General features: G+C 39.1%; 3 protein-coding genes and 1 pseudogene across 3 annotated transcripts; 3 read left to right on the top strand and 1 right to left on the bottom strand.

The window, feature by feature from the left end:
- Positions 1-208: 208 nt before the first annotated feature.
- On the bottom strand, positions 209-1,159 carry Or4f47 (olfactory receptor family 4 subfamily F member 47). The gene has a single exon (NM_001000378.1). It carries the CDS (start codon positions 1,157-1,159, stop codon positions 209-211), a length of 951 nt encoding a protein of 316 aa, NP_001000378.1.
- A 28,487-nt stretch (positions 1,160-29,646) lies between these two features.
- Positions 29,647-30,585, top strand: Or4f14d (olfactory receptor family 4 subfamily F member 14D). The gene has a single exon (NM_001000580.1). It carries the CDS (start codon positions 29,647-29,649, stop codon positions 30,583-30,585), a length of 939 nt encoding a protein of 312 aa, NP_001000580.1.
- A 319-nt stretch (positions 30,586-30,904) lies between these two features.
- Positions 30,905-49,433, top strand: Brcc3-ps3 (BRCA1/BRCA2-containing complex, subunit 3, pseudogene 3; annotated as a pseudogene).
- Positions 49,434-64,808: 15,375 nt separating this feature from the next.
- Positions 64,809-65,747, top strand: Or4f61d (olfactory receptor family 4 subfamily F member 61D). The gene has a single exon (NM_001000915.1). The coding sequence runs from the start codon at positions 64,809-64,811 to the stop codon at positions 65,745-65,747; it is 939 nt and encodes a 312-aa protein (NP_001000915.1).
- The last annotated feature ends 6,342 nt before the right edge of the window (positions 65,748-72,089 follow it).

Below are 72,089 nucleotides of genomic sequence, written 5' to 3'. Positions count from 1 at the left end.
CCTCATCTTCTTTTACTAATTTCACATAAACATATAGATTGTACATACATACACACACACACACACACACACACACACATACGTATACATACCATAAGTGTGTGAATACAACCTGCTGAGTTTCTTCAATATTGCTTGCATGTATATGTTTCTAAAGAAGTCTACTGACTACAGAATAAAAATGTTTTATCCTCAAGAATGTTCTATTTCAATCTGAAGCTCTTAAACTGCCAATGATACTTAAAGCTCTAACAAAGAGTTTCCTTATTGCAACCTTCATCTCATTATTTCTCAGCGTGTAGATGACAGGATTCATAGAAGGAGTGATAATGGCATCAAAAATCGCCAAAAATTTATCTATGGGTAAAGTAGGGAAAGGCCACACATAGACAATAATGCAAGGACCAAAGAACAAAATCACCACAGTGATGTGAGCCGAGAGAGTGGAGAGGGCCTTGGAGGAAGCACCTGAGGAGTGTTTATGAACCGTGACCAGGATGAAGAGGTAAGACACAATCAGGATGAAGAAAGTGGCCATGGAGATGAAACCACTGTTGGCAGTGACCAGGAACTCCAGTCTGTATGTATCTGTACATGCAAGCTTGATGAACCGAGGAAAATCACAATAAAAGCTGTCCATTTTATTAGCTCCACAGAAGGGTAAACTTACAACAAAAGCCAGCTGGGCCACAGAATGGATCAGGCCAATGGTCCAAGCAAGAGCCACAAGAACAATGCACATTCTGAGACTCATGATGGTGAGGTAGTGGAGGGGCTTACAGATAGCAGTGTACCTGTCATAGGCCATGACTATGAGCAACACCATCTCTGTTCCCCCAACAGTGTGAATGAAGAACATCTGAGTGATGCACCCGTTCAAGGAGATGGCTTTGTGCTTTCTGAAGAGGTCAGAAATCATCTTTGGAGTAGCAATGCTGGACACACCTGTATCAATGAAGGAGAGGTTTGCCAGCAGGAAGTACATGGGGGAGTGCAGGTGATGGTCTGAGATGATTGTGAGCACAATGAGCAGATTTCCCAGCATGCTTGCTACATAAAATACTGTGAAGAACAGAAAAAGGAGAATCTGAATTCTCCATGAATTGGTGAGGCCTAGCAACAAAAATTCTGATACCACTGAGTGATTTCCTCCATCCATCAACTTGTGCAAGCCTGACAACGAGCTGACTATTACCTGAAGGGCACAAGAGAGGAAAATTAATTTTTATGCAAAAGGGTTTTTTCTTGGTTGTAAAACAATGACCCAAATACAGAAAAACTAAAACAACCTGTTGTTTTACAAAGAGACTATATAGAATCATAGAGAGATGAGGTACAGAACTTTTCTATGCTTACATATTTAGGGCACCTGATCATTTAAACCTACATTTAGTTTGATAGTGTATAATCAAGAGAGGAAAAAGAAGCAAAGCACTTGAGCATCTAAGGTGAGTCAAACAAGCCGTACAGGCCCTTGTCTTCACCAACATCTCCATGAGAAGTTAATGTCTTATGTGCATGCATGTGCATGCATGCTAAAAGAATTTGTGCTTTCAGTCCTTGTGCCTTGTTTCCATATTTTGTTCTGTAATTTATTTATTTATTTATTCATTTATTTATTTATAATTACCGATACATCTTGTTTTCCTAGTTTTGCAATATTCTCTTCAATGAAGAAGATAATTTTAAAAATATTAAATCTTTGCTCAGTTAACCTAGTGCTTTTTCATTAATTAAATCTGTTCTTAGATAATTTTATGCATGTATACAATGCATACTGACCAATTTTATCCCCATCGCTCACCATATTCCATCCATTCCATTCCCATCCCCAACTAATACTTTCAGTGCTTGTGTGTGTGTGTCTGTGTGTGTGTGTGTGTGTGTGTGTGTGTGTGTGTGTGTGTGTGTACACACAGTTTTGTGACCCCCTTATTTTAATTAGGTTCACATGTATCTACGTGTCTGCAGCTCTCTTTTGGGGGCTGGTATGCTCAGTTGTGGGTACACAACTGGAGGTACTTCTCTTTCTACACTTCCTTTCCTAGGATCTATCAATAGCCAAAAAATAGTACCCAAAGAGCCTCTTACCCTTCCATGAAAATTATATTTAGGGTTAGGTGGGCCCACCAAACTTATTGATTAATGCCCCCCAATACAAATAGAAAAGAAGATAACTATGTAACTCTACCACAAGCCCCAGAAACAACTCATATTGAACAGTTAACATGTCAGTTTTGTTTGCCAAAAATATACTGAATCTCTTCCCTGAGTTAGTCAACTAAATCAGTCCACAGATGGCAATCACTCACTTAAAGAACTAAGAGAAAATGAGAAACTTCAATCTTGTGAGAGCTGTAATTCCCAAAGGGAAAATCTGGGAATTCTTTTGACTGCTGCTTAGAAGTAAAGTCACAGAAATGAAGACTCTATAAAGCCCAGAAGCTGATAGTATAAGTTGGAGAATATTGCTACGAAAACTAAAAGAGTAAGAAAAAGAAGAAAGGGATACGGAAAATAAAATAAGAAAACACTTTGCACCTTTCTGATGTAATGCTTTTTTTTGCGATAAGCATTCTACCTTTCTTTTATAGCCAGTTTGGAGCCTCCTGAACATCTTCCCCAAAAGCATGAGCAAAAGTCACACATGTTCAGTTGATCCTCTTCTCTCTGCTTCTACAGCACACAAAGGAAACATGTCAATAAGAGATCGTAGCATCAAATGAGGTCAAATAATTTATGACCAATAGTTGTAGTCAGATCATCCATCCGTAGGTAGTTTGGACTGATGTCTGCTTGGCTGTGAACTATGTGTTCACACATGTGTTTTGGTTACATGGCAATGCTTTTAGTGGGAGAATTTCTCCAGGTTTTGAGAAGGATAATTTCACATTCAGAAAGAGAGCAACACCTTTTCAGAACAAAGAGCTTTATGATGTTTTTCCCAAGTAAAAAGTGTTCTAATTAGTAGGGTCCACTGAGTCTACACTGCTACCCAGGGAATAAAAGGACAAAAGACATGAAGAACAAAAGTAGCTCACACATAGATGTTCAGAATTACTTTTTCTTCAGAATGAGTAAACAAAGTAACTGATGAGAAAGTCAACACCTCAGAAATCTGAGAGGCAGAGATGCTAGAAAAAAGCGACAATACTTATTCTAGTATTAGCAATGATGACTCATTAAATGAGAAATTAGGGTCTGCCAAACTGTCATTCACTCTGGTAATGACCACACTATGTCTTCCAGTTTTTTTTTTTTTTTTGGTTCTTTTTTTCGGAGCTGGGGACCGAACCCAGGGCCTTGCACTTCCTAGGTAAGCGCTCTACCACTGAGCTAAATCCCCAGCCCCTGTCTTCCAGTTTTATATAGTTTCCAAGCCCAGACTTTAGGCTGTAGATATTTCTTATCTGAAATATGGTCAGACAATTGAGGGTAATACTAAGTAGAAGAGGTATTGTTATGTCACAAAGTTTTCAACCAACTCTCTGTGTCCACATTTAACACCAATTATGCACATTTTATAATTTTCCTAAAATAGATGTTTTCTGTATTTCTATAATTTCCATCATTCTTCAGATACTAATGTTCCAAGATAATTCCTATGAAAATGTACAATTGACAAACTTCAAGACCATTGCCACATTCTCCTACAACCTAATGTCTGAAGGAAAACAAGAAGTGGCATCTTGTGGGATGATGCCGCAGGAGAGGCAGGAACAAGACAGAATGAGGCCTGTCATTGGATGAGAAGGAAGCATGGGTGGGAGAAAAGTTTGAAGGAAGAGGAAAAGATGGGAATGGAAGAGACAGGAGGGATGGAGAGTAGCCGGGGCAAAGAGGGAGCCTTGGAGAGAGAACATGGAGGATGTTAAGATCCCACATTTACAGGTTGTTATGAATGTTCTTAAGGGATGGATGTGTACAGGGCTTTGTATGTTTAGGTGGGTAATTATATCTTATAAATTGGATCAAAGGTTATTGTGTGGTATTTTCTTTCATGTAGCGATTAAGTGAAAGAAAGTGTGCGGCTGCTAGAGACACTGGGCTGCCGCAGAATTGGGAGGTGTGTTTCTGGCATGGAAGCCTGCCTTGGGAACTAGCTAGGTAGAGAGATTGCTGCCAGGCTCAGAGAGAAGCCTTCGGCAGTGTGATATAGGATGTAGCAAAGCAGGTGAGAGGCTTTGCTGACTGAGACTTAAGATATATAGCAGATAACGTGGGACACTGCGGTGACAAACCAAGTGGGGGTAAAAGAACACTATTATATGTTTTATAGTTTTATAACAACAGCATCTTATGTAGAACATATAGCCAATACTTATTAAGTCTTCTTTTCTACCAGTGTATTTGGAAAAATTACAGTAGCTATCAGTACAAGACAAATGTTGACCAATTTTTTATGAGAGGCAGAATAATGGAAACACATACAGGGTTTGTGGGAATAAATGCTAGTTTAGATGCTCAGTGAAAATGTGGAAATTCCTCATATAATAATGGTATGCCAATAATATGGTGGCATGATCACATTGATTACTGCATTATTGAAATTACAGTCCGATCTACTGGAAAACAGAAACTGTAGGGAAAATTCTGAAAATATATATCCTATAAACTATAAATATACACTAGAAAATAGAAGAATGAAAAAGTATTTAGAGATACCAGATTTACTGACATTGAAACAGAAGGGTGGCTACAACCAACCTAAATAAATATCTGAGTAATGAGATTGAAGCAATAAGGAATTTCTCATCTATGAAATATACAATGCCAGGGGAATTCACTGATGTATTCTATAATTCAATTAATGAAGGTCTAATACCAATATGTTTCAGACTATTTTATAAAACACAAAGGGTAGGAACATTTTTAGATCCTTTATTCAAAGTCAGTATTACCTTGATAGTAGACCTAGAGAAGGACATGATCAATGAAAATTTTAACCAATTGTTCTTTTTGTTCAAGAATAAAAAGTATAAAAAATGGCATTAAAAAGAAATCCAAAAGAAAATACAATATGTACTTCTTATAATTTGTAAACATGAAATATATCTTTGACAAATTATGAAACTAGGAATGATCATTATCTATGAAAGAGATAACATTATATTAATGTGGAAGAAGTAAAAATAATTCTTTTATTTTCAGGTAGTCCATCTATCTATCTATCTATCTATCTATCTATCTATCTATCTATCTATCATCTATCATCCATCCATCCATCTATCATCACCTAGCTATCATCTATCTATTTGTCTATTTATAGAACAGCAAATATTCTCAGTAGTAGTGATGAAAACATGCCGAAAATGAGCCTCTTTAATGAGTGGTGGGGTGGGGTAGAGTAAAAAAGGGGGGATCATGTGTGAGAAGAGACAGGAGAGAAGTCCAGAGGATCAGGAGTAAGAACAGAAACATGTAGCAGTGTGTTCGGGCATGGCGAACCTCTAGAAAATCCCAGGCGCCAGGGAAGTGAGAGGTTCCCAGGACCCAAACAGGATGACATTAGCTGAAATACCCAACAAAAGGGAGATAGAACCTGTAGAGACCACTTCCAGATGATAGGCATGGCCCTACCTACTCATATCAAACCTTTTAACCCAGAATTGTCCCTGTCTAAAGGAAACACAGGGACAAAAATTGGAGGAGAGCCTGAAGGAAAGGCTATCCAGAGACTGCCTCACCTTGGGATTCATCTAGTCTGAAGACACCAAACCTAGACACTATTGCTGATATTAAGAAGTGCTTGCTAACAAGAGCCTAGTATAACTATAACTGTTCTCTCAGAGGCTCTGCCAGTACCTGACTAAGACTGGTGCAAATACAGTCAACCATTGGACTGAGCTGGGGAACCCCAATGGAAGAGTTAGGAAGACTGAAAGAGCTGAAGGGGATTGTAACCCATAGGAAGAACAATATCAACAAACCCAGACCTCCCAGGGACTAAAACAACAACCAAAGAATATAGATTGATGGATTCATGACTCCAGCTACATACATATGTAGCAGAGGATGGTATTGTCTAGCATCAATGGGAGGGAGGGTCTTGGTTCTGTGGAGGCTTGATGCCTAAGTATAGGGTGTGCTAGAGTGGTGAGGCAGAAGTTAGGTGGGGAGCACAGTTTTACAGGCAAAGGGGATGCGGGCTGAGTTTGGGGATTTCCAGTGGGGAGACAGTGAAAATGAACAACATTTGAAATATAAATAAATAAAATGACCGAAAAGGAAAAGAAAAGAAATATTACTCCTTATTTATTTTATTTTACTTTTTTATTTTTTTGATGGATCATCAAATGTTCTCTGAAAGAAAAGTATTTTATTTTATTTTTTTTTAAATTTTTTTAAAGTTATAGTCTTTTTTTTCTTTTCTTTTCTTTTTTTCGGAGCTGGGGACCGAACCCAGGGCCTTGCGCTTCCTAGACAAGTGCTCTACTCTGAGCTAAATCCCCAACCCAAGAAAAGCATTTTATATCTATAATCTTACATTGGTAGAAATCTTCATATTTTGATATAGAATTGAAGTTATGTTTTCTTACATTCATACAGAGATTTGTATATTGATACAAGTTTAATAATTTCATTGGCATAAATCTTTGTATAAGAATACAAAATTTAATATAAATTATGTTACATGATGTACATTTCAATTCTTTTATTTTTTCTTCTTTATTAACTTGAGTATTTCTTATTTACATTTCCTAAGCCATCCCCCTCCCCTTCTATACACTTAACCATTGGACTCCCCATTACACAACATTCCCCTCCCCATTCTCCCCCCATTACCACCCTCCCCACAACAATCATGTTCACTTGGGGTTCAGTCTTGGCAGGACCAAGGGCTTCCCCTTCCACTGGTGCTCTTAATAGGCTATTAATTGCTACCTATGAGGTTGGAGCCCAGGGTCAGTCTGAATGGTGTTCCTTCTGTGTCTGTTTTAATCTTTGCCTCTCTATTCCCTACCAAGGGTATTCTTGTTCCCCTTTTAAAGAAGGAGTGAAGCATTCGCATTTTGGTCATCCTTATTGAGTTTCATGTGTTCTGTGAATCTAGGGCAATTCAAGCATTGGGGCTAATAGCCACTTATCAATGAGTGCATACCATGTGTGTTTGTCTGTGATTGGGTTAACTCACTCAGGATGATATTTTCCAATTCCATCCATTTACCTATGAATTTCATAAAGTCATTGTTTTTGATAGCTGAGTAATATTCCATTGTGTAGATGTACCACATTTTTGTATCCATTCCTCTGTTGAAGGGCATCTGGGATCTTTCCAGCTTCTGGCTATTATAAATAAGGCTGTTATGAACATAGTGGAGCACGTGTCTTTTTTATATGTTGGGGCATCTTTTGGGTATATGCCCAAGAGAGGTATAGCTGGATCCTCAGGCAGTTCAATATCCAGTTTTCTGAGGAACCTCCAGACTGATATCCAGAATGGTTGTACCAGTCTGTAATCCCACCAAAAAATGGAGGAGTGTTCCTATTTCTCCACATCCTTGCCAGTATTTGCTGTCACCTGAGTTTTTGATCTTAGCCATTCTCATTGGTGTGAGGTAAAATCTCAGGGTTGTTTTGATTTGCATTTCCCTTATGACTAAAGATGTTGAACATTTCTTTAGGTGTTTCTCAGTCATAGGGCATTCCTCAGCTCTGAATTCTTTGTTTAGCTCTGAACCACATTTTTAATAGGGTTATTTGTCTCCCTGCGGTCTAACTTCTTGAGTTCTTTGTATATTTTGGATATAAGGCCTCTATCTGTTGTAGGATTGGTAAAGATCTTTTCCCAATCTGTTGGTTGCCAATTTGTCCTAACCACAGTGTCCTTTGCCTTACAGAAGCTTTGCAGTTTTATGAGATCCCACTTGTCCATTCTTGATCTTAGAGCATAAGTCATTGGTGTTATGTTCAGGAAATTTTTTCCAGTGCCCATGTGTTCGAGATGCTGCCCTAGTTTTTCTTCTATTAGTTTGAGTGTATCTGGTTTGATGTGGATGTGCCGACCTCCAGTTGAACCAGCACCAGTTGCTGAAAATGCTATCTTTTTTCCATTGGATGGTTTTGGCTCCTTTGTCAAAAATAAAGTGACCATAGATGTGTGGGTTCATTTCTGGGTCTTCAATTCTATTCCACTGGTCTATCTGTCTCTGTACCAATACCATGCAGTTTTTTATCACTATTGCTCTGTAATACTGCATGAGTTCAGGGATAGTGATTTCCCCCAGAAGTCCTTTTATTGTTGAGGATAGTTTTAGCTATTCTGGGTTTTTTGTTATTCCAGATGAATTTGGAAATTTTTCTGTCTAACTCTCTGAAGAATTGGATTGGTATTTTGATGGGGATTGCAATGAATCTGTAGATTGCTTTTGGTAAAATGGCCATTTTTATTATGTTATTCCTGCCAATCCATGAGCATGGGAGATCTTTCCATCTTCTGAGGTCTACTTAAATTTCTTTCTTCAAAGGCTTGAAATTCTTATCATACAGATCTTTACTTGTTTGGTTAAAGTCACACCGATGTATTTTATATTATTTGGGACTATTATGAAAGGTGTCCTTTCCTTAATTTCTTTCTTGGCTTGTTTCTCTTTTGTGTAGAGGAAGGCTACTGATTTATTTGAGTTATTCTTTTACCCAGCCACTTTGCTGGAAGTGTTTATCAGGTTTAGTACTTCTCTGGTGGAACGGTTGGGATCGGTTAAATAAACTATCATATCATCTGCAAATAGTAATATTTTGATTTCTTCTTTTCCAATCTGTATCCCCTGGATCTCCTTTTGTTGTCTGATTGCTCTGACTAGGACCTCAAGAACTATATTGAATAAGTAGGGAGAGAGTGGGCAGCCTTGTCTAGTCCCTGATTTTAGTGGGATTTCTTCAAGTTTCTCTCCATTTAGTTTAGTGTTAGCTACTGGTTTGCTGTATATGGTTTTTACTATGTTTAGGTATGGGCATTGAATTCCTATTCTTTCCAGGACTTTTATCATGAAGGGGTGTTGAATTTTGTCAAATGCTTTCTCAGCATCTAATGAAATGATCATGTGGTTTTGTTCTTTCAGTTTGTTTATATAATGGATCACGTTGATGGTTTTCCGTATATTAAACCATCCCTGCATGCCTGGGATGAAGCCTACTTGATCATGGTAGATGATTGTTTTGATGTGCTCTTGGATTGGTTTGCCAGAATTTTATTGAGTGATATGTGTCGATATTCATAAGGGAAATTGGTCTGAAGTTCTCTTTCTTTGTTGGGTCTTTGTGCGGTTTAGGTATTAGAGTAATTGTGGCTTCATAGAAGGAATTCGTTAGTGCGCCTTCTGTTTCAATTTTGTGGAATAGTTTGAATAGTATTGGTATAAGGTCTTCTATGAAGGTCTGATAGAATTCTGCACTGAACCCATCTGGACCTGGGCTCTTTTTGGTTGGGAGACTTTTAATGACTACTTCTATTTCTTCAGGAGTTATGGGATTGTTTAAATGGTTTATCTGTTCTTGATTTAACTTCGGTACCTGGTATCTGTCTAGGAAATTGACCATTTCCTCCAGATTTTCAAGTTTTGTTGAATATAGGCTTTTGTAGTAGGATCTGATGATTTTTTGAATTTTCTCTAATTCTGTAGTTATGTCTCCCTTTTCATTTCTGATTTTGTTAATTTGGACAGACTCTCTGTCCTCTCGTTAGTCTGGCTAAGGGTTTATCTATCTTGTTGACTTTCTCAAAGAACCAACCCTTGGTTCTCTTGATTCTTTCTATGGTCCTTTTTGTTTCTACTTCGTTGATTTCAGCTCTGTGTTTTATTATTTTCTGTCTTCTATTCCTCTTGGGTGTATTTGCTTCTTTTTGTTCTAGACCTTTTGGGTGTGCTGTCAAGCTCCTGATATATGCTCTCTCCTGTTTCTTTGTTCAGGTACTCAGAGGTATGAGTTTTCCTCTTAGCACAGCTTTCATTGTGTCCCAGAAGTTGTGTATGTTGTACCTTCATTTTCATTAAATTCTAAGAAGTCTTTAATTTTTTTCTTTATTTATTCCTTGACCAGGTTATCATTGAGTAGAGCATTGTTCAACTTCCATATATATGTGTGCGTTCTTCCCTTATTGTTATTGAAGACCAGCTTTAGCCCGTGGTGGTCTGATAGGACGCATGGGATTATTTCTATCCTCCTGTACCTTTGAGGCCTGTTTTATGACTGATTATATGGTCAATTTTGGAGAAAGTACCATTAGGTGGTGAGAAGAAGGTATATATTTTTGTTTTAGGATAGGATGTTCTGTAAATATCTGTTAAGTCCATTTGGTTCATGATTTCTCTTAGTTTGTCTATGTCTCTGTTTAATTTCTGTTTCTGTGATGTGTCCATCGATGAGAGTGGGGTGTTGAGATCTCCTACTGCTATTGTGTGGTGCAATGTGTTCTTTGAGTTTTAGTATGGTTTCTTTTATGTATGTAGGTGCCCTTGTATTTGGAGCATAGATATTTAGGATTGAGAGTTCATCTTGGTGGATTTTTCCTTTGATGAATATGAAGTGTCCTTCCTTATCTTTTTTGATGACTTTTAGTTGAAAATTGATTTTATTCGACATTAGAATGGCTAATCCAGCATGCTTCTTCCAATCATTTGCTTGGAAAGTTGTTTTCCAGACTTTCACTCTGAGTTAGTGTCTGTCTTTGTCTCTGAGGTGTGTTTCCTGTAGGCAGCAGAATGCAGGGTCCTCATTGCTTATCCCGTTTGTTAATCTATGTCTTTTTATTGGGGAATTGAGGCCATTGATGTTGAGAGATATTAAGGAATAGTGATTGTTGCTTCCTGTATTATTTGTTTTTCGATGTGAGATTATGTCTGTGATTGTCTTCTCTTTGTTTTATTGCAAAACGACTAGTTTCTTGCTTTTTCTAGGGTGTAGTTTGCCTCCTTATGGTGGGATTTACCGTTTATTATCCCTTGTTAGCGCTGGATTTATAGAAAGATATTGCCGAAATTTGGTTTTGTCATGGAATATCTTGGTTTCTCCATCTATGTTATTTGAGAGTTTTGCAGGATGCAGTAACCTGGGCTGGCATTTGTGTTCTCTTAGGGACTGTATGACATCTGTCCAGGATCTCCTGGCTTTCAAAATCTCTGGTGAGAAGTCTTGTGTGATTCTGATGGGTCTGCCTTTATATGTTACTTGACCTTTTTCCCTTTCTGCTTTTTTTTTTTTTTTTTTTGAGCCTGGGACCGAACCCAGGGCCTTGCGCTTGCTAGGCAAGCACTCTACCACTGAGCCAAATCCACAACCCTCTTTCTGCTCTTAATATTCTTTATTTTGTGCATCTGGTGTTTTGACTATTATGTGATGGGAAGGTTTTCTTTTCTGGTCCAATCTATTGGGAGTTCTGTAAGCTTCTTCTGTGCTTATGGGCATCTCTGTCTTCAGGTCAGGGACGTTTTCTTCTATGATTCTGTTGAAGATATTTACTGGTCCTTTGAGCTGGGAGTCTTCACTCTCTTCTATACCTATTATCCTTAGGTTTGATATTCTCATTGACTCCTGGATTTCCTGAATGTTTTGGACCAGTAGCTTTTTTCTGTTTTACATTTTCTTTGACAGTTGTGTCGATGATTTCTGTGGAATCTTCTGCTCCTGAGATTCTCTCTTCTATCTCTTGTATTCTGTTGGTGATGCTTGTATCTAAGGCTCTTGTCTCTTTCTTTGGTTTTCTATATCCAGTGTTCTTTCCCTTTGTGATTTCTTTATTGCTTCTATTCCCATTTTTAATTCCTTCACCTGTTTGTGTTTTCCTGGAATTCTTTCAGGGATTTGTGTCATTCCTCTCTACAGGCTTCTACTTGTTTGTTTATGTTTTCTTGCGTTTCTCTAAGGGAGTTCTTTATGTCTTTCTTGAAGTCCTACAGCATCATTATCAAATGTGATTTTAAATCTAGACCTTGCTTTTCTTGTGTGTTTAGATATTCAGTGTTTGCTTTGGTGGGAGAATGGTGCTCCGATGATGCCATGTAGTCTTGGTTTCTGCTCTTTGGGTTCCTGGGCTTGCCTCTTGCCATCATGTTGTCTCTGGTGTTACCCTGTTCTTCTGTTTCTGACAGTGGTTAGACTGTCCTATCGGCCTGTGTGTCAGGAGTGCTGTATACCTATTTTCCTTTTTTTCTTTCAGCCAGTTATGGGAACGGAGTATTCTGCTTTCAGGTGTTTAGTCTTTCCTTTCTACTTGTCTTCAGCTGTTCCTGTGGGCCTGTGTCCTGAGTCCACCAGGCAGGTCACTTGGAGCAGAAAAGTTGGTCTCACCTGTGGTCCTGTGGCTCAAGTTGTTGGTGAGCTCTTGGGCTGCTTTTGAGCTCTCTGTGAGGGCAGCAACCAGGAGGGCCTGCTCTGCCTTTTCCCAGGGCCCCCTGCACTGGGGTCCCAGATGGTGTTAGGTGTTTTCCTCTGGAGTCAGAAATGTGGGCAGAGTGTAGTCTCTTCTGGCTTCTCTGAAGGTTTAGCTCTCCCTTCCATGGGATTTGGGTGCAGAGAACTGTTGACTGGTTTGCTTCAGGTCTGGATGGTGTCTGGACTGCAGGTGATCTGCCCTTCGAGGGCCCCTATCTTCCAGTTCCCAGAGGCCATATACAGTTTCCTCTTGGGCCAGGCATGTGGGCAAGGGTGGGCAGTATTGGTGGTCTCTCCCGCTCTGCAGTCTCAGGAGTGCCCACCTGTGCTGGTGGTGAGCTGTCTCTCCCAAGTTGTTTGGGTGCAGTGATCTGTGGGCCGGGATCAGGGAGGTTGGGGCTCCAGCTAAAAACCAGAAGTGTCGCTCTGCTCCCAGACCCTGTGGGACCAGCCTCGGGACCACAGGTAAGACCAACTTGTCTGCGGCAAGAAAGATGCCTGGTGAAATCGGGACACAGAGGCAGAATTCCTCTAGGACCGGGCACGTCCTGTGTTTACCGGAAGTCCCACACCCGCGGATCCCGGCCCGCAGCAGCTCTCTGCTCCCAGACCCTGTGGGAAAGAGACCTCACTGCCTGGTCAGGTGGGCACTCCTAAGGCTGCAGAGTGGAAGAGACCACCAACACTGCCCACCCCTGCCCACATCCCTGGCCCAAGAGGAAACTGTATAAGGCCTCTGGGCTCCCGTGGGGGAGGGCCCAGGAGCGGCAGGACACCTGCCTGAGACACCGCCAGAACCTGAAGGAAACAGACCGGATAAACAGTTCTCTGCCCCCAAATCCCATGGGAGGGAGAGCTAAACCCTCAGAGAGGCAGACACGCCGGGGAAACTAGAAGAGACTGCACTCTGCATACACATCTCGGATGCCAGAGGAAAACACCAAAGGCCATCTGGAACCCTGGTGCACTGAAGCTCCCGGAAGGGGCGGCGCAGGTATTCCTGGTTGCTGCCTCTACAGAGAGCCGGTGGGCAGCACCCCGCAAGCGAACTTGAGCCTTGGGACCAAAGGTAAGACCAACCTTTCTGCTGCAAGAAAGCTGCCTGGTGAACTCAAGACACAGGCCCACAGGAACAGCTAAAGACCTGTAGAGAGGAAAACTACACGCCCGAAAGCAGAACACTCTGTCCCCATAACTGGCTGAAAGAAAACAGGAAAACAGGTCTACAGCACTCCTGACACACAGGCTTATAGGACAGTCTAGCCACTGTCAGAAATAGCAGAACAAAGTAACACTAGAGATAATCTGATGGCGAGAGGCAAGCGCAGGAACCCAAGCAACAGAAACCAAGACTACATGGCATCATCGGAGCCCAATACTCCCACCAAAACAAACATGGAATATCCAAACACACCAGAAAAGCAAGATCTAGTTTCAAAATCATATTTGATCATGATGCTGGAGGACATCAAGAAAGACATGAAGAACTCCCTTAGGGAAACACAGGAAAACATTAATAAACAAGTAGAAGCCTACAGAGAGGAATCGCAAAAATCCCTGAAAGAATCACAAAAATCCCAGAAAAAATTCCAGGAAAACACAATCAAACAGTTGAAGGAACTAAAAATGGAAATAGAAGCAATCAAGAAAGAACACATGGAAACAACCCTGGATATAGAAAACCAAAAGAAGAGACAAGGAGCTGTAGATACAAGCCTCACCAACAGAATACAAGAGATGGAAGAGAGAATATCAGGAGCAGAAGATTCCATAGAAATCATTGACACAACTGTCAAAGATAATGTAAAGCGGAAAAAGCTGCTGGTCCAAAACATACAGGAAATCCAGGACTCAATGAGAAGATCAAACCTAAGGACAATAGGTATAGAAGAGAGTGAAGACTCCCAGCTCAAAGGACCAGTAAATATCTTCCACAAAATCATAGAAGAAAACTTCCCTAATCTAAAAAAAGAGATACCCATAGGCATACAAGAAGCCTACAGAACTCCAAATAGATTGGACCAGAAAAGAAACACCTCCCGTCACATAATAGTCAAAACACCAAACGCACAAAATAAAGAAAGAATATTAAAAGCAGTAAGGGAAAAAGGTCAAGTAACATATAAAGGCAGACCTATCAGAATCACACCAGACTTCTCCCCAGAAACTATGAAGGCCAGAAGATCCTGGACTGATGTCATACAGACCCTAAGAGAACACAAATGCCAGCCCAGGTTACTGTATCCTGCAAAACTCTCAATTAACATAGAAGGAGAAACCAAGATATTCCATGACAAAACCAAATTTACACAATATCTTTCTACAAACCCAGCACTACAAAGGATAATAAATGGTAAAGCCCAACATAAGGAGGCAAGCTATACCCTAGAAGAAGCAAGAAACTAATCGTCTTGGCAACAAAACAAAGAGAATGAAAGCACACAAACATAACCTCACATCCAAATATGAATATAACGGGAAGCAATAATCACTATTCCTTAATATCTCTCAACATCAATGGCCTCAACTCCCCAATAAAAAGACATAGATTAACAAACTGGATACGCAACGAGGACCCTGCATTCTGCTGCCTACAGGAAACACACCTCAGAGACAAAGACAGACATTACCTCAGAGTGAAAGGCTGGAAAACAATTTTCCAAGCAAATGGTCAGAAGAAGCAAGCTGGAGTAGCCATTCTAATATCAAATAAAATCAATTTTCAACTAAAAGTCATCAAAAAAGATAAGGAAGGACACTTCATATTCATCAAAGGAAAAACCCACCAAGATGAACTCTCAATCCTAAATATCTATGCCCCAAATACAAGGGCACCTACATACGTAAAAAAAACCTTACTAAAGCTCAAAACACACATTGCACCTCACACAATAATAGTGGGAGATTTCAACACCCCACTCTCATCAATGGACAGATCATGGAAACAGAAATTAAACAGAGATGTAGACAGACTAAGAGAAGTCATGAGCCAAATGGACTTAATGGATATTTATAGAACATTCTATCCTAAAGCAAAAGGATATACCTTCTTCTCAGCTCCTCATGGTACTTTCTCCAAAATTGACCATATAATTGGTCAAAAAACGGGCCTCAACAGGTACAGAAAGATAGAAATAATCCCATGCGTGCTATCGGACCACCACGGCCTAAAACTGGTCTTCAATAACAATCAAGGAAGAATGCCCACATATACTTGGAAATTGAACAATGCTCTACTCAATGATAACCTGGTCAAGGAAGAAATAAAGAAAGAAATTAAAAACTTTTTAGAATTTAATGAAAATGAAGGTACAACATACCCAAACTTATGGGACACAATGAAAGCTGTGCTAAGAGGAAAACTCATAGCGCTGAGTGCCTGCAGAAAGAAACAGGAAAGAGCATATGTCAGCAGCTTGACAGCACACCTAAAAGCTCTAGAACAAAAAGAAGCAAATACACCCAGGAGGAGTAGAAGGCAGGAAATAATCAAACGCAGAGCTGAAATCAACCAAGTAGAAACAAAAAGGACCATAGAAAGAATCAACAGAACCGGCCCAGGAGCGGCAGGACCCCTGCCAGAGACACCGCCGGACCCTGAAGGAAACAGACCGGATAAACAGTTCTCTGCACCCAAATCCCGTGGGAGGGAGAGCTAAACCTTCAGAGAGGCAGACAAGCCTGGGAAACCAGAAGAGACTGCTCTCTGCACACACATCTCGGACGCCAGAGGAAAAAGCCAAAGACCATCTGGAACCCTGGTGCACTGAAGCTCCCGGAAGGGGCGGCACAGGTCTTCCTGGTTGCTGCTGCTGCAGAGAGCCCGTGGGCAGCACCCCACGAGCGAACTTGAGCCTCGGGACCACAGGTAAGACCAACTTTTCTGCTGCAAGAAAGCTGCCTGGTGAGCTTGGGACACACGGAAGCAGAATTCCCCTAGGACCGGGCACGTTCTGTGTTTACCGGAAGTCCCACACCCTCGGATCCCGGCCCGCAGCAGCTCTCTGCTCCCAGACCCTGTGAGAGAGAGACCCAACCGCCTGGTCAGGTGGGCACTCCTGAGGCTGCAGAGCGGAAGAGACCACCAACACTGCTCACCCCTGCCCACATCCCTGGCCCAAGAGGAAACTGTATAAGGCCTCTGGGCTCCCGTGGGGGAGGGCCCAGGAGCGGCAGGACCCCTGCCAGAGACACCGCCGGACCCTGAAGGAAACAGACCGGATAAACAGTTCTCTGCCTCCAAATCCCGTGGGAGGGAGAGCTAAACCTTCAGAGAGGCAGACAAGCCTGGGAAACCAGAAGAGACTGATCTCTGTACATACATCTCGGACGCCAGAGGAAAACACCAAAGGCCATCTGGAACCCTGGTGCACTGAAGCTCCCGGAAGAGGCGGCACAGGTATTCCTGGTTGCTGCCGCCGCAGAGAGCCCGTGGGCAGCACCCCACGAGCGAACTTGAGCCTCGGGACCACAGGTAAGACCAACTTTTCTGCTGCAAGAAAGCTGCCTGGTGAACTCAAGACACAGGCCCACAGGAACAGCTGAAGACCTGTAGAGAGGAAAAACTACACGCCCGAAAGCAGAACACTCTGTTCCCATAACTGGCTGAAAGAAAACAGGAAAACAGGTCTACAGCACTCCTGACACACAGGCTTATAGGACAGTCTAGCCACTGTCAGAAATAGCAGAACAAAGTAACACTAGAGATAATCTGATGGCGAGAGGCAAGCGCAGGAACCCAAGCAACAGAAACCAAGACTACTTGGCATCATCGGAGCCCAATTCTCCCACCAAAACAAACATGGAATATCCAAACGCACCAGAAAAGCAAGATCTAGTTTCAAAATCATATTTGATCATGATGCTGGAGGACTTCAAGAAAGATGTGAAGAACTCCCTTAGGGAAACACAGGAAAACATTAATAAACAAGTAGAAGCCTACAGAGAGGAATCGCAAAAATCCCTGAAAGAATTCCAGGAAAACACAATCAAACAGTTGAAGGAATTAAAAATGGAAATAGAAGCAATCAAGAAAGAACACATGGAAACAACCCTGGATATAGAAAACCAAAAGAAGAGACAAGGAGCTGTAGATACAAGCTTCACCAACAGAATACAAGAGATGGAAGAGAGAATATCAGGAGCAGAAGATTCCATAGAAATCATTGACTCAACTGTCAAAGATAATGTAAAGCGGAAAAAGCTGCTGGTCCAAAACATACAGGAAATCCAGGACTCAATGAGAAGGATAATAGGTATAGAAGAGAGTGAAGACTCCCAGCTCAAAGGACCAGTAAATATCTTCCACAAAATCATAGAAGAAAACTTCCCTAATCTAAAAAAAGAGATACCCATAGGCATACAAGAAGCCTACAGAACTCCAAATAGATTGGACCAGAAAAGAAACTCCTCCCGTCACATAATAGTCAAAACACCAAACGCACAGAATAAAGAAAGAATATTAAAAGCAGTAAGGGAAAAAGGTCAAGTAACATATAAAGGCAGACCTATCAGAATCACACCAGACTTCTCCCCAGAAACTATGAAGGCCAGAAGATCCTGGACTGATGTCATACAGACCCTAAGAGAACACAAATGCCAGCCCAGGTTACTGTATCCTGCAAAACTCTCAATTAACATAGAAGGAGAAACCAAGATATTCCATGACAAAACCAAATTTACACAATATCTTTCTACAAACCCAGCACTACAAAGGATAATAAATGGTAAAGCCCAACATAAGGAGGCAAGCTATACCCTAGAAGAAGCAAGAAACTAATCGTCTTGGCAACAAAACAAAGAGAATGAAAGCACACAAACATAACCTCACATCCAAATATGAATATAACGGGAAGCAATAATCACTATTCCTTAATATCTCTCAACATCAATGGCCTCAACTCCCCAATAAAAAGACATAGATTAACAAACTGGATACGCAACGAGGACCCTGCATTCTGCTGCCTACAGGAAACACACCTCAGAGACAAAGACAGACATTACCTCAGAGTGAAAGGCTGGAAAACAATTTTCCAAGCAAATGGTCAGAAGAAGCAAGCTGGAGTAGCCATTCTAATATCAAATAAAATCAATTTTCAACTAAAAGTCATCAAAAAAGATAAGGAAGGACACTTCATATTCATCAAAGGAAAAACCCACCAAGATGAACTCTCAATCCTAAATATCTATGCCCCAAATACAAGGGCACCTACATACGTAAAAAAAACCTTACTAAAGCTCAAAACACACATTGCACCTCACACAATAATAGTGGGAGATTTCAACACCCCACTCTCATCAATGGACAGATCATGGAAACAGAAATTAAACAGAGATGTAACAGACTAAGAGAAGTCATGAGCCAAATGGACTTAATGGATATTTATAGAACATTCTATCCTAAAGCAAAAGGATATACCTTCTTCTCAGCTCCTCATGGTACTTTCTCCAAAATTGACCATATAATTGGTCAAAAAACGGGCCTCAACAGGTACAGAAAGATAGAAATAATCCCATGCGTGCTATCGGACCACCACGGCCTAAAACTGGTCTTCAATAACAATCAAGGAAGAATGCCCACATATACTTGGAAATTGAACAATGCTCTACTCAATGATAACCTGGTCAAGGAAGAAATAAAGAAAGAAATTAAAAACTTTTTAGAATTTAATGAAAATGAAGGTACAACATACCCAAACTTATGGGACACAATGAAAGCTGTGCTAAGAGGAAAACTCATAGCGCTGAGTGCCTGCAGAAAGAAACAGGAAAGAGCATATGTCAGCAGCTTGACAGCACACCTAAAAGCTCTAGAACAAAAAGAAGCAAATACACCCAGGAGGAGTAGAAGGCAGGAAATAATCAAACGCAGAGCTGAAATCAACCAAGTAGAAACAAAAAGGACCATAGAAAGAATCAACAGAACCAAAAGTTGGTTCTTTGAGAAAATCAACAAGATAGATAAACCCTTAGCCAGACTAACGAGAGGACACAGAGAGTGCGTCCAAATTAACAAAATCAGAAATGAAAAGGGAGACATAACAACAGATTCAGAGGAAATTCAAAAAATCATCAGATCTTACTATAAAAACCTATATTCAACAAAACTTGAAAATCTTCAGGAAATGGACAATTTCCTAGACAGATACCAGGTACCGAAGTTAAATCAGGTACAGATAAACCAGTTAAACAACCCCATAACTCCTAAGGAAATAGAAGCAGTCATTAAAGGTCTCCCAACCAAAAAGAGCCCAGGTCCAGACGGGTTTAGTGCAGAATTCTACCAAACCTTCATAGAAGACCTCATACCAATATTATCCAAACTATTCCACAAAATTGAAACAGATGGATCACTACCGAATACCTTCTACGAAGCCACAATTACTCTTATACCTAAACCACACAAAGACACAAGAAAGAAAGAGAACTTCAGACCAATTTCCCTTATGAATATCGACGCAAAAATACTCAACAAAATTCTGGCAAACCGAATCCAAGAGCACATCAAAACAATCATCCACCATGACCAAGTAGGCTTCATCCCAGGCATGCAGGGATGGTTTAATATACGGAAAACCATCAACGTGATCCATTATATAAACAAACTGAAAGAACAAAACCACATGATCATTTCATTAGACGCTGAGAAAACATTTGACAAAATTCAACACCCCTTCATGATAAAAGTCCTGGAAGGAATAGGAATTCAAGGCCCATACCTGAACATAGTAAAAGCCATATACAGCAAACCAGTTGCTAACATTAAACCAAATGGAGAGAAACTTGAAGCAATCCCACTAAAATCAGGGACTAGACAAGGCTGCCCACTCTCTCCCTACTTATTCAATATAGTTCTTGAAGTTCTAGCCAGAGCAATTAGACAACAAAAGGAGGTCAAGGGGATACAGATCGGAAAAGAAGAAGGCAAAATATCACTATTTGCAGATGATATGATAGTATATTTAAGTGATCCCAAAAGTTCCACCAGAGAACTACTAAAGCGATAAACAACTTCAGCAAAGTGGCTGGGTATAAAATTAACTCAAATAAATCAGTTGCCTTCCTCTATACAAAAGAGAAACAAGCCGAGAAAGAAATTAGGGAAACGACACCCTTCATAATAGACCCAAATAATATAAAGTACCTCGGTGTGACTTTAACCAAGCAAGTAAAAGATCTGTACAATAAGAACTTCAAGACACTGAAGAAGGAAATTGAAGAAGACCTCAGAAGATGGAAAGATCTCCCATGCTCATGGATTGGCAGGATTAATATAGTAAAAATGGTCATTTTACCAAAAGCGATCTACAGATTCAATGCAATCCCCATCAAAATACCAATCCAATTCTTCAAAGAGTTAGACAGAACAATTTGCAAATTCATCTGGAATAAGAAAAAACCCAGGATAGCTAAAGCTATCCTCAACAATAAAAGGACTTCAGGGGGAATCACTGTCCCTGAACTCAAGCAGTATTACAGAGCAATAGTGATAAAAACTGCATGGTATTGGTACAGAGACAGACAGATAGACCAATGGAATAGAATTGAAGACCCAGAAATGAACCCACACACCTATGGTCACTTGATTTTTGACAAAGGAGCCAAAACCATCCAATGGAAAAAAGATAGCATTTTCAGCAAATGGTGCTGGTTCAACTGGAGGTCAACATGTAGAAGAATGCAGATCGATCCATGCTTATCACCCTGTACAAAGCTTAAGTCCAAGTGGATCAAGGACCTCCACATCAAACCAGACACACTCAAACTAATAGAAGAAAAACTAGGGAAGCATCTGGAACACATGGGCACTGGAAAAAATTTCCTAAACAAAACACCAATGGCTTATGCTCTAAGATCAAGAATCGACAAATGGGATCTCATAAAACTACAAAGCTTCTGTAAGGCAAAGGACACTGTGGTTAGGACAAAACGGCAACCAACAGATTGGGAAACGATCTTTACTAATCCTACAACAGATAGAGGCCTTATATCCAAAATATACAAAGAACTCAAGAAGTTAGACCGCAGGGAAACAAATAACCCTATTAAAAAATGGGGCTCAGAGCTAAACAAAGAATTCACAGCTGTGGAATGCCGAATGGCTGAGAAACACCTAAAGAAATGTCCAACATCTTTAGTCATAAGGGAAATGCAAATCAAAACAACCCTGAGATTTCACCTCACACCAGTGAGAATGGCTAAGATCAAAAACTCAGGGGACAGCAGATGCTGGCGAGGATGCGGAGAAAGAGGAACACTCCTCCATTGTTGTTGGGGTTGCAAACTGGTACAACCATTCTGGAAATCAGTCTGGAGGATCCTCAGAAAATTGGACATTGAACTGCCTGAGGATCCAGCTATACCTCTCCTGGGCATATACCCAAAAGATGCCCCAACATATAAAAAAGACACGTGCTCCACTATGTTCATTGCAGCCTTATTTATAATAGCCAGAAGCTGGAAAGAACCCAGATGCCCTTCAACAGAGGAATGGATACAGAAAATGTGGTACATCTACACAATGGAATATTACTCAGCTATCAAAAACAACGGCTTTATGAAATTCGTAGGCAAATGGTTGGAACTGGAAAACATCATCCTGAGTGAGCTAACCCAATCACAGAAAGACATACATGGTATGCACTCATTGATAAGTGGCTATTAGCCCAAATGCTTGAATTACCCTAGATGCCTAGAACAAATGAAACTCAAGACGGATGATCAAAACGTGAATGTTTCACTCCTTCTTTAAAAGAGGAACAAGAATACCCTTGGCAGGGAAATGAGAGGCAAAGATTAAAACAGAGACTGAAGGAACACCCATTCAGAGCCTGCCCCACATGTGGCCCATACATATACAGCCACCCAATTAGACAAATGGATGAAGCAGAGAAGTGCAGACTGACAGGAGCCGGATGTAGATCGCTCCTGAGAGACCCAGCCAGAATACAGCAAATACAGAGGCGAATACCAGCAGCATACCACTGAACTGAGAATAGAACTCCCGTTGAAGGAATCAGAGAAAGAACTGGAAGAACTTGAAGGGGCTGGAGACACTATATGTACAACAATGCCAAGCAACCAGAGCTTCCAGGGACTAAGCCACTAACTAAAGACTATACATGGACTGACCCTGGACTCTGACCTCATAGGTAGCAATGAATATCCTAGTAAGAGCACCAGTGGAAGGGGAAGCCCTGGGTCCTGCTAAGACTGAACCCCCAGTGAACTAGACTGGTGGGGGGAGGGCGGAAATGGGGGGAGGGTTGGGAGGGGAACACCCATAAGGAAGGGGAGGGGGGAGGGGGATGTTTGCCCGGATACCGGGAAAGGGAATAACACTCGAAATGTATATAAGAAATACTCAAGTTAATAAAAAAAAGAAAAAAACCAGAAGTGTCCAGTCCGTGAGGAATTTTGCCCCTGTGTGTCCTGAATTCAGCAGGCAGGACACTTGGAGTAGAAAAGTTGGTCTTACCTGTGGTCCATCTGCTCAAGTTGCTCATGGGGGGCAGCTTTTGAGCTCAGTGAGCATGGCAAACTGGAGGGCCTTCACCGCCTTTTCCTGGGGCCCCCATGCACTGGGGTCCCAGATGGCATTAGGTGTTTTCCTCTGGAGTCAGAAATGTGGGCAGAGTGTAGTCTCTTCTGGCTTCCCAGGCGTGTCTGCCCCTCTGAAGGTTTAGCTCTCCCTCCCACGGGATTTGGGTGCAGAGAACTATTGGCCGGTTCCCTTCAGGTCCGGGTGGTCACTTCTTATTTTTTTAAAAATAATAAGCAGAGCTTGAAAAACTAGATATCTCCACAAAGACTTAAAGTAGATCAATTTTTTTTCATTTGTAAAAAATCAATTTAAAAATGAATGAAGCTATTAACTTAGCATGTGAAACTTGTATGGAAAATATGGCATAAGAGCTTCAAGATACATACATAGGCATTGAGTTTTAAAATATGACTGCTATAGCAAATTAAAAATTAGAAGAAATGGAACTGAATCAAGTGTATATTTTCTATATAGACATAGCATCTAGAATGGGAGAGAAGTTTTGCCCTCTATATATCTTAAACAGAATCAATAGTCAAAACACATAAAAGCTTAAATTTATCAAAGTACATAAATGACTTAACAGGTACACAAGCCATGTATGGGATACGTTCTTGAGAATTGTTGGGCAGAAAGTCCTAGAAGTCCCCCATCAATACACCTTGCTTGCACAATGTAGAGAAATGAAATTGAAATTTAGTTGAAAAGTTACTCTGTTCACTTAGGTTTCACAGTGTCAGATGGTTTTATGCAGACTGATTGGAGAATAAAGGCATCAATAGTTTTACCCAGCTTGAACTTTATGAACTACAATATTGGTTTGATGTGTAAGATGTGTTCCCTGTGCAATAGTGCCCTTGTTAGAGCGCTAACCATCTATCTGTGTTTGGATTCCAAAGGAGGGAATCCACATTGTATGCTGTTCTGCTGTCCATTTTTATAAGCACAATATGTGTTGATTGTCTTTAATTATACAATAATTTGACCATTCTTTTCGGTGGCTTCAAGGTATTTAACTGTTTTTGGTATAGTATAACGTTTAAATTTACTATTGTTTTCATTTTTTTCACTTTCGAATGTTATTCATAAGAATGAAGCTTTGTACAGTTAATTTATGTACAAATTCACAGTTATATATTATATTAAAAGGAAGACAAAAATCTATTTCTATTTGTTAAAGTAGATTGATAATTGTCATATTGTGCTTCTTGGAGTTGATTTGGTTTATACTTATTTTTTAATCAATACCTACCTACTTTTAGAAATTAATTGTACTATTTATAAATACATATAATAAAATTATACAATGATACAAAACTTCCCATTATTGTTTTCTGTTATATTTCTAGTATTATATAATAGGATCTGAAATTCTTTGGTTGCACTGGATGAATCAAATGGTCCTCTAGGGAAAAAGTCCCCAAACTACAAGCATATGAAGACTGTATTGGTCACTGGCCTCTGTTATATAATTAGTTTTATATATTCCTGTGTTAGGATATCACAGCTACTTTATGTTGGAGAATACAGAGAAATCTGAATCCATGAAGTTCATGTACATTTTATCAGGTAAATGGTCTCTGGAAGAAAATTTAGGAATTATAATAGTGATTTATTTATAGATGTGATTCTGCTGTTAGAGCTGGTGTTATGTAGTTGAATGAGTTTAAGGAAATAGCATTTAGCACAATCAACTGAACAGCATAAGAAAAATACTTGTAAAAACTTTATTAACATACTAGAAACACTGCTGAGTTTTAGTTTGAACTTGAGTATGTTGTTACCTGGGGAAATGTGAAAGGCAGTAGAAAATACCAAACAGCTTTGCAATAATTTTTCTTTAGCATATGTTATAAGTAACCATTCAGTTCTCTGATAAATCAGCAAGTATTTATCGGTACAAACACTGAACTCATAAAAGTCATATTTTTCTATCCGAAAAGAGTTGGACATATACCGATCATCTCTAAAACAGAAATAAGCTTATTGGAAGTCTTCCAGTGAGAAAAATGTCATAGACACATGATAAAATTTAACATGGACAGCAAATAATCCAGTGCTGAATACATACTTGCCAATGTAAGATGTGATATGCATAATTCAAAACTAAATCGTATCTAAAGCTACCAAGAATTGTATTTGGTTTTCTGGTTTTCTTCTATACTTTATAGCTAATGTTGGCACTAATTTTATTTCTGAACAATAAGTAGAAGAGATAAGGATAAAGAGTTTTATAAAGAGGTAATATTTTAGGGGTGGTAGAAAGTGAAAAAGAATCAGAATAATATAGAAAGCTTTGAAAAAAGATATTTTGGGCATGTTGGTGAACAGCTTGGGAGATGGATGCAGAAGGATTGTCATGAGTTTGAGGCCCACCTGGGATACGAAAAGGACACTATCTCTGAAACAACTAAACATTCAATTTATTGAGTCTTGTAGAAAGTTATGAAGTTGTTTTTGTTCTTGTGTATGTATTTATTTGAAAAGGAGGCATAATCATTTAAATTTCCCATAATGATATTTAAAATTGTGATGTTCTTACTAATCTGAGAAGTGAAACTACAAAAAGTTTCAATTGCGTGAGTGAATGAGGTCACAGTATTTCTTGTCTGAGGAAGAAATACACCAAGATGATTTGCACAAGCAATGTTCGATAAAGCCACTGAACTTGATGACTCTATTAGGACTCAATATCAAATATGTCCTCCATCTATAAGGACTGAGTGTCTTGGACTATGTCTTTACGGATTCATTAGTTCTGTTTATACCAAGGAGAACAATTACTAATTAATTGTTGCAAATCATTGGGTGCTCTTTTTCATCATAGTTATTTCAAATATAAAGATTGAACTTATGAAACAGCCCTTTCAAATACAGCTACTCTGAAAGTAAAGACAATTCCAAACACCATCTTTTAGGAATTTTCTCTGTGGGAATTTATAGCTTCAACATATGAGAAAATCATGTCCATTTAAAAACTTCTACATGACTTTCTCTGTACTGAAATTTAGCTCTTGACTGTATTGTCTTCTAATTCTAATTTTCCAAATTTATCATAGACGATATCTTCTGGTACATTTTCCATACATATATCTCACTCTTCTATAGTCATAAGTCACCATAGTCAGTTAAACTTACTTTAACTGACATCTAATTCTTACTAGATGAAGGGGGTTGCAAATAAAAAGGACAGGTAAATTCATACCTGACAGTGAATTGAGAACATCTTCTAAGAGTTTTAGAACTTAATACTTGAAGATACCATAGTAATAACTGTTACCTTATACACTAATTCAAAAGAATTAAAAGGGAGAATGGATTTATGAAGCCTATTACTGTGTGTAATGAACATTTTCCAATACATACTTATATATAACATGCCTGAAGTTACTGTATTATTATTGTTATAATTACATAGTTTCTAAAGAATAGCTCTGAAAATCAGTGCTTACCATTTCCCATAAATTATCCATTATTTTCCTAAAGGAACCTGGTTTCTTTTTCTCATCATAGTTGTACACATGCTATTGAATTTCCCTAGTAATGTTTTTAGATATTTTCTTTAGTCTCATTTATTTATCTTTTCTCCAAATCTTTGCATGTATAATCTCCTTATTTCTAATTCCCTATCACTTTGTAATCGTGGCCAGTCTCTTTGTCTACCTTCTTTGACTCTATAAGATCACATTTTAATGCTGTTTTGACTATTGAAATATCCTTTTTATGTTTCAACAAAAATTCATATCATAAAGAACATTGTAGTTTTTACCTTTATAGACATTATGGTGTATTTGGAAAGGAATTTTAATGAGTTAGATTTGTAGTAACCACCCAAAGAGACAACAATGTACTTTGAAAGCAAATATACTCAATTTCAGATTAAAGTTTGTATTTTAATCACTAAGACAATATAGATATTATATATTGTCAAGTAGTAAACACTTATATTTTGAAAATTTCTTATTAAAAGAAAAGAGTTAATATATTTTGGAAAGTCTTTCAGTGGTGTTTTTTGACACTCCCAGGTTACTAACACTTTGTTTTATTTGTTCTTTTATATCATGAATCCAGATAATTCATGTAAACATAGAAAATGGAAAGTAACATTAACTTTTACCACTTGTATATGGAAAACCTACATGCTGAATATGTGATTATATTCTTTAATTATGTTATTCCTAACTGTATTATAAAAATCTATGATTTAAAAATATGTACAACAGACAAATAGACTGAGAATCAGGGGATTATACTTACTACTAATTTGATGGTGGATGAACCACAGTGCTAACTTTTGATCAGAATTCAAAGCTCATATTATGCTCATTGTATTATGCTTCTTTACTAAGTAAAAGCAAAACTGTAATCAAATATATTGACTTCTGTCACCAGTGTGGAACATAATGTACTCTACTATGCTGTTCCTTTCAGGTGGTTGTTTGCAAAGTATGTACTATTCACTCCGTGGTAGTGATTCTAACCTACCCCTACTGGACAAATACTTTGAGTTGAAATCGAGGCATTTTACTTTTTTTTTATGGTAGGAACATTTCTAAGCACCTACTGTTTCTGTGTCTGACATGATGTACACTGATAAGTGACAGTCACAGAAACGCTTATACCTTGCTTGTTAATTCCTTCAGAGAATGTAAATATACATATGCCATGACATTTGTATTCAAAATGCTTATCAGTATTTGATTAGTATTATAAAAGGTTTTGTCAATTTTAGGGATAGTAAAAATAAATGAAAAGAACCATAAATTTAAAAGAGAGCTAGGTGCATATAGGAGGGCTTGGAGGGAGAAAAGAGAAGAGAGAAGTGATGTAACTGGGTGATAATCTCAAAAATAAAAGTAGTAATAAAATAAATGCTAATAATGCAAAGGAAGACATCATATTTGGTTAATCATTTAATAAACCTTGCAGTTATTTGTCTTTCAGATGTAGGAAGAAGAAAGAAGGGCTTATTTGTCAGTATAAGATTGTATTGTTGGACTTCAAAAGGTTGTTTTAATGTGTACCAGGCTATAAATTAATCTTGAAACATACAATTGTTTCCATGTTGGCTAGTCTTGTCTCTCAAAAGGAATATTTTTGTACCCACTGTGAAAGAAACAGAGGAATATGAAGTTCAGAGAGAGAATATGATAACACTATACAAGTGCCACCCACTTCCCTGTGTTGTTGGCCACCTTTTCACAATTCCTAGGTGTTGTAGGTAGTTTCCCCTCGCCAGTTTTATTAAGGTATAACTAACTGATAAATAACTCTTATTCCTATACAGAATCCAGTGTGATGTTCTGATGTTTGTGTACATTGTGAAACAATTAAAAGAAACTACTTAGCCATCTCATACATTTACTTCCTGTGAGAACATTGACAATCTCCTCATTTCAAACAGCCCAGTATTACTGTCAACCACAGTTGTGATGATCCATGGATTTTCAGAAACAGAGCATCCTAGCAGAACGTCTATATTTTGGACCAACATTTTCTCTTCCACTTCCCAATCATCTTTATTTCTACATTGTGGTGGTTTCAATATGCTTGGTCCAGCACTATTAGGAGCTGTGTTCCTGTTGGAGTAGGTGTGTCACTGTAGATGTGGGCTTTGAGTCTCTAGTCCTAGCTGCCTGGAAGCTATTCTTCTCCTAGCAGCCTTCAGATGAAGATGTAGAACTTTCAGCTCTTTCTGTACCATGCCTGCTTGGATGCTGCCTTGCTCCTGCCTTGATAATAATGGACTGAACTTCTGAACCTATAAGCCAGGCCCAATTAAATGTTGTCTTTAGAAGAGTTGCCTTGATTATGGTGTCTGTTCATAGCTGTAAAACCCTAACTAAGACATACATGTTACAACACGTATTCACTGCTTTTCTGAATATGTCAGCTTTGGATTCTATGTTTTTGTGAGATTCTCAGTATTGACTTTTGTTTCTCTTTAATTTCATGTGTATCAATGACCACTAGGATCAGGTAGATTATTACAAAACAGGATTCCCTTCTTTTAAAAAGCTGAAGAATATTCCATTGTGTCTATGTGTTAGTGTGTGTTCGTGTACTATTCACTCAAGTCTTAATGAGCATTCATGTATTTCTGTATTATTATTGTGATGTTCAAGGAAAATGGGAAGAAATTACTTGCATATAATGTTGTAATTTCCTCATGTTGCATGGGTTATGCAAAAATGAATTTTGCTTAATCACATTGTAGCTTTAACAAAAATCCTTACATCCCCCCTTCTCCCTTCCAAAATTGTGGTCAGTGTCTAATAGGTGAGTACTTTATTCCAAAGCTACATAATACCATATTTTGAAATTTTGTGAATGCCTTATACAATTCGTTCATAATGGAGGTTTACTTTATATGCATACCAACAACTTAAAGATCATTTTTTTATATCCACTCTGAGCTTTTGATAAAAAGTCTTTACCAGCTATAAAATACTTTTATTTTAAAGTTCGTTCCTCAATATTAAATGGTGTCCATTGAGCTTTTGATAAAACATCTTTAACAGCTATAAAATACTTTTAAAGTTCATTCCTCAATATTAAATGGTGTCCATTTTTCATATATTTGTCTTTAATTTGGTTTTAATGTTATATTATAAACAGACTTTTATAATTTGTCTTGATGTAACCTATTAATATAGGATATTAGTATATTCTATTAATATAATTTATATTTTTCTTGTTTTCTTCTTCAGGTAATAGTGGCATACATGCTAATGGGAGGAGCAAATCTCTCTGTGGTATCAGAGTTTGTATTTCTTGGACTCACCAACTCTTGGGACATCCAGCTTCTTCTCTTTATGTTCTCATCTATGTTTTATGTGGCCAGCATGATGGGAAACTCCCTCATTATTTTTACTGTGGCTTCAGACCCTCACTTACACTCTCCAATGTACTTTCTGCTGGCTAACCTCTCCTTCATTGACCTAGGTGTTTCTTCTGTTACTTCCCCCAAGATGATTTACGATCTGTTCAAAAAGCACAAAGTCATCTCCTTTAGAGGTTGTGTTGTCCAGATCTTTTCCATTCATGTCATTGGTGGTGTGGAGATGGTTTTACTTATAGCTATGGCCTTTGATAGATATGTAGCCATATGTAAACCTCTCCATTACCTGACCATTTTGAGCCCAAGAATGTGTCTCTTCTTTGTAGTGATTGCCTGGTTAGTTGGCCTTATACATTCTTTGGTTCAGTTGGCTTTTGTCATAAATTTACCTTTTTGTGGACCAAATGTGTTGGACAGCTTCTACTGTGATCTTCCCCGGTTCATCAAGCTTGCTTGCATAGACACTCACAAACTAGAATTCATGGTCACAGCCAACAGTGGGTTCATCTCTGTGGGCTCCTTCTTCATACTGATAATCTCATATATTTTCATCATCATCTCTGTACAAAAACACTCTTCAAGTGGTTTCTCTAAAGCCCTATCCACACTGTCAGCTCATGTCTTAGTAGTGGTCCTATTTTTTGGTCCTTTGATATTTGTTTATACATGGCCATCTCCCTCCATACACCTTGATAAATTTCTGGCCATATTTGACGCAGTTATCACTCCTTTTCTGAATCCTGTGATCTATACACTTAGGAATCAAGAAATGAGGATGGCAATGAAGAAAATATTCAAACAGCTACTGGGTTATAGAAAGATCTCTTAATTGCTTGCCTTGTGAATATAGAGTGCATTTTCACCAATCTCAGTGCAAAAACTGCCTTTCTACACTCTGTCTATATTTATATTATGTCTATGTTTATATTAATATTTGATCCATTTTCTTCATTTTAGTAGGGTGAGAAAACCTCTTCTGAAAATAGAAAATAAATTACAGGTATTTACAAAGTAAATATGATAATATTGAGCCTCAATTCCCAAGGAATATTTTTGATCTCAATATTTGGACACAAAGAAGCTGGAAGCCTACATTAAGACATTTAAAACAGAGAAAATAAGATTTAAAAAAATAACATGTAGGAATTATGGAAGTATGGAAGTACGGAAGTACTTACTGGGAATACTTGTTTATTTTTTAACATATATATAAACATTTATATGTTAAAAATATATAAAAATATATATAACATATTATATAATTTTTAAGAATTTCACACATGTATTGATCTTATCATTTCTTAATATTTCTCTTTCTACTTTCCAACAGGTTTCCCTCCTAACTTCAACTCTCTCTCTCTCTCTCTGTCTCTCTCTTTTTTTGATATTACTAAATGTTGTTAGTGCTGCCCATGTGTATGGATGTAGGGCTATTCACTATAGTATGAGAATTCATCCAGTGGGAACATTCTTTAGAAGGTAATTCTACTTTCCTAGGAGCTATCACTTGCCAATAGCTTCTCAATAAGGAACGAGGCATGAAAAGCATCCCTCCCATCTATTTATGCAGTTTGGTTGTCTAGTTCTTGTGTACAACATGTTCAAATAACTTCAGCTGGTTGGAATTCATGGTTGGACTTTTATAATATCAGAAGTCAGCATTCCATTGCACTCTTCCTTATTCCTCTGATTTATGTTCTTTCAGCCTATTTTTCCCCACAATCTTCTTTGAGCCTTGGCAGTGTTATGGATATTGATAATGATGGTCCATTTAGGGCTCATCTTTCAGTCTTTTATTCTGCCACTTTGACAAATGATGCACCTCAGAATTGACTTTGCCCATCGCAAAAAGAAGCTTCTCTGACTATGTCTATGGATATAAAAATAACTATTTAGCAGGAAATGTGAAAGCAGAAGCATGGAGTAAAGTAAAACAGCAAGCTCTACTATAGAACTCATGAGGTCCCCAGGCATAAGTTTCTGATGAGGATTATGCTATAATTCATGCATGTAAATTTTTTCAGTGGAACAGGCCTCAACTTCATCATAAATCCATTAGTTACTCATATAACAGTTGTGCCAACATGACCCGAGTGCCTGGAACATCATCATTACAATATTATTACAATATGCAAGCTTCAGCACTGGGTAAGACCACTGATATTTTTTTTAAATCTCCATGAGCCTACATAGCACCTTTTGACATTGTAAAATCTGGAAGCAGGAGGGTTTCTGCTTCAGTTCAGGATTGATTCTTCTATACTTAGCAGTCAAGTGATGGGATGTCTTCAACAATAGGCTTTTTCCATGTAGCTATGGAGTGCAACCAAAGGCAATGACAATAGCCTGTGTTGTTTTGGAATTCATTCTTTTTGATAGCTTTATTTGTTCTTATGGTCCTACCTGAATAATTGTGTATAGCAGAGTACTTTATATCTTCTTCCCAGATTTCAACCAGCTACTTGTACCATGTGAAAACTGTGGAAAGAAAGGGCAGCCATCTATATTTAAAAAGGCAAATACATATAAATGTAAAGCACAAGTAAGGTATAGAAGAGTACGTATCAAAAGATGCTTTTCATTATAGAAAGATAAGGGACATAGATTACAGGTTATGATAAAAACATATTCACCTTTATGATTCATGTTTTAATTTTAAAAGTGAGGGTAGATTCAAACACTCTGTGTAATTAGAAATTATTTTAAAAACCAACAATAATAGCCTAAGATTTTTGCTTCTATCAGGTGACTTCAAATATTTAGCTGCATTTGCTCATACTAAAATTAGGATATTAGCACTCATATTTAGGTACAGTTTTTGTCTTATCTAATATTAAACAGGTTATCACTACATAGACAAGGATCACCCACAGAATACAAGAAATGGGAGAGAAAATCTCAGGTGCAGAAGATACAACTAAAGAAATCAATTCGTTGGTCTATGTCAAAAAGGTTCCTTATCCAAACTTTCAAAAAAAAATCTATCCCTGCGGTCCAGACACTGCCTGGATCTGAAGGGACCCAGTCAACAGCTTCCTGCACCCAAATCCCGTGGGAGGGAGAGCTCAACCTTCAGAGGTGCAGACATGCCTGGGAAGCAAGAAGAGCCTATACTCTGCTCACATTTCTGACTCTAGAGGAAAAAACCTAACACCATCTTGGGCCCCTGTGCACAAGTGCCAGAGGAAAGGCAGAGCAGGCCCTCCTGATTGCTGCCCTCATGGAGAGCTCAAACTCAGCACCCCAGGAGCAACTTCAGGACCGGGACCAAAGGTAAGGTGAACTTTTCTGCTTCAAGTGACCTGCCTGGTGGACTCAGGACACAAAGAGGCAAAATCCCTTTGGGCCCAGACACTTCTGGTTTTTAGCTGAAGCTGAATCTTGCTGATCCCAGCCCACAGCTCCCTGTTCCTGAACCCCATGGGAGAGAAAGCTCACTGCCCATACAGGTGGGCACTCCTGATACTGCAGGGCTGGAGAGAAGGCCAATACTGCTCACCCTTGCCCATATCCCTGGCCCTAGAGGAAACTGTACAGGGCCTCTGGGAACAGGAAGATAGGGGCATTCAAGCAGCAGGGTCCAGCCTGTGGTCCAGATACCACCCAGATCTGAAGGGACCCAGTCAACAGCTCCCTGCACCCAAGTCCCGTGGGAGAGAGAGCTCAACCTTCAGAGGGACAGACATGCCTGGGAAGCCAGAAGAGAGTACATTCTGCCCACATTTCTGACTCTAGAGGAAAACACCTAACGCCATCTGGCATCCCTGTGCACAGGGGTGCAAGGAAAGGCAGGGCAGGCCCTCCTTGGTGCAGCCCTCATGGAGAGCTGAAACACAGAACACAGGAGCAATATCAGGCCTGGGACCAGAGGTAAGCTGAACTTTTCTGCTCCAAGCGACCTGCCTGGTGGACTCAGGACACACCCCCACAGGAAAAACTGAAGACCTGTAGACAGGAAAGACTACACTCCTGAAAGCAGAACACTCTGTTCCCAAAACTGGCTGAAAGAAAACAGGAAAATAGGTCTACAGCACTCCTGACACACAGGCCTATAGTATGGTATAGCCACTGTCAGATATAGCAGAACAAGGTAGCACCAAAGACAAAGTGACGGTGAGAGGCAAGCGAAAGAAACCAAGCACAGAAACCAAGTCTACCTGGCATCATCAGAGCCCAATTCTCCCACCAAAGCAAACACTGAATATCCAAAAAAACCAGAAAAGCATGATCTTGGTTTGAAATCACATTTGATCATGATGATAGAGGACTTCAAAAAGACATAAAGAACTCCCTTAGAGAAATGCAGGAAAACATAAATAAATAAGTAGAAGCCTATAGAGAGGAATCACAAAAATCCCTGAAAGAATTCCAGGAAAAAGGAAACAGCTAAAGGAATTACGGGAACCCAGAGGCCATATACAGTTTCCTCTTGGGCCAGGGATGTGGGCAGGGGTGGGCAGTGTTGGTGGTCTCTTCCGCTCTGCAGTCTCAGGAGTGCCCACCTGTCCAGGCGGTGAGGGCTCTCTCCCACGGGGTTTGGGAGCAGAGAGCTGCTGCTGGCAGGGATCCACGGGTTTGGGCTGAACCCCATTTTTAAATAGGGTTATTTGTCTCTGTGCAGTCTAACTTTTTGAGTTCTTTGTATATTTTGGATATAAGGCCTCTATCTGTTGTAGGATTGGTAAAGATCTTTTCCCAATCTGTTGGATGTCGTTTTGTTCTAACAACAGTGTCCTTTGTCTTAGAGAAGCTTTGCTGTTTTATCAGATCCCATTTGTCGATTCTTGATCTTAGAGTATAAGCCATTGGCGTTTTGTTCAGAAAATTTTCTCCATGCCCATGTGTTTGAGATTTTCCCCCACTTTTTCTTCTATTAATTTGAGTGTATCTGGTTTATGTGGAGGTCCTTGATCCACTTGTACTTAAGCTCTGTACAGGGTGATAAGAATGGATCGATTGCATTCCTCCACATGCTGATGTCCAGTGGAACCAGCACTATTTGCTGAAAATGCTATCTTTTTTCCATTGGATGATATTGGCTCCTTTGTCAAAAATCAAGTGACCATAGGTGTGCGGGTACATTTCGGGGTTTTCAGTTCTATTCCACTGGTCTATCTGTCTGTCTTTGTACCAATTCCATACAGTTTTTATCACTATTGCTCTGTAATACTGCTTGATTTCAGGGATAGTAATTCCCCCAGAGGTCCTTTTATTGTTGAGGATAGTTTTTGCAATCCTGGGTTTTTTGTTATTCTAGATGAATTTGCAAATTGTTCTGTTTAACCCTATGAAGAATTAGGTTGGAATTTTGATGGGGATTTCACTGAATCTGTAGATCACTGTTGTTAAAATGGCCATTTTTACTGTATTAATTTTGCAAACCCATGAGCATGGGAGATCTTTCCATCTTCTGAGATCTTCTTCGATTTCTTTCTTCAGAGGCTTGAAGTTCTTATCATCCAGATCTTTCACTTGCTCGTTAAAGTCACATCGAGGTATTTTATATTATTTGGGACTATTATGAAGGGTGTCCTTTCCCTAATTTCTTTCGCGGCTTGTTTCTCTTTTGTGTAAAGGAAGGTTACTGATTTATTTGATTTAATTTTATAACCAGCCACTTGCTGAAGTTGTTTATCAGGTTTAGTACTTATCTGGTGGAACTTTTGGGATTACTGAAGTATACAATCATATCGTCTGCAAATAGTGATATTTTGACTTCTTCCTTTCCAATCTGTATCCCTTTGATGTCCTTTTGTTGTCTGATTGCTCTGGCTAGAACTTCAAGAACTATATTGAATAAGTAGGGAGAGAGTGGGCAGCCTTGTCTAGTCCCTGAATTTCGTGAGATTGCTTCACGTTCCTCTCCATTTAGTTTAATATTAGTTACTGGTTTGCTGTATATGGCTTTTACTATGCTTAGGTATGGTCCTTAAATTCTTGTTCTTTCCAGGACTTTTATCATGAAGGGGTGTTGAATTTTGTCAAATGCTTTTATGAAAAAGCATCTTATGAAATGATCATGTGGTTTTGTTCTTTCAGTTTGTTTATATAATGGATCACGTTGATGGTTTTCCATATATTAAACCATCTCTGCATCCCTGGAATGAAGCCTACTTGATCATGGTAGATGATTGTTTTGATGTGCTCTTGAATTCGGTTTGCAAGAATTTTTTTTTTTATTAACTTGAGTATTTCTTATATACATTTCGAGTGTTATTCCCTTTCCCGGTTTCCGGGCAAACATCCCCCTCCCCCCTCCCCTTCCTTATGGGTGTTCCCCTCCCAACCCTCCCCCCATTGCCGCCCTCCCCCCATAGTCTAGTTCACTGGGGGTTCAGTCTTAGCAGGACCCAGGGCTTCCCCTTCCACTGGTGCTCTTACTAGGATATTCATTGCTACCTATGAGGTCAGAGTCCAGGGTCAGTCCAGGTACCAGTCTTTAGGTAGTGGCTTAGTCCCTGGAAGCTCTGGTTGCTTGGCATTGTTGTACATATGGGGTCTCGAGCCCCTTCAAGCTCTTCCAATTCTTTCTCTGATTCCTTCAACGGGGGTCCTATTCTCAGTTCAGTGGTGGTTTGCAAGAATTTTATTGAGTATTTTTGCCTCGATATTCAGAAGGGAAATTGGTCTGAAGTTCTTTTTCTTTGTTGGGTCTTTGTGTGGTTTAGGTATATGAGTAATTGTGGCTTCATAGAAGGAATTCGGTAGCGCTCCATTTGTTTCAATTTTGTGGAATAGTTTGGATAGTATTGGTATGAGGTCTTCTATGAAAGTCCGATAGAATTCTGCACTGAACCCATCTGGACCTGCGCTCTTTTTGGTTGGGACACTTTTAATGACTGCTTCCATTTCTTTAGGAGTTATGGGGTTGTTTAAATGGTTTATTTGTTCCTGATTTAACTGTGGTATCTGGTATCTGTCTAGGAAATTGTCCATTTCCTCCAGATTTTCAAGTTTTTTGAATGTATGCTTTTGTAGTAGGATCTGATGATTTTTTGAATTTCCTCTGGCTCTATTTTGTCTCCCTTTCCATTTCTGATTTTGTTAATTTGGACACACTCTCTGTGTCCTTTGGTTAGTCTGGTTTATCTATCTTGTTGATTTTATTAAACATCAGCTTTTGGTTCTGTTGATTCTTTTTATAGTCTTTTTTATTTCCACTTGGTTGATTTCAGCTCTGAGTTTGATGATTTCCTGCCTTCTAGTCCTCCTGGGTGTGTTTGCTTCTTTTTCTTCTAGAGCTTTTAGGTGTGCTGTCAATCTGCTTATATATGCTCTGTTCTGTTTCTTTCTGCAGGCACTCAGAGCTTTCTGAGTTTTCCTCTTAGCACAGCTTTCATTGTGTCCCATAAGTTTGGGTATGTTGTACCTTCATTTTCATTAAATTCTAAGAAGTCTTTAATTTATTTCTTCCTTCCTTCCTTCCTTCCTTTCTTTCTTTCTTTCTTTCTTTCTTTCTTTCTTTCTTTCTTTCTTTCTTTCTCTCTCTCTTTCTTTCTTTCTTGACCAGGTTATCATTGAGTAGAGCAGTGTTCAACTTCCATATATATGTTGATCTTCTTTCCTTATTGTTATTGAAGACCAGCTTTAACCCGTGGTGGTCTGATAGGACCCATGGGATTATTTCTATCTTTCTGTATCTGTTGAGGCCTGTTTTATGACCAATTATATGGTCAATTTTGGAGAAAGTACCATGAGGTGGTGAGAAGAAAGTTTATCCTTTTGTTTTAGGATAGGATGTTCTATAAATATCTGTTAAATCCATTTGGTTCATGACTTCTCTTAGTCTGTCTATGTCTCTGTTTAATTTCTGTTTACATGATCTCTCCATTGATGAGAGTTGGGTGTTGAAATCTCCTATTATTTTGTGAGGTGCAATGTGTGCTTTGAGCTTTAGTAAGGTTTCTTTTATGTATGTAGGTGCCCTTGTATTTGGAGTATAGATATTTAGGATTGAGAGTTCATCTTGGAGGATTTTTCCTTTGATGAATATGAGGCATCCTTCCTTATCTGTTTTGATGACTTTTAGTTGAAAATTGATTTTATTCGATATTAGAATGGCTAATCCAGCATTCTTCTTCAGACCATTTGCTTGGAAAGTTGTTTTCCAGCCTTTCACTCTGAGGTAGTGTCTGTCTTTGTCTCTGAGGTGTGTTTCCTGTAGGCAGCAAAGTGTAGGGTCCTCATTGCTCTTCCAGTTTGTTAATCTATGTTTTTTTATTGGGGTATTGAGTCCATTGTTGTTTAGAGATATTAAGGAATAGAGATTGTTGCTTCCTGTTTTATTTGTATTTCGATGTGAGATGATGTCTGTGCTTGTCTTCTCTTTGTTTTGTTGCAAAACGACTAGTTTCTTGCTTTTTCTAGTGTGTAGCTTGCATTCTTGTGTTTGGCTTTACATTTATTATTCTTTGTAGGGCTGGATTTGCTGAACGATATTGTCAAAATTTGGTTTTGTCATGGAATATCTTGGTTTCTCTACCTATGTTAATTGAAAGCTTTGCTGGATACAGTAAACTGGGCTGGCATTTGTGTTCTCTTAGGGTCTGTATGACATCTGTCCAGGATCTTTTGGCTTTCATAGTCTCTGGTGAGAAGTCTGGTGTAATTCTGATAGGTCTGCCTTTATATGTTACTTGACTTTTTCCCTTACGGCTTTTAATATTCTTTCTTTGTTTTGTGCATTTGGTGTTTTGACTATTATGTGATGGGAGGAGTTTCTTTTCTGGTCCAATCTATTTGGAGTTCTGTTTGTTCCTTGTATGTTTATGGGAATCTCTTTCTTTAGGTTAGGGAAGTTTTCTTCTATGATTTTGTTGAAGATATTACTGTTCCTTTGAGTTGGGAGTCTTCACTCTCGTCTATACCTATTTTCCTTAGGTTCAATCTTCTCATTGTGTCCTGGATTTCCTGTATGTTTTGGACCAGTATCTTTTTCCATTTTACATTATCTTTGACAATTGTTTCGATGATATCTATGGAATGTTCTGTTCCTGAGATTCTCTCTTCTATCTCTTGCATTCTTTTGGAGATGCTTTTATCTCTGGCTCTTTGTCTCTTCCTTTGTTTTTCTATATCTAGGGTTGTCTCCCTTTGTGCTTTCTTTATTGCTTCTATTTCCATTTTTAATTCCTTCACCTTTTTGATTGTGTTTTCCTGTAAGTCTTTCAGGGATTTTTGCATTTCCTCTTTATAGGCTTCTGCTTGTTAATTTGTGTTTTCCTGCAATTCTCTAATGGAGTTCTTTATGTCTTTTTGAAGTTCTCCATCATCATGGACAAATTTAATTTAATATCTAGATCTTGCTTTTTTTGGTGTCTTTGGATATTCAGTGTTTGCTTTGGTAGAAGAATTGGGCTCCGATGATACCATGTAGTCTTGGTTTCTGTTGCTTGGATTTCTGCGCTTGTCTCTTACCATCACGTTGTCTCTGGTGTTACCTTGTTCTTCTATTTCTGACAGTGCTTAGACCGTCCTATAGGCCTGTGTGTCAGGAGTGCTGTAGACCTGTTTTCCTGTTCTCTTTCAGCCAGTTATGGGAACAGAGTGTTCTGGTCCAGGCGTGTAGTCGTTCCTGTCTACTGATTTTCAGGTGTTCCTGTGGGCATGTGTGCTCAGTCCACCAGGCAGGTCACTTGGAACAGAAAGGTTGGTCTTACCTCTGGTCTTGGGCCTGAAGTAGCTTCTCAGAGTCTGGTTTCAGCTCTCTATGAGGCTAACAACCAGTAGGACCTGCCCCATCACTCAGAACACTGTTCCCCAGGTCCCAGATGGCACTAGGCGTTTTCCTCTTGAGTCAGTTGTGGGCAGAGAGTAGTCTTCTCTGGCTTCCCAGGCCTGTCTGTCCCTCTGAAGGTCTAGCTCTCCCTCCCATGGGATTTGGGTGCAGGAAGCTGTTTGACCAGGTCCCTTCAAATCCAGTTGGTGTCTGGCCCACAGAATTGTGTGCCCCTATGTTCCTGTTCACATAGGCCCTATACAGTTTCCTCTTGAGCCAGGGATATGGGCAGGCGTGAGCAGTACTTGCGGTCTCTCCTGCCCTGCAGTCACAGTAGTGCCCACCTGTCTGGGTGGTGAGATCTCTCCTCTCCCCTGGGGTTGGGGAGCAGGGAGTTGTGGGCTGAAATTAGCTAGGTTCAGTCCCCAGCTAGAAATCTCTTTTTTTTCAACCATTTTTTAAATTAGATTTTTTAAAATTTACATTTCATATGCTATCCTATTTCCAGGTTTCTAGTACACAACCCCCTATCCTATCTCCCCTCCCCTTCTTCCTTTGGGGTATTTCCCCATCTGTCCACCCACCCTTTCCTCCCTACCTCCCCTAACATTCCCCTAAGCAGGGGGTCAAGCCTTGGCACAACCAAGGGCTTCTCCTCCTATTGTCACCTGAGTTTTTTGATCTTAGCCCACCAAATTGATGTAAGGTGGAATTTCATTTTGATATGCATTTCCCTGGTGACTAAGGACTGTGAACTCAGCTTCTCAGCCATTTGAGATTCCTCTGTTTTGAACCCTCTGCTTAACTCTGTATCCTCGTTTAATTGGTTCATTTGTTGTTTTGGGAGTTACCTTCGTGGGTTCTTTATATGTTTTGGATATTAGCCCTCTATCAGATGTGGGGTTAGTGAAGTTTTTTTCCCCAATCTGTATGTTGCTGATTTGTCCTATTGACTGTGCCTTTTGTCTTATAGAATCTTTTCAGTTTCATGAGGCCCATTTATCAGTTCTTGGTTTTAGAGCCTGAGCCATTGGATTTCTATTTAGAAAATTTTTCTCTGTGCCAATGAGCTATCTTTCACTTTCTCTTCTATTCAACACTCCCTCATTGCTGGTGGGATTGCAAACTGGTACAACCACTCTGGAAATTAACCTGGCAGTTCCACAGAAAATTGGAATTAGATCCACCCGAAGACCCAGATATACCATTCTTGGGCATATACCCAAAAGATGCCCCATCATAACATAGGGACTCCACTGTGTTCATAGAGGCCTTGTTTGTAATAGCCAAAATGTTGAACCAGCCTAGATGTCCCTCAAACGAAGAATGGATACAGAAAATGTGGTTCATTTACATAATAGAATACTAATTAGTTATTAATAAAGAAAGCATCATGTGTTTTGCAGGCAAATGAATGGAACTACAAAATATCATCCTGAGTGAGGTAACTTAGATCCCAAAGAGCATAAATGGCAGGAGTCTAGCATGGTTGCTATCTGAGAGGCCCAACCAGTAGCTAACTGAGCCAGACACAGATACTTACACCCAACCATTGGACTGAAGTTGGGGACCTTGTGTTTAAATTAGGGGAAGGATGGAGGAAGATGAAGAGTAGGACAACCCCATAGAAAGACCAGCAGCCTCAACTAACCTGAACCCCTGGGAGCTCCCAGACACTAAGCCACCAACCAGTTAGCATACATGAACTGGTCACAGGCCCTGACACATATATGGCAGAAAACTACCTGGTCCGGCCTCAGTGGGAGAGGTGGGAGGCCCCAAAGAGGAGGGAATGCTGGTGGGGGAGAAGCAATGGGATGAGGAACTCTGGGAGTGAGAACCAGAAGGGAGGGTAACAGCTGGATTGTAATCAATCAATCAAATAAATAAATAAATAAATAAATAAATAAATAAATAAATGAAAAAACATTTCTTAGCTTCATGTGGAAAAATAAAAAAACTTAGGATATTGACAACAATCCTGTATAATAAAAGAACTTCTGGTGGTATCACTATTCCTGATCTCAAGCTGTACTCATAACAATAGTAATAAGAGCCACATGGTATTTTTATGAAAATAGACAGGTTGAGCAATGGACTTGAAGTAAAGACCCAGAAAGAAATTCACATACCTAAGGACACTTGATTTTGACAAAGAAGCCAAAACCATGTAAGGGAAAATGAAAGCATCTTCACCAAATGTTGCTGGCATAACTTGGTATCTGTATGCAGAAGAATACAAACAGATCCATATCTATCACCCCAAACAAAACTAAAGTCCCAGAGGATCAACAATCTCAACATAAATCTGGATATATTAAATCTGATAGGAAGGAAAGTGGGGAATAGCCTTGAATGCATTTGTACAAGAGATAACTTTCTAAACAGAACACCAACAGCTGAGGTATTAACACCAACAGTTCATGAATATAACTTCATGAAACTGAAAAGCTTCTGTTAGGCAAAGGACACTGTCAGTAGGACAAAATGGCAGCCTACAGAATGGGCAAAAGATCTTCCCTAACCCTACATATGACAAAGGGCTAATATCCAATATATATAAAAAATTGGACAGCAACAAACCAAATAACCCAGCTAAAAATGGGAACAGAGCTAAACAGAGTTCTCAACAGAAGAAACTCTTTTTTTTTTTTATTAACTTGAGTATTTCTTATATACATTTCAAGTGTTATTCCCTTTCCCAGTTTCCGGGCAAACATCCCCCTCCCCCCTCCCCTTCCTTATGGGTGTTCCCCTCCCAACCCTCCCCCCATTGCCGCCCTCCCCCCATAGTCTAGATCACTGGGGGTTCAGTCTTAGCAGGACCCAGGGCTTCCCCTTCCACTGGTGCTCTTACTAGGATATTCATTGCTACCTATGGGGTCAGAGTCCGGGTCAGTCCATGTATAGTCTTTAGGCAGTGGCTTAGTCCCTGGAAGCTCTGGTTGCTTGACATTGTTGTACTTTTGGGGTCTCGAGCCCCTTCAAGCTCTTCCAGTTCTTTCTCTGATTCCTTCAACGGGGGACCTATTCTCAGTTCAGTGGTTTGCTGCTGGCATTCGCCTCTGTATTTGCTGTATTCTGGCTGTGTCACTCAGGAGCGATCTACATCCGGCTCCTGTCGGTCTGCACTTCTTTGATTCATCCATCTTGTCTAATTGGGTGGCTGTATATGTATGGGCCACATGTGGGGCAGGCTCTGAATGGGTGTTCCTTCAGTCTCTGTTTTAATCTTTGCCTCTCCCTTCCCTGCCAAGGGTATTCTTTTTCCTCATTTAAAGAAGGAGTGAAGCATTCACATTTTGATCATCCGTCTTGAGTTTCGTTTGTTCTAGGGATCTAGGGTAATTCAAGCATTTGGGCTAATAGCCCCTTATCAATGAGTGCATACCAGGTATGTCTTTCTGTGATTGGGTTAGCTCACTCAGGATGATATTTTCCAGTTCCAACCATTTGCCTACGAATTTCTTAAACTCGTTGTTTTTGATAGCTGAGTAATATTCCATTGTGTAGATGTACCACATTTTCTGTATCCATTCCTCTGTTGAAGGGCATCTGGGTTCTTTCCAGTTTCTGGCTATTATAAATAAGGCTGCGATGAACATAGTGGAGCACGTGTCTCTTTTATATGTTGAGGAATCTTTTGGGTATATGCCCAAGAGAGGTATAGCTGGATCCTTAGGCAGTTCAATGTCCAATTTTATGAGGAACCTCCAGACTGATTTCCAGAATGGTTTTACCAGTCTGCAATCCCACCAACAATGGAGGAGTGTTCCTCTTTCTCCACATCCTCGCCAGCATCTGCTGTCACCTGAGTTTTTGATCTTAGCCATTCTCACTGGTGTGAGGTGAAATCTCAGGGTTGTTTTGATTTGCATTTCCCTTATGACTAAAGATGTTGAACATTTCTTTAGGTGTTTCTCAGCCATTCGGCATTCCTCAGCTGTGAATTCTTTGTTTAGCTCTGAACCCCATTTTTAATAGCGTTATTTGTTTCCCTGCGATCTAACTTCTTGAGTTCTTTGTATATTTTGGATATAAGGCCTCTATCTGTTGTAGGATTGGTAAAGATCTTTTCCCAATCTGTTGGTTGCCGTTTTGTCCTAACCACAGTGTCCTTTGCCTTACAGAAGCTTTGCAGTTTTATGAGATCCCATTTGTCGATTCTTGATCTTACAGCGTAAGCCATTGGTGTTTTGTTCAGGAAATTTTTTCCAGTGCCCATGTGTTCCAGATGCTTCCCTAGTTTTTCTTCTATTAGTTTGAGTGTGTCTGGTTTGATGTGGAGGTCCTTGATCCACTTGGACTTAAGCTTTGTACAGGGTGATAAGCATGGATCGATCTGCATTCTTCGACATGTTGCCCTCCAGTTGAACCAGCACCATTTGCTGAAAATGCTATCTTTTTTCCATTGGATGGTTTTGGCTCCTTTGTCAAAAATCAGGTGACCATAGGTGTGTGGGTTCATTTCTGGGTCTTCAATTCTATTCCATTGGTCTATCTGTCTGTCTCTGTACCAATACCATGCAGTTTTTATCACTATTGCTCTGTAATACTGCTTGAGTTCAGGGATAGTGATTCCCCCTGAAGTCCTTTTATTGTTGAGGATAGCTTTAGCTATCCTGGGTTTTTTGTTATTCCAGATGAATTTGCAAATTGTTCTGTCTACCTCTTTGAAGAATTGGATTGGTATTTTGATGGGGATTGCATTGAATCTGTAGATTGCTTTTGGTAAAATGGCCATTTTTACTATATTAATCCTGCCAATCCATGAGCATGGGAGATCTTTCCATCTTCTGAGGTCTTCTTCAATTTCTTTCCTCAGTGTCTTGAAGTTCTTATTGTACAGATCTTTTACTTGCTTGGTTAAAGTCACACCGAGGTACTTTATATTATTTGGGTCTATTATGAAGGGTGTCATTTCCCTAATTTCTTTCTCGGCTTGTTTCTCTTTTGTATAGAGGAAGGCAACTGATTTATTTGAGTTAATTTTATACCCAGCCACTTTGCTGAAGTTGTTTATCAGCTTTAGCAATTCTCTGGTGGAACTTTTGAGATCACTTAAATATACTATCATGTCATCTGCAAATAGTGATATTTTGACCTCTTCTTTTCTGATCTGTATCCCCTTGATCTCCTTTTGTTGTCTGATTGCTCTGGCTAGAACTTCAAGAACTATATTGAATAAGTCGGGAGAGGGTGGGCAGCCTTGTCTAGTCCCTGATTTTAGTGGGATTGCTTCAAGTTTCTCTCCATTTAGTTTAATGTTAGCAACTGGTTTGCTCTATATGGCTTTTACTATGTTTAGGTATGGGCCTTGAATTCCTATTCTTTCCAGGACTTTTATCATGAAGCGGTGTTGAATTTTGTCAAATGCTTTCTCAGCATCTAATGAAATGATCATGTGGTTCTGTTCATTCAGTTTGTTTATATAATGGATCACGTTGATGGTTTTCCGTATATTAAACCATCCCCGCATGCCTGGGATGAAGCCTACTTGATCATGGTGGATGATTGTTTTGATGTGCTCTTGAATTCGGTTTGCCAGAATTTTATTGAGTATTTTTGTGTTGATATTCATAAGGGAAATTGGTCTGAAATTCTCTTTCTTTGTTGTGTCTTTGTGTGGTTTAGGTATAAGAGTAATTGTGGCTTCGTAGAAGGAATTCGGTAGGGCTCCATCTATTTCAATTTTGTGGAATAGTTTGGATAATATTGGTATGAGGTCTTCTATGAAGGTTTGAAAGAATTCTGCACTAAACCTGTCTGGACCTGGGCTCTTTTTGGTTGGGAGACCTTTAATGACTGCTTCTATTTCCTTAGGAGTTATGGGGTTGTTTAACTGGTTTATCTGTTCCTGATTTGACTTCGATACCTGGTATCTGTCTAGGAAATTGTCCATTTCCTGAAGATTTTCAAGTTTTGTTGAATATAGGTTTTTATAGTAAGATCTGATGATTTTTTTGAATTTCCTCTGAATCTGTAGTTATGTCTCCCTTTTCATTTCTGATTTTGTTAATTTGGATGCACTCTCTGTGTCCTCTCTTTAGTCTGGCTAAGGGTTTATCTATCTTGTTGATTTTCTCAAAGAACCAACTTTTGGTTCTGTTGATTCTTTCTATGGTCCTTTTTGTTTCTACTTGGTTGATTTCAGCTCTGCGTTTGATTATTTCCTGCCTTCTACTCCTCCTGGGTGTATTTGCTTCTTTTTGTTCTAGAGCTTTTAGGTGTGCTGTCAAGCTGCTGACATATGCTCTTTCCTGTTTCTTTCTGCAGGCACTCAGCGCTATGAGTTTTCCTCTTAGCACAGCTTTCATTGTGTCCCATAAGTTTGGGTATGTTGTACCTTCATTTTCATTAAATTCTAAAAAGTTTTTAATTTCTTTCTTTATTTCTTCCTTGACCAGGTTATCATTGAGTAGAGCATTGTTCAATTTTCACGTATATGTGGGCATTCTTCCCTTATTGTTATTGAAGACCAGTTTTAGGCTGTGGTGGTCCGATAGCATGCATGGGATTATTTCTATCTTTCTGTACCTGTTGAGGCCCGTTTTTTTGACCAATTATATGGTCAGTTTTGGAGAAAGTACCATGAGGAGCTGAGAAGAAGGTATATCCTTTTGCTTTAGGATAGAATGTTCTATAAATATCCGTTAAGTCCATTTGGCTCATGACTTCTCTTAGTCTGTCGACATCACTGTTTAATTTCTGTTTCCATGATCTGTCCATTGATGAGAGTGGGGTGTTGAAATCTCCCACTCTTATTGTGTGAGGTGCAATGTGTGTTTTGAGCTTTAGTAAGGTTTCTTTTACGTATGTAGGTGCCCTTGTATTTGGGGCATAGATATTTAGGATTGAGAGTTCATCTTGGTGGATTTTTCCTTTGATGAATATAAAGTGTCCTTCCTTATCTTTTTTGATGACTTTTAGTTGGAAATTGATTTTATTTGATATTAGAATGGCTACTCCAGCTTGCTTCTTCTGACCATTTGCTTGGAAAGTTGTTTTCCAGCCTTTCCCTCTGAGGTAGTGTCTGTTTTTGTCTCTGAGGTGTGTTTCCTGTAGGCAGCAGAATGCAGGGTCCTCGTTGCGTATCAAGTTTGTTAATCTATGTCTTTTTATTGGGGAGTTGAGGCCATTGATATTGAGAGATATTAAGGAATAGTGATTATTGCTTCCGGTTATATTCATATTTAGATGTGAGGTCATGTTTGTGTGCTTTCATTCTCTTTGTTTTGTTGCCAAGACGATTAGTTTCTTGCTTCTTCTAGGGTATAGCTTGCCTCCTTATGTTGGGCTTTACCATTTATTATCCTTTGTAGTGCTGGATTTGTAGAAAGATATTGTGTAAATTTGGTTTTGTCATGAAATATCTTGGTTCCTCCATCAATGTTAATTGAGAGTTTTGCTGGATACAGTAACCTGGGCTGGCATTTGTGTTCTGTTAGGGTCTGTATGACATCTGTCCAGGATCTTCTGGCCTTCATAGTTTCTGGCGAGAAGTCTGGTGTCATTCTGATAGGTCTGCCTTTATATGTTACTTGACCTTTTTCCCTTACTGCTTTTAATATTCTTTCTTTATTTTGTGCGTTTGGTGTTTTGACAATTATGTGACGGGAGGTGTTTCTTTTCTGGTCCAATCTATTTGGAGTTCTGTAGGCTTCTTGTATGTCTATGGGTATCTCTTTTTTTAGGTTAGGGGAGTTTTCTTCTATGATTTTGTTGAAGATATTTACTGGTCCTTTGAGCTGGGAGTCTTCACTCTCTTCTATACCTATTATCCTTAGGTTTGATCTTCTCATTGAGTCCTGGATTTCCTGTATGTTTTGGACCAGTATCTTTTTCCATTTTACATTATCTTTGACAGTTGAGTCAATGATTTCTATGGAATCATATTCTCCTGAGATTCTCTCTTCCATCTCTTGTATTCTGTTGGTGAAGCTTGTATCTACAGCTCCTTGTCTCTTCTTTTGGTTTTCTATATCCAGGGTTGTTTCCATGTGTTCTCTCTTGATTGCTTCTATTTCCATTTTTAATTCCTTCAACTGTTTGATTGTGTTTTCCTGGAATTCTTTCAGGGATTTTTGTGTCTCCTCTCTATGGGCTTCTACTTGTTTATTTATGTTTTCCTGGAATTCTTTCAGGGATTTTTGTGTCTCCTCTCTATGGGCTTCTACTTGTTTATTTATGTTTTCCTGGAATTCTTTCAAGCATTTTTGCGATTCCTCTCTGTAGGCTTCTACTTGTTCTCTAAGGGAGTTCTTCACATCTTTCTTGAAGTCCTCCAGCATCATGTTCAAAAATGATTTTGAAACTAGATCTTGCTTTTCTGGTGTGTTTGGATATTCCATGTTTGTTTTGATGGGAGAATTGGGCTCCGATGGTGCCATGTAGTCTTGGTTTCTTTTGCTTGGGTTCCTGCGCTTGCCTCTCGCCATCAGATTATCTCTAGTGTTACTTTGTTCTGCTATTTCTGACAGTGGCTAGACTGTCCTATAAGCCTGTGTGTCAGGAGTGCTGTAGACCTGTTTTCCTCTCTTTCAGTCAGTTATGGGGACAGAGTGTTCTGCTTTCAGGCGTGTAGTTTTTCCTCTCTACAGGTCTTCAGCTGTTCCTGTGGGCCTGTGTCTTGAGTTCACCAGGCAGCTTTCTTGCAGCAGAAAAGTTGGTCTTACCTGTGGTCCCGAGGCTCAAGTTTGCTCGTGGGGTGCTGCCCACGGCCTCTCTGTAGCGGCAGCAACCAGGAAGACCTGTGCCGCCCCTTCCGGGAGCTTCAGTGCACCAGGGTTCCAGATGGTCTTTGGCTTTTTCCTCTGGCGTCTCAGATGTGTGTGCAGAGGGCAGTCTCTTCTGGTTTCCCAGGCTTGTCTGCCTCTCTGAAGGTTTAGCTCTCCCTCCCACGGGATTTGGGTGCAGAGAACTGTTTATCCGGTCTGTTTCCTTCAGGTTCTGGCGGTGTTTCAGGCAGGGGTCCTGCCGCTCCTGGGCCCTCCCCCACGGGAGCCCAGAGGCCTTATACAGTTTCCTCTTGGGCCAGGGATGTGGGCAGGGGTGAGCAGTGTTGGTGGTCTCTTCCGCTCTGCAGCCTCAGGAGTGCCCACCTGACCTGGCGGTTGGGTCTCTCTCTCACGGGGTCTCAACAGAAGAAATTCTAATGGCTGTGAATCACTTAAAAATACTCAGGTCCTTAGTCTTCAGCAGAATGTAAATCCAAATGATTCTGAGATTCCATCTTATACCAATCAGAATGGCTAAAATAAAAAATTTCAAGTGTCATATCATGCTGTTGAGGATGTGGAGGTAAGCAAAATTGTAGAACCACTTTGGAAATCAGTTTGTTAGCTTCTAAGAAAATTGGGAGTAGAGAGCAGCTGTCTGCAGCCTGGACTGAGGCGGAAAGGTTGGTGGAACTCACTGGCCATCCCATGAGAGTCGTCGGCTGGTACCATTCGCACCCTCACATAACGGTGTGGCCTTCACACGTGGATGTTCGCACGCAAGCCATGTACCAAATGATGGACCAAGGCTTCGTGGGACTTATTTTCTCCTGTTTCATAGAAGACAAGAACACAAAGACCGGACGTGTCCTCTACACTTGCTTCCAATCCGTACAAGCCCAGAAAAGCTCAGACTATGAGAGAATCGAAATCCCCGTCCACGTCGTTCCTCACGTCACCATCGGGAAAGTTTGCCTGGAGTCCGCGGTGGAGCTGCCGAAGATCCTGTGTCAGGAGGAGCAGGAAGCGTACAGGCGGATCCATAGCCTCACACATCTGGACTCGGTGACCAAGATCCACAATGGCTCGGTCTTCACCAAGAATTTGTGCAGTCAGATGTAGGCGGTGATTGGGCCTCTGCTGCAGTGGTTAGAGGACAGATTGGAGCAAAACCAGCAGCATCTGCGGGAGCTGCAGCGGGAGAAGGAGGAGCTCATGGCGGAGCTGCGTTCGCTCGAATAAAGGGAGGGAGCAGCAAAAAAAAAAAAAAATCCGGGGGGGTGGGATGGAGTGAACGGAAATACCTCGCGTACAATTTATTAAACAAAAATCAGTTTTGAAAAAGATAGAGTCGGAGGGCCTACATTAACATAACTTCAAGATTTATTATTGTAAAGCTACAGTGATCAAGATACGATGATATTTACAGAAGAATCAATGCAACAGGGAAGAAAATCCAGAAATAAACCCAACAATAATGTGCTTAACTATGTTTGAAAAAGTACAAATGTGATTCAAAGAGGAAAAGACAGTCATTTATTTCAACAAATCAAACCTTCTCAAGCTAACAAAATATATACAATAAATAAATAAATAAATATGTAAAAGAATCTCTGAATGTATCACGGATTTAAATCCAATATGGAAGACTTAGGGAAAAAAGTTATTCCAGAAAAATTTTCAGAACTTAAGGACCTAACATTTTCAACTCCAAAGCACAATATCACAAGAAAACAAAGTAGAGAGATTGGACTTTGTTAAAATTAAAGCTGTTTATTCTGCAAAAAGATGAAGATGAAACTGTCGGTGAAAAAGATGTGTCTGAAACTCGAAAGTAAATAGCACCAGTAGAAATGAAAAGAGATGTAAACATTGCCACTAAAAATGGTGAAAATAGCTGCTCCCAAACCCCGTGGGAGAGAGACCTCACCGCCTGATCAGGTGGGCACTCCTGAGGCTGCAGAGCGGAGGAGACCAACAACACTGCCAACCCCTGCCCACATCCCTGGCCCAAGAGGCAACTGTATAAGGCCTCTGGGTTCCTGTAGGGGAGGGCCCAGGAGCGGCAGGATCCCTGCGCCTGAGACACCGCCGGAACCTGAAGGAAACAGACCGGATAAACAGTTCTCTGCACCCAAATCCCGTGGGAGGGAGAGCTAAACCTTCAGAGAGGCAGACAAGCCTGGGAAACCAGAAGAGACTGCACTCTGTGCACATCCAGACGCCAGAGGAAAACACCAAACGTCATCTGGAACCCTGGTGCACGGAGGCTCCCGGAAAGAGCGGCGCAGATCTTCCCGGTTGCTGCCGCCGCGGAGAGGACTTAGGCAGTACCCCATGAGCAAACTTGAGCCTTGGAACCACAGGTAGGACCAACTTTTCCCCTGCAAGAAACCTGCCTGGTGAACTCAAGACACAGGCCCACAGGAACAGCTGAAGACCTGTAGAGAGGAAAAACTACACGCCCGAAAGCAGAACACTCTGTCCCCATAACTGGCTGAAAGAAAACAGGAAAACAGGTCTACAGCACTCCTGACACACAGGCTTATAGGACAGTCTAGCCATGGTCAGAAATAGCAGAACAAAGTAACACTAGAGATAATCTGATGGCGAGAGGCAAGCGCAGGAACCCAAGCAACAGAAACCAAGACTACATGCCATCATCGGAGCCCAATTCTCCCACCAAAGCAAACACGGAATATCCAAACACACCAGAAAAGCAAGATCTAGTTTCAAAATCATATTTGATCATGATGCTGGAGGACTTCAAGAAAGACATAAAGAACTCCCTTAGAGAACAAGTAGAAGCCTACAGAGAGGAATCGCAAAAATCCCTGAAAGAATTCCAGGAAAACACAATCAAACAGTTGAAGGAATTAAAAATGGAAATAGAAGCAATCAAGAAAGAACACATGGAAACATCCCTGGACATAGAAAATCAAAAGAAAAGACAAGGAGCTGTAGATACAAGCTTCACCAACAGAATACAAGAGATGGAAGAGAGAATCTCGGGAGCAGAAGATTCCATAGAAATCATTGACTCAACTGTCAAAGATAATGTAAAGCAGAAAAAGCTACTGGTCCAAAACATACAGGAAATCCAGGACTCAATGAGAAGATCAAACCTAAGGATAATAGGTATAGAAGAGAGTGAAGACTCCCAGCTCAAAGGACCAGTAAATATCTTCAACAAAATCATAGAAGAAAACTTCCCTAACCTAAAAAAAGAGATACCCATAGACATACAAGAAGCCTACAGAACTCCAAATAGATTGGACCAGAAAAGAAACACCTCCCGTCACATAATTGTCAAAACACCAAACGCACAAAATAAAGAAAGAATATTAAAAGCAGTAAGGGAAAATGGTCAAGTAACATATAAAGGCAGACCTATCAGAATCACACCAGACTTTTCGCCAGAAACTATGAAGGCCAGAAGATCCTGGACAGATGTCATACAGACCCTAAGAGAACACAAATGCCAGCCCAGGTTACTGTATCCTGCAAAACTCTCAATTAACATAGATGGAGAAACCAAGATATTCCATGACAAAACCACATTTACACAATATCTTTCTACAAATCCAGCACTACAAAGGATAATAAAGGGTAAAGCCCAACATAAGGAGGCAAGCTATACCCTAGACGAAGCAAGAAACTAATCGTCTTGGCAACAAAACAAAGAGAATGAAAGCACACAAACATAACCTCACATCCAAATATGAATATAACAGGAAGCAATAATCACTATTCCTTAATATCTCTCAACATCAATGGCCTCAACTCCCCAATAAAAAGACATAGATTAACAAACTGGATACGCAATGAGGACCCTGCATTCTGCTGCCTACAGGAAACACACCTCAGAGACAAAGACAGACACTACCTCAGAGTGAAAGGCTGGAAAACAACTTTCCAAGCAAATGGTCAGAAGAAGCAAGCTGGAGTAGCCATTCTAATATCAAATAAAATCAATTTTCAATTAAAAGTCATCAAAAAAGATAAGGAAGGACACTTCATATTCATCAAAGGAAAAATCCACCAAGATGAACTCTCAATCCTCATCTTCGATTGGTTTATATACAAGTGTGCAATTTCTAGGCTTGAAAGTAAAATGATGCTATCTGGTGCTGGATAGAGGAGCCTTATTTTTTATTATGGCAGCTTGCTATTTTTGTAACATGGTGATTTGGTTCAACACAATAAAGTACAGTAGTAACTGATCTCCCCTTCTTCCTGGATGAGTGAGGAGATGATTAAATGTTGATGTCAGCACCCTTGAGCATATTCAGATGAGCTTCTGCTTCTGTTGAAAAGGATGCTGTGTTTGATTGTGGTCCGAAGCTTTGAAGCACTACTTGGCATCTCCTTCCTTGGAGGTCTCACTGTTTAAACATAACAGATTTGATAGCTTGTTGGTAAGGTGAGGTCCAGCTTGTCTCCACTAGGTCATCTTCATGTGAATCCGGTGGTTATACGGTTTTGTTCTAGGGATATTTCATTTTTTTAATAACGGTTTTAGCTGACATTCATGGAGAGAATGAATCCTTAGAACTGTGCCACTAGTGAAAGGAAATCCTGTCTAGAGTATGTTTCTTTACAAAGCTGTGTCACACCATCCTTTGGGCCCTCTGCTGGAAAAGTAGAATCAAGTCTCAAATAATGCCTTTTAAATTGTATCCTCTAGTATTATAGATGTAGGACAGTACTGTATCATACCTCTGTGGATGTAAAATAGCTTGTACCTGCTTTATGATACGTAGTAGTGACCGTGCTTTATCAGAGCTGTTTTTAATGATGTTGCTCAGAATGTTTTCTTTCCAGATGATGATTGAGAAGCTAATTTAAAAAAAAATGGTGCCAGGTACCACAAGAGTAACAGAACTGTGCTGTTTTCTCGGGTTTTGTTTTTTTACTTTTTTTTTTTTAATGGAGTATGCTGGATGTCTCTACAGTTTTGTTCAGATGACTGCAGAACCTGGAAAAGCTGTTGCTGCTGTTGATGCATAACACACTGCTATTATTGGTCTTTTTATATAAATATAAATATATATATACAGATATATAATTTGAATTTTTTGAAACTTTACCTGTGCTGTCAACTTTGGAAAAAAGTATCCCCGTTTACTGTGTTGAGTTGGCACTGTACAGAAATTAACAGCCATATTGGTCTAGAAATGTTGAACTTAAGTTTTTTCCATTTGTACAGGGGTAACACACTGTATTAAATATGTAAGGTCTTATATACGTGGGTTTGATTACAAAAACTAATAAAGTATTCTCTAAATTAAAAAAAATGGTAAAAATAGCAAATCCTGTTGAGGAGGCAAATGAGATTCCTCACCAGTGACAGGAATGTAAAAATTCATCGACTGGGTAGAAAAGTTTGGAAATTTTTTTTAAGTTAAACATACACTTAGCATGACCCAGCCACCAAGCCGCACTGTCTTGGTACAAAAACTTTTTCAAAATTTTTCTTGGTAGTTTTATGTGTGAAAGCTGCAAATCAGAAACAGCCAAGATTTTCTACAGTGAGTCCACAACCAGAGAAACCATTCTTATGGTGGAATATTACTGTGTAGGAAAAAGGAACATACCGCCTAATGGTTTTGTCACTGAACTACATCTCAGCCTGACTTAACTGGATTTGGAATCATGTAAATACAACGTGTACATGAAGGTGTTTTAAAAAAAGTTTAAGTGGGGAGAGAAGACTGATCTTTAACGTAGGTTACACCATTCCATGGGGTAGGGCCCCAGACTGAATAAAAAGAAGGGAATGATCAGATCATCAGGTCTGTCAAACATGGAATATATGCCTTCAAATTGTGAGCCAAGATAAACCCTTCCTTACATAAGTTGCTTTTAGCAGGTCTTTTGTCAAAGAAATAAAAAAAGTAAAAAGGCAGTGACAGTGACCTGTCATCTAAGATGACTCTACCCATCAAAACTACCTTTTTAAATTGACAAAAATACGTAAGCCAGTTCCAGTTTTCATGTGCTTAGCAGATTGATGTTCATTTTCTTTTGCTGGTGAAAAGTGGTTCCTTTAAAACAAATACCCTAAAGATAGTTGGATCTTGATTTTTAATCCAGCTTGCAAGTTTTCATTTCTTCATTGGTAAATCAGGTGTATTTGCATTTAAGATTATACATGGAAGATGATTACTTATTTTAACTACTTTGCTCATTGATTTTCTGGTTGACTGTTTATTGTTTTCTTTGTCTCCATTTGGGGTTTGCTTGTTTACTTAGACAGAAATCACCTGATCATTGCAATAAATGAATAGAGGAGTTAAAAAAAAAGAAAATTGGGAGTAGTTCTACCTCAAGACCCATGTACATCACTCCTGGGCCCAAAGATGCTCCACCATACCACAAATATACTTGCTCACCTATGTTCATAGCAGCGTTGTCATGCTCAGGAACTAGAAATAGCCTAGATTTCCAACTGAAGAATGGATAAATAAAATGTGGTACATCACTCAGACAGTAAAAACAAAAAAAAAATCATGAAGTTTGAGGTCAAATACATGGAGCTAGAGACTATAATCCGGAGGGAGGTCATAAGATCCAGAAAGACACTAATATCATAGATATTAGCCGTAGTACAGGATAACCATCCTACAATTGACAGACCCAAAGATGCTAAGTAACAAGGCGGGGTGATGAGTTTTACACCGAAGTGGAAATATAAGCGACATCAGAGGTGGATGAAGGGCAAAAAAACTGTGTGGGAGACCTATCCCCAGAGTTAACCCTGAGACAGCTCTCTGTACCCAGATCCTGCTGGGCGAAAGCCAGTCTCCAAGAGTGCTGACATACTGGCAGAACATGTCAAATACAGAGGCATACACTAGCAGCAAACCACTGAATTGAGAACAGGACTCCTGTTGGAGGAATTAGAGAAAGGATTGAAAGAGCTGAAGAGGCTTACAACTCCATAAGAATAACAATGCCAACCCACCAGAGCTTCCAGGGATTAAACTGCTACTGAAAGCCTGACCCAGGGCTTCAACTGCATATGTAGCAGAGGATGGGCACCAGTGGAAAGAGAAGCCCTTGGTCCGCCAAGGTTGGACCCACAGTACAAGGGAATGTAGGGTATGGGTTGGTAAGGGTGATGGATGGGGAGAAACAACCTTATGAGGGAGGGGGTGGGGATGGAGGCTGATGGACAGGAAACCGGGAAAGGGAATAACATTTGAAATGTAAATAAAGAAATGTATCAAATAAAGAAAAAACCACCCCCCAAAACAAAACAAACAAACAAAAAAACCAAAGAGGGTCTAGCCACTGTCAGAGACAGCAAGACCAGCCAACACCAGAGATAGCCAGATAGTGAGAGCGAAGGGCAAGAACCTAAGCAACAGAAACCAAGGCCACTTGGCATCATCATCATAACCCTGTTCCTCACCACTGCAAGCCCTGGATACCCCAACACATCAGAAAAGCAAGATTTTTATTTAAAATCAAAATTCATGATGATGTTAGAGGTCTTTAAGTAGGGCATAACTACCTTAAAGAAATACAGGAGAAAACAGGCAAACAATCATTGCTCCCTAATATCTCTCACCATCAATGGACTCAATTCCCCAATAAAAAGACATAGAATAACAGACCGGATAAGTAAAGAGGACATAGCATTTTGCTGCATAGAGTAAACACACCTCAGTGACAAAGACAGACACTACCTCAGAGTACAATGCTGGAAAACAATTTTCCAAAGAAATAGTCCCAAGAAACAAGCTTGAGTAGCACAGTAATATCAAATAAAATTGACTTTCAACTAAAAGTTATCAAGACACATTAGGAAGGACATTTTATATACGTCAAAGGAAAAGTCTGACAAGATGAAGTCTCAATTCTCAACATCTCTGCTTTAAGTGCAAAGGCACCGGCATTCATAAAAGACACCTTACTAAAGCTCAAAATACACATTGTACATCACACAATAATAGTGGGAGACTTTCACACCCCACTCTCACCAATGGACAGATCATGGAAATAGAAACTTTACAGAGACACAGAGAAACTACCAGAAGTTATGAACCAGGTGGATTTAACAGACATCTATAGAACATTTCATCCTAAAACAAAAGAATATACCTTCTTCTCAGCATCTCATGATACTTTCTCCAAAACTGACCATATAATCAGTCACAAAACAGGCCTCAACAGATACAAGAAGACTGAAATAATCCCACGCATCCTATCAGATCACCATGGACATTCAACAACAAAATAAAACATAAAAAATGACAGAAAGCCCACATATACGTGGAAGTTGAATAACACTCTACTCAATGATAACTTGGTAAAGGAAGAAATAAAGAAAGAAATTAAAGACTTTTTAGAAATTAATGAAAATGAAGGCACAGCATACCCAAACTTATGGGACACAATGAAAGCACTGCTAAGAGGAAAACTCATTGCTCTGAGTGCCTACAAAAGGAAACTGGAGGAACCATTCACTAACAGATTGACAGCACACCTAAAAACTCTAGAACAAAAAGAAGCCCATACACCCAGGAGGAGTAGAAGGCAGTGTCCCGCGCGTGACTTCCCACCGGCAGGAAACACGCGGGTACATAGAAATCCTTACTGTGACCAACCTTATTAATCTTAGAAGAGGAAGGGCCCGCCGCGCCAACATGGCGCGCTTATAAACACCCTAGTGCGGCGCATCCACTCCTGATTGGTTGTTTACCCATGATCTCATAAGGCATGCCCCGGAGTGGGCAAAGACCTGGCACAAAGGCACTCTTGCACATGTGCACAGTTAACTTCCTGAAAGGGAGCCGGCTGGCGCCGTGAAGGCTGGCGCCATCTTGTAATGGCGGAGGCTATCCTGGCCTTCCACGTGGGGCGCAGTGGAAGCCAGCGCCATCTAGTGGTGGCGAATGTTATTGCGGCCCTCTACAAGGCAGGAAACAATCAAACTTGGGGCTGAAATCAACACTGAAATAGAAACAAATAGAAACAAAAAAAAACTATACAAAATCAACAAAACTAGTAGCTAGTTCTTTGAGAAAAACAAGAAGATAAATAAACCCTTAGCCAGACTAACCAGATGGCACAGAGACAGTATCCAAATTAACAAAATCAGAAATGAAAAGGGAGACATAACAGCAGAATCTAAGAAAATTAAAAAAAAAACATCAGATCCTATTACAAAAGCTTATACTCAACAAAACAGAACTGGAAAATCTGGATGAAATGGACAATTTTCTAGACAGATATCAGGTACAAAAGTTAAATTAGGATCACATAAACCATCCAGGCAGTCCCATAACTCCTAAGGAAATAGAAGCAGTTATTAAGAGTCGTCCCCAAAAGGACTAGAACCAGATGAATTTAGAGCAGAATTCTATCAACCTTCAAGAAGTCCTAATGCCAATACTCTTCAAATTATTCCACAAAATAGAAACAGAAGGAAGTATCCAATTCTTCTATTAAGCCACAATTATACTTATACCTAAGACACACAAAGACCCAACAAAGAAAGAGAAATTCAGGCTAATTTCCCTTATGAATATTGATGCAAAAATACTCAATACATTTTTGCAAACCAAATCTAAGAACATTAAAACAATCATCCACCATGATCAATTGGCTTCATCCCAGGGATGCAGGAATGGCTCAATATTTGGAAATCCATTTTCATAGTCCACTATATAAACATACTTAATAAAGAAACATGATCATCTCATTAGATCCTAAGAAAGCATTTGACACAATCGACACCTCTTCATGTTAAAAGTCTTGGAAAGATCAGGAATCCAAGGCCCATACCTAAAAGCAATATACAGCAAACCAGTAGCCAACATCAAAGTAAATGGATAGAAACTTGAAACAATCCCACTAAAATCAGGGTCTAGACAAGGCTGCCTACTCTTTCACTACCTATTCAATATAGTACTTGAAGTCCTAGCTGGAGCAATCAGACAACAAAAGGAGGTGAAAGGGATACAAATTGGAAAGGAAGGAGTCAAAATATCAATATTTGTAGATGATATGATGGTATACTTAAGTGACTCCCAAAATTCCACCAGAGAACTTCTATACCTGATAAACAACTTCAGCAAAGTGGCTGGATAGAAAATTAAGTCAAACAAATCAGTCGCCTTCCTCTACTCATAAACAGGCTGAGATAGAAATTAGGGAAATGACACCCTTCACAATAGCTACAAATAATATAAAATATCTTAGTGTGACTCTAATCAAGCAAGTTAAAGATCTGTATGAAAGGAATTCCAAGTCTCTGAAGAAGGAAATTGAAGAAGATCTCAGAAGATGGAAAGATTTCCCATGTTTATGGATTGGCAGGTTTAATACGTAAACGTGGCCATCTTGCCAAAAGCAATCTACAGGTTCAATGCAATCCCAATCAAAAGAACTCAAGAAGTTAGACTCTAGAGGATCAAATTAAAAAAATGGGTTCAGAACTAAACAAAGAATCCACAGCTGAGGAATGCCCAATGGCTGAGAAACACCTAAAGAAATGTTCAACATCTTTAGTCATAAGGGAAATGCAAATCAAAACAACCCTGAGATTTCACCTCACACCAGTCCGAATGGCTAAGATCAAGAACTCAGGTGACAAGAGATGCTGGCGAGGATGTGGATAAAGAGGAACACTCCTCCACTGTTAGTGGGATTGCAAACTGATACGACCACACTGGAAATCAGTATGGATGTTCCTCAAAAAATTGGACATACCCGGGGACCCAGCTATACCACTTCTGGGCATACATCTAAAAGATGTAACAACATGTAATATGAACACATGCTCCACTATGATCATTAAAGACTCATTTATAGTAGCCAGAAGCTGGAAAAAAACCAGATATCCTTCTGTAGAGTAATGGATACAGAAAATGTGGTACATTTACACAATTGTGGTAACTCAGCTATTAAAAACATTGACTTCATGAAATTCTTAGGCAAATGCGTCCAGTCGTCCAATAACTACAAATATCATTCTGAATGAGGTAATCCAATCACAAAAGAACACACATGGTATATACTCACTGATAAGTAGTTATTAGACAAATAACTTGGAATATCCACAGTATATCTCATGCACTACATGAAGCTCAAGTGGAAGGAAGACCAAAGAGAAGATCGGTCAGAGGGGGGAACAACATAATCAAGGGAAGTAGAGGGTGGGAGGGACTTGGGGGGATAAAGGAAGGGGCAGGGAAAACGAGGGAGCAGAATCAGTTATGGGGGGAGATGGAGGAGATGAAGAGGGTCTGTAAATTGAACAGAGGTATGCAGCAAGGGGGGATTGTGAACTGGCGGTAGCAACCAGGAGGCCCCAGATGCCAGGAAAGCAAGAGCCTCCAACAACCCCCGGGGATGACATTAGCTGAAACACCCCACAAAGAGGAGGCAGAAACTGTCAAGACCATATCCAGAGGTTAGGCATGCCCCCCCCCCCCCGTTGAGGGATGGGGCCACCTACCCATTTCCAAAATTTTAACCCAGAGCTGCTCCTGCCTAAAGGAAATGCAGGTACAAAAAGTGTAGCAGAGACTGAAGGAAAGGCCATCCAAAGAGTGCCCCACCTGGGGATCCTTCCCACATGATGGACACCAAACCCAGACAGTATTGCTGATGCCAAGAAGTGTTTCCTGACAGGAGCCTGATACAGCTGTCTCCTGAGAGGTTCAGCCAGAGGCTGAAAAATACTGAGGTGGATCCTTGAATCCAGTCATCGGATTGATCACAGGGACCCAATGGAGGAGTTAGGGTAAGAACTGAATGAGCTGAAAGGGCATTATCTGGCATCAGTGGGAGGGCAGGCTCTTGGTCCTGTGAAGGCTTGATGACCCAGTGTAGAGGAATGCTTGGGTGGTGAGGTGGGAGTAGGTGGTCGAGAAATGGGGTAAGAAAGAGAGAATAGGGGTTTTGCAAAGGGGTAGCTGGGAAAAGGGATATCATGTGAAATGTAAATAAATAAAATATCCAATCTAAAAATGTTAAAAATAATAATAACAAATATACTAAAATGATTAAATGACTATAGTCAGGATCTGTATTAATTATCTATTTACGTACTAATTACAGTGCAAAGTTATCAATATTTATAACAAAATAGTACAATGATATAAAACTTCCATTTTTCTTTTCCTTTTACTGTTTTTCATTAAACCTGAAATCTTTTAGTTGCACTGGACAAAACAAACAGTTCTCCAGGGAGAAAATCTGTCCTATGAGCACATTTAAAACTATCTAGTGTGTCAGAATCTTTTACTCACAGGCCTCTTGAGGTTTGACTAATTAGCTTCATATATTTTATGTTAGGTTATTATTAAGTATTTTAGGCTAAAGAAACCAGGACTACCAGTCTGTGAAGATACTTTCTCATCATGCAGGTAAAATGTACAGAGATGTTTAAACAACCAGAAGCATGGCTTTATTCGCAGATATTCTTGTTTTGAAAATGCTATGATAATGGATTTTACTGTAAATGCTTTTATTTGTGTAAAAGGAAAATAGATATCATGCTGAAAATGAAATTGAATACCACAGAAAATAACTATGGAAATTTTTATGAAATATAGGAGAAAGTATATTGGATTTGGTTTTGAGCTAGAATAACAGTGTATCAAAAATATGAATGATACTGGAAAACATAAAGCAATTTTGTAACGCTTTGAATATATTCTAAGTGTAATTTTCCAATATTTAGTCATTTTGTAACATGATATAGAGAATATGAAAACAGAATAATACAAATCAAAATTCAGATCTATTTTTCACATTTTCTCCTGTTTTAAAAAGACTTGTTTATTTTTATTTTGTACATTTGATTTTTTTTTGCTTGCAGGTACATATGTACGATTCTTTTAAGCAGCTGCCCAGGAGGCTAGAAGAATGCATTGGATCCTCTCGTTCTGGAGTTACAGAAAGACGTGAGCTGTCACTAGGTTGCTGATAAGCCGAATCTGTTCCCTCTGTAAGAGCAGCAAGCTTTCAAGCTATTTCTCCAACCCCAGCTCCTATGGTGTATGCACTAATTTCATTTCTGAATGGTAAGTAACCAGTTAAAGAGTTTTAATAAATGGAAAATATTCCTAGGGGGACAGAACATGAGAATGAGAATCAGAATAATTAACTGCTTTTCAAAAAACGGTTTTAAAAGGTATAAGGTTCCTTTGTTTCATTCATGCTCATAAGTAGTTATTTGAAAAGGATGTTGGGTTACTTATATTTTCCTCAATAATAAATAAAAACAGGGGTTGTAATTAAATAGAAGAGTGTGAGTTATCTGAATATAAAGCAGGTTTCATGACAAATTGAGAAGTAAAATTCCAGAGTTTGTCTTGAGGGACTAATAAACTTAATCAAAACAGGAGAAAATATGCACAGGTGATGTTTCTGACAGGTGCTTTGCTCAAACCTAGATGATTGTAGGGTACTGAACTTATAACTCTGTATTAGGAATCTCATTAACAATATTTCCTTTAAGAAGTAGGTATTAGAAATCTGTCCTGGAGGATTCACCTATGACAGACTTAGGACTACATAAATGTCCAAACGAGGGGGACTACTCATGATCCAAAGTCTGGTCTTTTGCATTGTGGGTATTCTAATAGTTGTAAATGAATATAAATTATATGAAGATCAAAATGATTTTAAGACCCACCCAAGTATTAGAGAAGATGATTTAAAATATCCTGTTCTGTGGGTATTCCTCTGTGGGCGTTTGTGGCTTTTAGGTAACTCAACAGCAGATGTCTATATGGTCTTCCTTTGGACTTATTTTTAGATACTACTCTGTGCCAAATGAATCTTAGTCTATCAGGTCTCAAATTTTATCTGTCTCTAAATTCTATAATATTTTGTATAATTACAAGTCTTCTGTTCTAAATTCAAAAACTTCATGGGGTTTTATGACAGTGATGAACTGTGACTGTCCAAAAGGCAAATTCACAGTGGATACAGGTTCACTGGCAATGCCTCCTATGGCTTTTACATTTGAAAGATGCTTGAAGCACTGTGATTGGTTATTACTATGCAGTTTTAAAAGTATTGTCAAAAGGCAAAGAAAATTGAATAAATTGTTTTCTACTTAAACTTTTCCCCTCCACAAGGCATACTTTTCAAATTTTGTTGCTTTTAAATTTTCCATTTATCATCATTGTCTTTTTCTTTACTTTAATTATTGTTCGACATCTGTTTTCCATGTCACTTTAAAATCATGTATTTTTCAGGTGTATTTGAAATAACCAAACCAAATCTTTTCTTATGTTTCAGCAAATATTTATATACATGATGGAGTGTTAAGATGGATTACACAAGATACAGCTGTAGTCCTTAAATCTGTTGGAGTTGTGTCTAGTTGAGAAGGAACATTTAGTGAGTTACATTTACTTAATTATAAGCATTAAGGAGACACAGTTTTCTTTGAGAAAAATATATTTAAATTACATTGCTAGTATACTTTAATTACTAAGTAACTTGAACACCATACTTTATTATTGAGTAGAAGATAGTTAATATATTTTAAAAATCTTTTTTAGAAGGGAACAGTTAGTGCATTTTGAAAGATCTTTCAGAAATAAAATTTCATGCTCTCTGTTTCTCTTATTCACTTATTTATTTATTTTATTTATTCAGGAAATAAATTCACAGTATCATGGAAAAAGTGAATAAAACATTAGTATCAATATTTGTTATCTCATATAGAATACCTATATACTGAATGTGTGGTTTTGAATACTTGTTATATTTAAACTGCAGTGAAAACTGTCAGTATTTACATTTATACAATAGATTAATGAACTATATATCTATTAAATTGCTAGTGACTGAACAATAGGTTTATTTTGTTTTTCTGTATTGAAAGCCCATCTTTTGTCCATGATGCTGTTTATTCTCTAATGACAAATAACCTAAAACACAGTGTGATAAATTCTTTATTTCAGATTTGAACAAAATGCTTTGGACTACAGAATGGCTACCTTCAGAAGATTAAAATTTCTGTTCATGAGGTGAGCTTTCCAAGGCAGTGATTCTCACCTATGCATCATGTTTTATAGACAAATACTTAGCTAGAATGTGAAATTAGACATCGAATTGTTTCAATACTGAGGGCAATCACTCTAATCTGCACTATTACATGGACTGGAACACAACATGAGTGCCACAGGCTTTACTGTGTGGTCTGTATTTTAAAAGTCTATGGGCAATTATAACCACTTTTTTCTGTTTTGGTTTCATATAGTAACAATTAACAGGTAAATATTGTGTGTATTTTTGATGCGCAGCATGATTATATAATGTATTAATCTATATATAATATATAGCAATGTATATGAAGTAACATGACATATATTGCATATATATTAAACTAATGAACATGGTTAGCTCACATACTTATTGTGTGTGAGAACATTGATAATAGCCTCTCTGCGATTTCTAAGCATGCAACTCACTATTATCGTTGTCCATAATCACCATGATACCATAGATCCCCAGAAAGCAACGACCATGTTATTGGAACTTTTGGATTGTTTTTTTAACAACCATCATCATCTTCTTGCTTCATGCCCACTCCCCACATCTTTTTGCCTGTCCCACCATCATATTCTTTGCTTTTATAAGTCTGATTACTTCAGATCTTATATGTACATAAGATCTATCAGCATTTGCTTCTTGTGTCTCCATTTTATTTAGCATAATGACTCCAAGCTTCAAAATTCCCTTTGTTTTAAGGCTATGGAAGAGTCACCTGTGTGTATACGTGTGTGTGTGTGTGTGTGTGTGTGTGTGTGTGTGTGTGTGTGTGTGCATTTGTGTACATAGTCCACACATCCATAAAGGAGAAGTTAGGATGTTTCACTATTGCTTAATATATATGATGTTTCAATGATCATGGACCAGTGCAGGGTCATTTCTTCTGGATGATCAACTCCCAAAATGATACTGATTAATAATTCTCTTTCTCAGTTGTTTGCCTATTTCTATATATCTATGTTTTCTGTATCTTTCTGTCCCCCATTCAGTTTCTCCAGTTACAATCTTTCTTTTCTCTCTATAATAATTTCAATTTCTCCATTTTCTATTTGTTCCTCTCCCCTTCCTTCCTTCCTTCCTTCCTTCCTTCCTTCCTTCCTTCCTTCCTTTCTCCCTCCCTTCCTTCCTTCCTTCCTTCTGTCCATGTTTCTGTCCTTCCTTTGTTTGACAAGAATGAAATCTAGGGCCTTATATGTTGAAAGACAGTGGTTACATACCAATTATTTTAAAATTATTATGGAGATGGCTATATGCTTTCTTAAATGAATATACTTATATTTCCAACTCTGTCCAAGGTTCCCTTTTCAAAGACATAACACAAACCTTTCATTTTTGAACATTTCATGAAAGCTCCTTTAACAAGTATAAAATGGTATTTCAGAGTGTTTGTACTTTGCAGTCCCCTGATAAATAACCATGTAAGCACTTGCTCCTATATCTATTCATCTTTATGAAAAAGTTTTATTGATAAATAAAGAAAGATTTTCATAAACTCAAGTTCTAACTTTCTGTGGACTATTAATATAATTGTCATAACTTACAGTTTCTTGTACTGCTGTCCTTCAGGTAGCACCAAAAACAGCAGAAATGGAAGGAAAAAATTACTCTGTTGTGTCAGAATTTATGTTCGTGGGACTCACCAACTCCTGGAAGATGGAAATACTTCTCTTTGTGTTTGCTTCAGTGTTTTACATGGGTAGCATGATGGGAAACTCCCTCATCATTTTCACTGTGGCTTCTCATCCTCACTTACATTCTCCCATGTACTTTCTGTTGGCCAATCTCTCCTTCATTGATTTAGGTGTTTCCTGTGTCACTTGTCCCAAGATGATTTATGACCTATTCAGAAAGCAAAAAGTCATCTCCTTTAATGGTTGCATCACTCAAATCTTTTTCATCCATGTCATTGGTGGTGTGGAGGTGATGCTGCTCGTAGGCATGGCATATGATAGATATATAGCCATTTGTAAGCCTCTCCATTATTTGACCATTATGAATGCAAAAATGTGCATTTTCATCTTAGTGGCTTCCTGGGTGGTTGGCCTTATGCATTCTCTGGTACAATTTGTTTATATAGTAAATTTACCGTTCTGTGGACCAAATATTTTGGACAGCTTTTACTGTGACCTTCCTCGGTTGCTCAGACTTGCTTGTGTAGATACCAACCAATTAGAATTAATGGTTTCAGCCAACAGTGGCTTCATCTCTGTAGGCTCCTTTTTCATACTGGTCATATCTTATATTGTCATAATAGTCACTGTTCAGAAACATTCCTCAAGTGGTTCCTCCAAAGCTTTGTCCACACTTTCTGCTCACATCTCTGTTGTGATCCTGACCTTTGGTCCTATGATATTTATCTATACGTGGCCTTCGCACTCCACACACTTGGATAAGTATCTGGCTATATTTGATGCAGTTGGTACTCCTTTTCTGAACCCTGTGATCTACACACTGAGGAATCAGGATATGAAGATGGCTATGAAAGGAGTATGCAGACAGTTATTAAAATATGGGAAGATCTCCTAAATGACTGCGGTATGAACATTCATCATTGAATACAGTGCATTGTTGATCAAATTCAGTGACAATTACTTTCCCTGATAGGATTTGTTTACCTATACTGATATTTCGGTGACTTTTGTGTTCTATCAGGAGAGATTTAAATTTGTCCTAACAATAGGGAATGAAGTTTATATTTATGAACAAAGATTATAATATTGCAGAATTTAATTCACAAAAAATAATGTTTTGAAGTAAACTTTTAATTGTATGTCAGATGGAAAAGTTCTTTAAAACCTAAAACTGAAAGAGAAACATATATCTCTTTCCCTTTTTCTCTCTGTCTCTCTGATAACATAAATTTCTCACATGCAGGACTTACTGGAAGCACTTCATGGAAAATATACAAACTGCCATTCAACTGGGTCATATTGTCTATTTTCTGTACATTGTATACATGCTAGCCAGTCTTTTGATAGTTTGTGTGGTTATTCAAAATGTTTAAAATCTGCAGCCATACATACTGATACACACAAATATAAGCTGTCTAGTTAACATTATGACAGTCAAATTTACTTATGTTTTTCTTAATTCTTTACTGTTTTTTCATATTATTTTTCTTTTTATATTTCTATGTCAGAATTCAGCCACCAAAATATTTGGATGACATTGTAGAGAAGCAAATGAAGCTGTAGCAATTTTTAATCAGTTGGCACAGTGTATGTACCTGAGCACCTTATAGATATATTACATATGCTAACTCATCCTGATACTGTGGAAGAGAAGTAGTGCTGTAGTTCTGCTTTTTTTCCACATCCTCTTTTAATTCTCCCATTTTCAAGCTAGTTGCAAGGGTGTCATTATGATTATAGTCACCAGGTTAGCCATCAACTGCATCACTGGAATTGGAGGCACCGAGAGGCAAAGTATTAACTATCCTTGTTCTCCATCTCACGTCTATTTTTCCTTATGGGATTCTAGTGCCTCTAGCGTTGCATCCAGAATGAGGTTACCACCTCCATGGGGCAGTTTTGTGAATTGAAAATTAGATCAATCTAGTTCCTGTGAGCAATAATTTATTATATATCATTCATACTTTTCTACTTCACAGATTCAACTTTGAGTGAGATAGACTCTTAAATGTCTGCTAGCTTAATATTATGTGGGTTCATAGAGTGTGCCATTTAAGCCACACACAAGTACTTACACAAAGTTTTGTTTGACCAGGGGATATATTTTAGACCAAATGGAACATTCTTCTACAGAGTTGTGCCATGGCAAGTAACTGACTTTACAGTTTTAGTGACATAATTTCCTCATCTACAATGGGAATTATAGCACCACACTCCAGGGTTATGTGCTCTCCAATAGAAGACAAATAAAGTCCGTGATAACCTGCAGAAATAGCTGGGTACTCTCCTATTTACACCTGTTATTGTCTCATCCTGTTAAGGAATTTGGCTGTTAAGGATTATAGAAATCCTCAGAGCCCTGTAGGTGTGATAATACTCTTGCTGGTTCTGGCTCTTTATAATTTTTTTATCCTTATAAATTTCAAACTATTACATAATTTCTTCAGTTGATTGTCTTGTTTTACTCCTTAGAGCAGTTTGTCTTCTTGCCTGAACCCTGAGTAAAGTCTCCTAATACTTATACAACAGTGAAAGAAAGTGAGCCCATACACATTTATAAAGGCAAATACACTTATTATAAATGCCAAGCCAAAGAAAAACCTAGGAAAGTGCATACTGTATGATGCTGTCTGAAGAAATATAGGCAGAGACTTCAAACTGAGGGCCACAATAAAAAGGTGTTTGACTTTATTTGTGATGTAGTTTTGAAATGAGAATAGGAGAGCAAGAAACCAAAGCCTTCTAAACACAGCAGGACAGATACACATAAGAAATTACAAAGACTATGGCAACATGCACAGTGCCACAAATGGTCTGGGCCAGATGGAGTCCCAGCACTGAGAGGGGCAATGGGTACAAGCTCTCATCCCTAAGCCACAATCTGCCATTAGTTGATAACTACTCACAAATGAACAGTTAGTTTTCTCCAAGAGAGTCTCACTGGCTACATAAGCCACTTTTAAGGCCAGATCTCATGCTTAGCAGTAAATTGCCAACATGAAATGAATTCAATGGCAATTTTGGTGGTTCCTTGTCTCATAATGTTTGTCAGAGCTGTTTTGATTGTTCTTAAATAAAATGTTATAGTTCGTGTGTGTGTGTGTGTGTGTGTGTGTGTGTGTGTGTGTGTGTGTGTGTGCGCGGGCGCATGTGAATTAGTTTTTGGTTTTGTGTTTCTATGGAAATTATGTGTGAGTGAATGTGTGCGTCTCTGTGTATTATGTAATTTTTGGCTCTTTTTCTGCTTGTTTCCTTTTTTGTTTTTACATAATATTATTATATGCTTGTTTGTGTTCTAATGAGAGGGAAAAGGTATGCATCTGGTGGTTAAAGAACTGGGGAAGATTTGAGAGAATTTGGTGAAGGTAAAAGTGTAATCAGAAGATGGTGTATGGAAAAACTATTTTCATATACAATAAAGAGATATTAATATATTGTGTATATTAAGAATTATTTTTTAAAAATATAAAATTTTGGGGTTGGGGATTTAGCTCAGTGGTAGACGTTTGCCTAGGAAGCACAAGGCCCTGGGTTCGGTCACCAGCTCCGAAAAAAAGAACCAAAAAAAAAAAATATAAAATTTTTCTGAAAGTTCATTATTGTTATCAAGACATACTTTGATTATTTATGGAGAATTGTAAATTTTCAGAGCATCACTAATCTTAAAATTTTATTACCTATATTATATTAAATACATCCCACATATTTATAGAAGTGTTTGAAAGGAAATTTGTGAGCCATAAAGAGATATAACTTTAGAGGAACCTAAGAGAGAATTCAGATGTACTTACCCCACTTTGCTCCTATGTGTAAGATCTCTTTAGAAGAATTTGCAATGTTGAAGGCAGTAATATGAATTATTGTGAATTTTTGTAAAATAAACAAATAAATAAAATTCATGTATTTTGACAATTCTATCATGGTTTACAGTTCTCTTGTTTTTCTAATTGTAGATTAAACTATTTTTATTATTTCTTCATGCATTATCTTTGGTTAAAGTTTTCTGTAGTTTTACAGTTTTGCTTTGTCAAGCAAGTATTCATTGAATGTTTAAATCTTAATAGGAATGTGTGGCTTTAGACTTATATAAGGAAATGCTTCTGCTTCTTCCTTGGAGAAGTTCACATTGTGTAAGGCAAGAGAGGAGAAATAGAGTCTTAATATCACTATTTTGATGTGGTAAAGAAATGTATATGATGTCAAAAAACTATAGACAGGAACACAGTGAGGGCACCCGTGTGTCAAGTTACTTAAAGCACTTCCAACGACTTCTGACACAAGCCCTCAATATTTTTACTTTTTTCCTTTTTTATTGGATTTTTTTTTAAAGTTCAGATCCACTTTTAATTGAGTTGTGTTAATAGTAACTACTCATGATCTGGTTTTTTTTTAATTAACTTGAGTATTTCTTTTTTTTTTAAAGTGACATAAATCATTTTTTTTTATTAACTTGAGTATTTCTTATATACATTTCAAGTGTTATTCCCTTTCCCGGTTTCCGGGCAAACATCCCCCTCCCCCCTCCCCTTCCTTATGCGTGTTCCCCTCCCAACCCTCCCCTCATTGCCGCCCTCCCCCCATAGTCTAGTTCACTGGGGGTTCAGTCTTAGCAGGACCCAGGGCTTCCCCTTCCACTGGTGCTCTTACTAGGATATTCATTGCTACCTATGGGGTCAGAGTCCAGGGTCAGTCCATGTATAGTCTTTAGGTAGTGGCTTAGTCCCTGGAAGCTCTGGTTGCTTGATGTTGTTGTACTTTTGGGGTCTCGAGCACCTTCAAGCTCTTCCAGTTCTTTCTCTGATCCTTCAACGGGGGTCCTATTCTCAGTTCAGTGGTTTGCTGCTGGCATTCGCCTCTGTATTTTCTGTATTCTGGCTATGTCTCTCAGGAGCGATCTACATCCGGCTCCTGTTGGTCTGCACTTCTTTGCTTCATCCATCTTGTCTAATTGGGTGGCTGTATATGTATGGGCCACATGTGGGGCAGGCTCTGAATGGGTGTTCCTTCAGTCTCTGTTTTAATCTTTGCCTCTCCATTCCCTGCCAAGGGTATTCTTGTTCACCTTTTAAAGAAGTAGTGAAGCATTCACATTTTGATCATCCGACTTGAGTTTCATTTGTTCTAGGCATCTAGGGTAATTCAAGCATTTTGGCTAATAGCCACTTATCATTGAGTGCATCCCATGTATGTCTTTCTGTGATTGGGTTAGCTCACTCAGGATGATATTTTCCAGTTCCAACCATTTGCCTACGAATTTCATAAAGTCATTGTTTTTGATAGCTGAGTAATATTCCATTGTGTAGATGTACCACAGTTTCTGTATCCATTCCTCTGTTGAAGGGCATCTGGGTTCTTTCCAGCTTCTGGCTATTATAAATAAGGCTGCGATGAACATAGTGGAACACGTGTCTTTTTTATATGTTTTGGGTATATGCCCAAGAGAGGTATAGCTGGATCCTCAGGCAGTTCAATGTCCAATTTTCTGCGGAACCTCCAGACTGATTTCCAGAATGGTTGTACCAGTCTGCAATCCCACCAACAATGGAGGCGTGTTCCTTTTTCTCCGCATCCTCGCCAGCATTTGCTGTCACCTGAGTTTTTGATCTTAGCCATTCTGATTGGCGTGAGGTGAAATCTCAGGGTTGTTCTGATTTGCATTTCCCTTATGACTAAAGATGTTGAACATTTCTTTAGGTGTTTCTCAGCCATTCGGCATTCCTCAGCTGTGAATTCTTTGTTTAGCTCTGAACCCCATTTTTTAATAGGGTTATTTGTCTCCCTGCGGTCTAACATCTTGAGTTCTTTGTATATTTTGGATATAAGGCCTCTATCTGTTATAGGATTGGTAAAGATCTTTTCCCAATCTGTTGGTTGCCATTTTGTCCTAACCACAGTGTCCTTTGCCTTACAGAAGCTTTGCAGTTTTATGAGATTCCATTTGTCGATTCTTGATCTTAGAGCATAAGCCATTGGTGTTTTGTTCAGGAAATTTTTTCCAGTGCCCATGTGTTCCAGATGCTTCCCTAGTTTTTCTTCTATTAGTTTGAGTGTGTCTGGTTTGATGTGGAGGTCCTTGATCCATTTGGACTTAAGCTTTGTACAGGGTGATAAGCATGGATCGATCTGCATTCTTCGACATGTTGCCCTCCAGTTGAACCAGCACCATTTGCTGAAAATGCTATCTTTTTTCCATTGGATGGTTTTGGCTCCTTTGTCAAAAATCAAGTGACCATAGGTGTGTGGGTTTATTTCTCGGTCTTCAATTCTATTCCTTTGGTCTATCTGTCTGTCTCTGTATCAATACCATGCAGTTTTTTTCACTATTGCTCTGTAATACTGCTTGAGTTCAGGGATAGTGATTCCCCCTGAAGTCCTTTTATTGTTGAGGATAGCTTTAGCTATCCTGGGTTTTTTGTTATTCCAGATGAATTTGCAAATTGTTCTGTCTAACTCTTTGAAGAATTGGATTGGTATTTTGATGGGGATTGCATTGAATCTGTAGATCGCTTTTGGTAAAATGGCCATTTTTACTATATTAATCCTGCCAATCCATGAGCATGGGAGATCTTTCCATCTTCTGAGGTCTTCTTCAATTTCTTTCTTCAGCGTCTTGAAGTTCTTATTGTACAGATCTTTTACTTGCTTGGTTAAAGTCACACCGAGGTACTTTATATTATTTGGGTCTATTATGAAGGGTGTCGTTTCCCTAATTTCTTTCTCGGCTTGTTTCTCTTTTGTGTAGAGGAAGGCTACTGATTTATTTGAGTTAATTTTATACCCAGCCACTTTGCTGAAGTTGTTTATCAGCTTTAGTAGTTCTCTCGTGGAACTTTTGCGATCACTTAAATATACTATCATATCATCTGTAAATAGTGATATTTTGACTTCTTCTTTTCCGATCTGTATCCCCTTGACCTCCTTTTGTTGTCTGATTGCTCTGGCTAGAACTTCAAGAACTATATTGAGTAAGTAGGGTGAGAGTGGGCAGCCTTGTCTAGTCCCTGATTTTAGTGGGATTGCTTCAAGTTTCTCTCCATTTAGTTTAATGTTAGCAACTGGTTTGCTGTATATGGCTTTTACTATGTTTAGGTATGGTTGGCTGAGCCTTTAAGTAGACAGCTCTATCAGGCTCCTGTCAGCATGCCCTTATTGGCTTCGTCAATACTGTCTAGGTTTGGTGGTTGTATATATATGGGTAATAGCTTCAACAATGTAAGAGTTCTAATTTCCAGAAACA

This window comes from Rattus norvegicus, chromosome 3 (assembly GCF_021556685.1).
Source record: "Rattus norvegicus strain SHRSP/BbbUtx chromosome 3, alternate assembly SHRSP_T2T, whole genome shotgun sequence".
Lineage (NCBI taxonomy): Eukaryota > Metazoa > Chordata > Mammalia > Rodentia > Muridae > Rattus > Rattus norvegicus.
Note: the sequence above shows the minus strand (reverse complement) of the source record. Positions and strands in the feature narration are given on the sequence as shown.

Excerpts from the sequence above, each read along its gene's own strand:
- Or4f47 (NM_001000378.1), bottom strand. The coding sequence starts at position 1,159 with ATGGATGGAGGAAATCACTCAGTGGTATCAGAATTTTTGTTGCTAGGC.
- Or4f14d (NM_001000580.1), top strand. The coding sequence starts at position 29,647 with ATGGGAGGAGCAAATCTCTCTGTGGTATCAGAGTTTGTATTTCTTGGA.
- Or4f61d (NM_001000915.1), top strand. The coding sequence starts at position 64,809 with ATGGAAGGAAAAAATTACTCTGTTGTGTCAGAATTTATGTTCGTGGGA.